At 35.0% G+C, this 69,953-nt stretch overlaps 7 protein-coding genes across 8 annotated transcripts; 2 read left to right on the top strand and 5 right to left on the bottom strand.

Annotated features, from left to right (window-relative positions):
• The first annotated feature begins 337 nt into the window (after nucleotides 1–337).
• Nucleotides 338–9,052, top strand: LOC110685535 (monosaccharide-sensing protein 2-like). Its single transcript, XM_021862075.1, has 6 exons — nucleotides 338–745; nucleotides 2,004–2,109; nucleotides 2,358–2,918; nucleotides 5,872–6,803; nucleotides 7,823–8,010; nucleotides 8,418–9,052. Exons 2-6 carry the CDS (start codon nucleotides 2,031–2,033, stop codon nucleotides 8,851–8,853), a joined length of 2,196 nt encoding a protein of 731 aa, XP_021717767.1. The 5' UTR covers nucleotides 338–745; nucleotides 2,004–2,030; the 3' UTR covers nucleotides 8,854–9,052.
• A 701-nt stretch (nucleotides 9,053–9,753) lies between these two features.
• Nucleotides 9,754–13,625, top strand: LOC110685586 (monosaccharide-sensing protein 2-like). The gene is made up of 5 exons (XM_021862140.1): nucleotides 9,754–10,031; nucleotides 10,254–10,814; nucleotides 12,192–12,688; nucleotides 12,898–13,085; nucleotides 13,205–13,625. Exons 1-5 carry the CDS (start codon nucleotides 9,953–9,955, stop codon nucleotides 13,623–13,625), a joined length of 1,746 nt encoding a protein of 581 aa, XP_021717832.1. The 5' UTR covers nucleotides 9,754–9,952.
• Nucleotides 13,626–13,704: 79 nt separating this feature from the next.
• On the bottom strand, nucleotides 13,705–18,171 carry LOC110685534 (protein MULTIPLE CHLOROPLAST DIVISION SITE 1-like). Its single transcript, XM_021862074.1, has 5 exons — nucleotides 17,881–18,171; nucleotides 17,539–17,784; nucleotides 16,264–16,430; nucleotides 15,579–15,966; nucleotides 13,705–14,692 (listed from the first exon to the last, which is right to left on the bottom strand). The coding sequence occupies exons 1-5, from the start codon at nucleotides 17,974–17,976 to the stop codon at nucleotides 14,492–14,494; spliced, it is 1,098 nt and encodes a 365-aa protein (XP_021717766.1). The 5' UTR covers nucleotides 17,977–18,171; the 3' UTR covers nucleotides 13,705–14,491.
• Nucleotides 18,172–19,953: 1,782 nt separating this feature from the next.
• On the bottom strand, nucleotides 19,954–28,357 carry LOC110685533 (peptidyl-prolyl cis-trans isomerase FKBP18, chloroplastic-like). 2 transcript variants are annotated; one of them, XM_021862072.1, is made up of 7 exons: nucleotides 27,970–28,357; nucleotides 26,634–26,707; nucleotides 26,471–26,557; nucleotides 26,016–26,165; nucleotides 25,834–25,846; nucleotides 20,712–20,758; nucleotides 19,954–20,327 (listed from the first exon to the last, which is right to left on the bottom strand). In XM_021862072.1, the coding sequence occupies exons 1-7, from the start codon at nucleotides 28,220–28,222 to the stop codon at nucleotides 20,262–20,264; spliced, it is 690 nt and encodes a 229-aa protein (XP_021717764.1). In that variant the 5' UTR covers nucleotides 28,223–28,357; the 3' UTR covers nucleotides 19,954–20,261. The 2 variants fall into 2 exon arrangements, with proteins under 2 accessions (XP_021717764.1, XP_021717765.1); XM_021862073.1 differs by having other exon boundaries at nucleotides 26,634–26,704; nucleotides 27,970–28,348.
• Nucleotides 28,358–45,828: 17,471 nt separating this feature from the next.
• LOC110685532 (RING-H2 finger protein ATL80-like) lies at nucleotides 45,829–46,783 on the bottom strand. The gene has a single exon (XM_021862071.1). The coding sequence runs from the start codon at nucleotides 46,683–46,685 to the stop codon at nucleotides 46,140–46,142; it is 546 nt and encodes a 181-aa protein (XP_021717763.1). The 5' UTR covers nucleotides 46,686–46,783; the 3' UTR covers nucleotides 45,829–46,139.
• Nucleotides 46,784–52,971: 6,188 nt separating this feature from the next.
• Nucleotides 52,972–57,909, bottom strand: LOC110685531 (outer envelope pore protein 21B, chloroplastic-like). The gene is made up of 5 exons (XM_021862070.1): nucleotides 57,733–57,909; nucleotides 56,859–56,930; nucleotides 56,450–56,611; nucleotides 55,893–55,991; nucleotides 52,972–53,256 (listed from the first exon to the last, which is right to left on the bottom strand). Exons 1-5 carry the CDS (start codon nucleotides 57,823–57,825, stop codon nucleotides 53,173–53,175), a joined length of 510 nt encoding a protein of 169 aa, XP_021717762.1. The 5' UTR covers nucleotides 57,826–57,909; the 3' UTR covers nucleotides 52,972–53,172.
• A 1,087-nt stretch (nucleotides 57,910–58,996) lies between these two features.
• On the bottom strand, nucleotides 58,997–64,465 carry LOC110685530 (dolichyl-diphosphooligosaccharide--protein glycosyltransferase subunit 1A-like). The gene is made up of 10 exons (XM_021862069.1): nucleotides 64,271–64,465; nucleotides 63,751–63,795; nucleotides 62,295–62,929; nucleotides 62,055–62,202; nucleotides 61,789–61,965; nucleotides 60,643–60,711; nucleotides 60,416–60,505; nucleotides 59,929–60,087; nucleotides 59,599–59,823; nucleotides 58,997–59,447 (listed from the first exon to the last, which is right to left on the bottom strand). The coding sequence occupies exons 1-10, from the start codon at nucleotides 64,397–64,399 to the stop codon at nucleotides 59,256–59,258; spliced, it is 1,869 nt and encodes a 622-aa protein (XP_021717761.1). The 5' UTR covers nucleotides 64,400–64,465; the 3' UTR covers nucleotides 58,997–59,255.
• Between the last annotated feature and the right edge of the window lie 5,488 nt (nucleotides 64,466–69,953).

Genomic DNA, 69,953 nt, shown 5'->3' with positions numbered 1-69,953 from the left:
ATTTAACTAGCGGTTTTCAATAAACACAACTATTTATGACTGTATTTGATGCCACTGTAAGTGTCGTATGACTATAACTAACGGACCCTATCGCTCATAATTTTTTTTTAAAAGAATTCCCAAATTTATCACTCCAATAGTCACTCCAATAGTCACTCCAATAGTCTAATCTAATAGTAGAAACAATACTAATCTAATGCATAGATGATCAAATAAGAAATCTCAAGAAGTAAACATTGCCTACTTTAATTTGACAATGACATAATATAAGCTTCAATGATCAATCATTATCACTTATCAGTCATAAAAACTGCAATATTGGCTAAACAAATCAATCATCTTGTTCCTCAATTTGTTTTGTTTTCTCTCTCCTCATCTACATTTTTTTCAAAACTTAAAAGATTTCCCAGTAAAATAATTACGAAAATTTAAATAAATAATTGCTTAATTTTTTTTTTTTTTAATTATTAAGAACTGCTCAATTTAAACTTGGATATTACAAGTTCCCACGATTACGTCTTCTCAATAGACGACTAATTAAACTCTTTGCTCTAACTTTCATCTATTTAATCCGTAACATTTCTATTTCTAAATTCTCCATTTTTCTTCCAAATTACCCTTCAATTTTTCTGGGTTTTTATTCATTTATTGAATTTTATTGTTAATTGATCCAATTGTTGGGCTAATTTATCTGGGCTCACCCCAGTTCATGTAACTGGGGGAGCTAGCATCTCAATTATTCAAGGTATGTATGCATTTTTTTTGTTATTCAATCAACCAATCACATGAATTAACCTCTTATTATTTCAATTTAATCAATGTGAACATGTTTAATTAAAATCACAACAATAATTGCTTTTTGATTTGTTACCATTTCTGGGTTGATTTTGGTTTGTATAATTGCTAACATTTTTAATGGAGATGATTTCATAACGGTTGTCTCTTTCTCTCTCCTACTGGGGTGATTCATGTGTGTTTAGTTGTATAAATAATCACCCTCATTATACTGCATTTCCCACAAAAAATTTAATTAATTTTCTGGGTTATCATATAGGTAAGCCTCTCAAATTAAGCTTTTTTCAGTAGAGTTTGAATCTTAGTTTTGCTGCTACATTTTTGCACTAAAAAAAAAAGCTGAATCTTTTTATCAAAAAATTCAGAATCTGTTGATGTTGATGGTCAATTCTCAATTTCCTCCTTTTTTTTTTCCATTAAAATTATTTGAAAAGTTTTTTGAAATTATTCTATTGAAATGTGTATTCATCTGATGGTTTTGTAAATAAATGATTTAAATTGTTTATTTTTAGGTTGATTGTCAATTCCCAATTTTTTTCCCTTTCAATAATTATTTGAAAGTTTTTTTTTTAAAAATTAATTCTCTTGGAATGTATAATTATCTAGGCAGTTCTGTATACACTATGCAGAGTATATTTTGTTATTCAATACTGTATTTGATTGTCAATTACCGTTAAAGATTTCATGAAAGTTTTTTTTAGAGAGAAAAGTACTAGTATATATGGTTGAACTTTATTTTTACCTAGGTGGTTATGTAGATTGAGAAATGTTTTGATGAAAGAGAAATGTTATTTTTATGTAGCTGTATTTTTACTTTGTTTTATTTTATGCTGATTGTGATTTCCCATTTCTTATTTTTTCCATTAAAAATATTCGATATTTTAGTTCAAAATTTATTATATTGAGATGTATAATTATCTGGGTGGTTCTGTAAATAGAGAAAAATTTATCAATTTGTAATTGTTGTTTTAATATTTTATGTTGATGGTCAAAAATATGAGATTTATTTTTTAATTTATATGTTGAATTGTATATATATGAGCAATTTCAAAAAAAAAAAAAGTAAATTTTATTATTATTATTTTTGTTTTTTAAATTTGTTTTTCCTTTAGTTTTGGAGGAATTGAGTGTGATTGATAACATTTAAAAGATCTCTGTTATTTTTCAATTTATTTGTTTTGAGATTAATGGTTGACCATTTTTGATAGGTTGACAGAATTGTGAGCTCTTACAAAATGAAGGGTGCTGTATTTGTTGCTCTGGCTGCTACCATTGGTAATTTCCTACAAGGGTGGGATAACGCGATGATTGCTGGTAACATAGCTTGCCCTTTTGCTGTAGTCTGCAATTAAAGATTCAATTTTTTTTGTCTACATTTTAAAGTATGTTTTGGTTGAAGTTGGTTGGATTATCTGTTCATTATTAGTTTTCTTAAGCATTGTTATTTATTTTTATTTTTTTATTTACTTTTTTTAAAAAAAAACATTGTTATTTATTTTATTTGATCTATCTAGTCTTTTGAATTTTGTGAAACATGATTTTCTTACGTGATATTGATATAGGGGCTATTCTTTACATCAAGAAAGAACTTGAACTATCGACTTCAATGGAAGGACTTGTCGTGGCAATGTCTCTCATTGGAGCCACTGTTATAACAACATGCTCAGGGGCTATATCAGATAGTATTGGTCGGCGTCCTTTGCTCATACTGTCTGCATTATTTTACTTTGTGGGAAGTTTGGTGATGTTGTGGTCACCTAATGTCTATATTTTGCTTTTAGCAAGGTTGTTGGATGGTTTTGGAATAGGGTTGGCTGTGACCCAAGTTCCTGTCTATATTTCCGAGACTGCACCACCAGAGATTAGAGGATCTTTAAACACACTTCCTCAGTTTACTGGCTCTGGTGGAATGTTCTTATCATATTGTTTAGTCTTTGGGATGTCACTCATGGCATCGCCTAGCTGGAGAATAATGCTTAGTTTTCTTGGGATCCCTTCGGTTTTTTATCTTTTGTTTGCGTTCTTCTACTTGCCTGAATCACCAAGGTGGCTTGTCAGCAAGGGAAGGATGTCTGAAGCGAAGAAGGTTTTAATGAGATTACGTGGCAAAAAAGATGTCTCAGGTGAATCTCTTACTTAATTTTTTGTTTATATGCTGTATATTTAACATAGTTTTGTCCTTGTTTTTAGATTCAAGTAGTGTGTAAAGAATCTAGCTATACCATTCAAGAAGACCTGTGTGATATATTATTTTCAAATTTGAGTGAATCCAACAGTCTGTATGCATACTAAGTGCTGATTATGTGGTATTGATGTATTATGCTTTCGTAAAGTCTTAGCTCAAAGTTTGAATATGATTTTGGAAATGAATCTGTTACTTGATGTTTGCTTAGTATTAAATGTGAAGACATAACTTGATGAATGCGCGTTTCTTGTAGATTCAAATAATATTTCATTTCATCCACAGGGATTTACCTTGAATTGACTCTTACTTTGTAACCTGGTGTGGTTTCATCTTGGTGTGTATGAATATGCTTTGTTCCTGGTATTTTGAGTACTATTTTTTGTGTATTGTGTATCTAGATATTTGCTATGTTTCTGGTTAGGTTTACTAATTTTCCTTTGGAGAAATGACAGCTAAATTAGTGTTTGATAGCATCTATGTTCACCAACTATCATAATTTGAAAAGACAATTCATGGCAATGCATGTTAATACATCATACTTTAAGTTTTCACCTTAGTTTTTATGTAATTTGTATTTGATTTTTGTTAGAGAAAATGGGATAGCTTTATACTTCATGCTTAAGGAAGTATTATTATCTAAAGTTGTTACACGCCTCTCTGAGGGGCCGTTCCACCTAACAACAAGATGAGCTATATTATTTCCCTCCCTCATCACAAAGACTCTGATAAAGCGTTAAAAGACACTCCTTAGCTTACAAACTTCATCCCAAACAAAAATTTAGGACTAAAGCCATGAACTTTAATCTTAACTTTTCAAAACAAGAACCTCTTACAAATACCCCAAACTTGACCCCACCTGTAGTAAATAACTAAAAGTATCTACCTCAGCTTCACTCACCTTCCACCTTGCACGATGCCACTTCACACAGTAACTAGAGCTTTAAGAATTCCTAGTAGTAACATGTTACATGTTAGTTTCTGTTTGTCTATAGGGATCTACAAAACCTGACTTCATACTTTCAGTGCCGTGATCTTCTTCGGTTATAGGTTTAATGAGTTGTGAATAAATAAATTCAAACATCTAGTTATTGGGTTTGATATTTACATTATAGTTTTAAGTTCGACATGCAGGATTCCCCTAGCGAGTAATAGTATATTTATTTTTTTAAGAGTAGAGTTGTTGGCTATGCAGAACAAGTGATGGTAGTCCTAGATGAATAGTTGACCTTCTGGTTGTTTGTTAGCAATATCGTCCTTGCAGCCTCTGTCTTGAGTGTTATTTTTTATACTATGAGTTGCTCTCCTGCTGTATTTATTATACTATTATCTTTTGCAATTGATCTAATATGCCATCTTTTACATTTATGTACACATGGTAGACTTAACTTTAAAATGTCATGCCCCTTGATTAGGAAATATTGTTAGAACTACCCACTGAATATGTCATTTTGTCAACAAGTACTCGCTTAAAATTTTGATCAAAAAACCCTTAAATTTTAAAAGTTTGAGTAGCATTATCCATTTGTGAATTGAGGCAAGAATCTTCCTCGAATGGCGCTCATTTTAAAATTATTTTAACTCTTAAAATTGGTTTTAACCATAATATATATATATATATATATATATATATATATATATATATATATATATATATATATATATATATATATATATATATATATAGCTTCCCATCCTCTTTCTCATCTTCTCTTCACAAAAACACATCTCAAAATCCAAAGTTTTTAGATCTTGACAACTTAAAGAAGAAGAATGTTAGTGGGTTTTTGTGAAGAGAAGATAAAAAGGAGGTGAGTAGTTATATATATGAGGGTTAGAACCTATTTTAGGAGTAAAAAATAAAATTGAGTCTCACTCACTCACCGGATATTCTTGCTTGAATTCACAAATGGATAGTGCTACTCAAAGTTTAAATTTAAGGGTAGTTTTATATGATAAAATTTTTAATCAGGTACTTGTTGACAAAATGACATATTTAGTGGTAGTTTTTGATAACATTCCCCTTGATTATGCAATTGGGTTGATATGATGATATCCCATCAGGATGGTAACTGTTTATACTCATAGTGTCGGTTACTTCCTTGGACATGCACTCGTTCAATTAGCTCTTAGATTTTCAATATTATCCTGCTTTAATTTTCTCGCCTAACATGCTTAAGGTTTCTGATAGTAGTTGATAGAAACAGAACACAGCAAGAATCTGGCATGTAATAAATGGACTTAACCAAGGACTTTAAACATTTTAATTGATAAGATTGAGTTTTATGGGAGGATTTACTTACAATTTAGGTTTCCTTTCATCAAAATCACCTGTTCTAATAATGATTCTTTGACCGTCTATACAAGTCACTTGTATTTGATATGTTGGTAAAAAAGGAAAAAAAGAAAAAAAAAAAAAGCGCTGGTTTTTAATATTGATCCCCTGATTAATTCATGTCTTGGAGTTTTGAGTGCATTTGAGTCTGTTAACACTAGATAGGAATTGTTTGTACATAACATATCTAGCATTAATACTTTCCAAAGAGCGTATGTGTTCACTATTTCTACTGTTATCATTAATGTTTACTTTTCTAGGATTATACATTTTCCAATTTTCGTCACATATATCTCCATCATTTGCTCTTCTTTGGTTTTGGATAACGATGGACTGATCAACATTGCTCATTAAAATGCCTGAAAATATTATTTATTGTAGGGTAGCAGAAAGTTGTTACCCTTTCGATTAAGATATGGGTTTCTGTTATCGTAATGATAAGGGAGAAAGCTGTTAAGAGGCATCGGGGTAACTTTGATGCTGATAGCTTAAATGTATGACTTAATTAAGCAGCTGTTGCTGGTGAAACTGTTTTTAATGCAATTGGTCATTTTCACAGGTGAATTGGCTTTGCTCGTTGAAGGCCTTGGTGTTGGGAATGAAACTTCTGTAGAAGAGTACACTTTAGAACCATCAGAGGAGACAGAGATTGCTACCGATAAAGACAAGAAAAAGTTATATGGAGCAACAGAAGGCCTTTCTTGGATTGCAAAACCTGCTACTGGACAGAGTACTCTTGGCCTTAGGTCCCGTCATGGAAGCATGGTGAACCAAAGTTTTGTTGACCCTCTTGTGACTCTCTTTGGAAGTGTCCATGAAAAGTTCCCTGAACAAGGAAGTATGAAAAGTATCCATAATTTTGGCAGCATGGTTAGCACTGCAGATGTTGATGCTCACAGAGATCAGTGGGACGAAGAAAACCAAGATGGGGAAGATGATTACGAACCAACAGCTGAGCCAGCAGAAGGGGAGGATTTTGATGATGATGATTTGCATGCTCCATTGATTACACACCAAACAAGCATTTATAAGGAGGATGACGGTATTCCTCCAGTCTCTCATGGTACTGTTATTGACTTGGGTGGTGGAAACATCTGGCAAGGTGCAGGGGAAGATGTATCATCTACAGATATTGGAGGGGGTTGGCAGTTGGCATGGACATTAGAGGGTAGAGAAGGCGAAGATGGACAGAAAGAGAAAGAGTTTAAAAGGGTTTATCTGCATCAGGATGGAGGGATTGCTTCTATGCGTGGTTCTCTTCTTTCACTTCCTGGTGGTATTTTCGAGGGAGATGAAGACTGTGTTCAGGCGTCAGGGCTTGTAAATAATCCTGCACTGAATTCCAAGGAGCTTTTGGATCAATATCCTGTAGGTCCTGCAATGGTCCATCCAACTGAAATTTCTTCTCAAGGACCTAGCTGGAAGGCTCTACTTGAACCAGGAGTCAAGAGGGCATTAGTCGTTGGAATTGGTATTCAAATGCTTCAGCAGGTAAGAAATCCTATACACTTTACTATCTGACTATGAACATCACAGTTTCTTTATATGCTTGCTTGAAAAGGTTTTCATATTTGGTCCCTTTAATATAGCGCCACTTGTCAGTGGTTAGTGGTTAGTGCCATACCCCTCGACCATTTAAATAGATAACAATACGGATATCACCCCAAGACTGCTAGAGGAATTTGACAAAAACGGGGTTAGGGTGTTTAAAATGTATGCTGCCTTACCCTTCTGATACAGATAAATTGGCTGCATTGAACTTTTATTCATTGATCAACAATGTTTTTATCTTACCTTTTTTTTAAAAAGTACATGATGGATTATCCCGCCTTAGCAGGGTATTTCAGATTACCCCTATGATTATAAAGAAGCTGTTTCTGATGACCTGAACCTGATATAACAAGAAACAATCTTTTGCTAATTCACAATAAATAAGAACCATGAAAATTTTAATGAGCTATTATATTGTTGCCTATTATAATCATAATGTATAATAGTGTTGTATCTTTTGTGGGAATAATAACTAAATATGTTCAGATTGGAAATCTTCAATATAATTGGTAGCAATTGTGGTGAGTATTACTCAGGGTAGATTAAAAGAGTAATTTTAAAAATAAAATTAAATACGAACCTTTTCAACAGTGTCCGTCAGATTGGGGAATAATTGTAACCATTGACTTTGTCAATCTTGGGTTTTGTATACATATAAGAAGCAACTCTAGAATATTATAGACTACTATATCTCTTAGCATTGCTTTCATCGGCGGTTCTGGAAAGAGTTTAATGGAGACGATGCACTAATTATGCTGTTGATAGCAGATTATTTGTTTCCACTGTATGTATTATGTAAATAACTACATAAGAAGCTTCATTTGTTATAAATTAAAAACTTCTATTTTATATGTCAGTCATTTTTCTGCAACTCAAATCTATTAGTCTCTTCAGATTCTGTCTACTTTGAATAATCATGCATTTTTACAGAATTTTCTTATTGTTCTTCGATTGTGCAGTTTGCTGGTATAAATGGTGTACTATATTACACCCCACAAATTCTCGAGGAGGCAGGAGTGGGAGTTCTTCTATCTGATCTAGGGATCAGCTCTACATCTGCCTCATTCCTTATCAGTGCACTGACGACCTTCTTGATGCTTCCTTGCATCGCCGTTGCTATGAGGCTTATGGATATCTCTGGTAGAAGGTATGAAACTTTTTGTCACCTAATTATATATCCTGTGACTAACCTCAGTTGTCTATCCTATTACAATTATACTACTTCCGTCCCAGCTTTATGTTTAATATTTACCTAAAAATGGATATCCCAGATCAAAGATAACGTTTTACTTTACCCATGATTTGCCCTAGTTTTTTTTTCTTTTCTTTTCTTTTCTTTTGGGCCCTAAATTGCCCTACCAGCAACACAAGGGAGTACTAATTTGGCACTTAATTTTCATTTTAAGATGCTTTTTATATGATCAATGATAAGTAACATAAATCAGTTCAGGCTTTATGTGCCTTTGTATATATTAATCTAGATAGCATTAGTATATGCTCCCATTTTGTCTATATCGACTGTAAATTTGTAATATCTGCATTTTTATTTTTCAGGTCACTGCTGCTTGCTACTATTCCGGTGTTGATAGCATCATTGGTCATCCTAGTAATTAGCTGCTTTGTTAGCATGGGCAACGTGATTCATGCTGTTATCTCAACCATTTGTGTCATTGTATACTTCTGCACTTTCGTCATGGGTTATGGACCCATACCGAACATATTATGTTCTGAGATCTTCCCAACTCGAGTCCGTGGTGTTTGTATTGCAATCTGTGCCTTAGTTTTCTGGATATGCGATATTATTGTCACCTACAGCTTGCCTGTGATGCTTACTTCTATCGGCTTGGGCGGCATCTTCGCTTTGTATGCTGTCGTTTGTGCCATCTCTTTGGTGTTTGTCTACCTGAAGGTCCCAGAAACAAAGGGTATGCCTCTAGAAGTTATCACAGAGTTCTTTACGGTTGCATCTCAATTGAAAGCTGCTGACTGAGTAGAAAGAACTGATGATAAGTGAGCAAACAATTGAGCAGAGAAGTCATTTTCTTGTAGAGATTAGTTGATTGTCATGATGGAACTAATTTCGATTCAAATACAGTTAAATATAGAAAATGAAAGCTTTTCTGTTTATCAATTTTGTATTCTCCCTTAAAATTTTACATAATGATCATAATAATTTACATCCTTTCCCATTTATTTGCACCATATTGTAGTTCCTTTCATTGTATTAGTTAGTAATTGTGGTTGTTTTGAGAGGTATTAGGGAACGATAACCCTTCCGTATGGTCGTACTTAATTATATTATTAATGATCAGATTTTATCAAACTAAGGTTAAGTTACGAACATGTAAACATCTAACATGTTGGGAACTTTAGAAGTTGTAACTACTGTCATACTGTTTTTCCAAGGTGAAGCAGACTATCCAAAGTTCAGGGTTTTTTTTTAATTTTTTTTTTTTTTGCAATGCACCAATCGCTAGCATACTGGGCACCTCAAGTTGATAGCTTGAAACAAGGGAGGCTTCATGGTATTTTAAAAAAAAAAAAAAAACAGTTTGGAGAGATTAGTCGAAACTCAATATGATGGCGGTGTGGCCAAGGGAAGCAATGTTGTGAGCAGATCCAGAGTTAATTGAGTTGTCATATATATGTTAAGTTGGGGTTCATTTATACCTCTTTGCTGCTGGATGTCCTGCAATGCTGCATCCATTGCCTTACAGTGGTGAAGGATATCAAGTGTGATCGCGACAACTGTAGACATTGCTACTTCAAGGAGGGAGCGTGGGGGAAGATTTAAGAGTATTGATTTTGAATAATATCCACTAAAATAATTACAAAATTTTAAAATAAAGACTTGGTTAATTTAAACTTGGATATTACAAGTTCCCACGATTACCTCTTCCCAGCAGACGACTAGTTTGCTCTAATTTTCATCCATATGATCCTTATGTTTCTAAATTCTCCATTTTCTTCCAAATTCTTCTACAAATTTTCTGGGTTTTCATTCTTTTATTTTTTATTACTTTTATAACTAATTGATCCAATTGTTGGATAGGTTGATATCAAAGTAGACAATTGTGAGCTCTTACAAAATGAAGGGTGTTGTACTTGTTGCACTGGCTGCTACCATTGGTAATTTCCTACAAGGGTGGGATAACGCGATGATTGCTGGTAACATAGCTTCCCTTTTTGCTGTAGTCTGCAGATAAAGATTCATTCTTTATTGTCAACATTTTTGAAGTATGTTTTGGTTGAAGTTGCTTGAATTATCTATTCATTATTAGTTTTCTTAAGCATTGTTATTTATTCATGTTTTGTTATTTATTTATGTTTTAGAATATTTAGTCTTTTGAATATTGTGAAACTTGATTTTCTTACATGATTTTCATGTAGGGGCTATTCTTTACATCAAGAAAGAACTTGAACTATCGACTTCCATGGAGGGACTTGTTGTGGCAATGTCTCTAATTGGAGCCACAGTTATCACAACATGCTCGGGGGCAATATCAGATTGTGTTGGTCGGCGTCCTTTGCTCATACTGTCTGCATTATTCTACTGCGTGGGAAGTTTGGTGATGTTGTGGTCACCTAATGTCTATGTTTTGCTTTTAGCAAGGTTGTTGGATGGTTTCGGAATAGGGTTGGCCGTGACCCAAGTTCCTGTCTATATTTCCGAGACTGCACCACCAGAGATTAGAGGATCTTTAAATACACTTCCTCAGCTTACTGGTTCCGGTGGAATGTTCCTGTCATATTGCTTAATCTTCGGAATGTCACTCATGGCATCACCTAGCTGGAGAATAATGCTTAGTGTTCTTGGAATCCCTTCGGTTTTTTATCTTGTGTTTGCATTCTTCTACTTGCCTGAATCACCAAGGTGGCTTGTCAGCAAGGGAAGGATATCTGAAGCCAAGAAGGAATTAATGAGGTTACGTGGAAATATCGATGTCACAGGTGAATCTCTTACTTAAATTTTTGTTTTATAGTAAATGGCTTACCATAGTTTTGTGACTTTTGTCCTTGTTTTTGGATTCAAGTAGTTTCTAAAGAATCTAGCTGTAACATTCAAGAAGACCTACAGGTTACTTATTTGTCAAATGTGTATGAATCCAATAGTCAGATATGCATGCATACTAAGTGCTGATTAAGTGGTATTGATGTATTATGCTTTCGCGAAGTCTTAGCTCAAAGTTTGAATATGATATTGGAAATGAAACTGTAACCTTTTGTTTGCTAAGTATTAAACGCGAAGACTTAAGTTGATGAATGTGCATTACTTGTAAACTCAAATAATAGTTCAATTCATCCAGAGTGATTTAGCTTGAATTGACTCTTGGTTTCATATTTTCATCTCAATCTATGAATTTTTTAGTTCCTGATCTTTTGAGTTTTTTTTTTTTTGCTCTGTGTATTGACTATCTAAATATTCGCTATCTAAACATAGTAGTCTTAACTTTGAAATACCACGCCCTTTGATTTAGCAACCGGGTTGCTATCCCACCAGGATGGTCACTCCCAGCCAGGAAAAACCTCTTCTTTGAGCCTAGAATTGAATGGCAGGACTCGATGAATCCAGATAAGAAGACGAGCTTGACATTCTCTCAGTGTCTTTACTTCCTTGGATATGCTCTTAAATTCTCCATACTATCCTGCTTAAATGTTTTTGTTTAACATGCTAAGGAATTCTGGTAGAAACAGAACACAGCAAGAAGCTGGCATGTAATACATGGACTTATACTAGAACATTTAACAATTTAATTGTTAAGATTGAGTTTAATGGGAGGATTTAGGGCCTGTTCATATTTACTTATTTTCAGTTCAGTTAAGCTCCAATCAGTTTAGTTCAGTTCAGTTCAGCTCCAATCAGTTCAGTTCAGTTCAGCTCTTAATTTCCCTCTCTCATAAAATATTCATTTCAACTTAGTTCAGTTCAGTTCAGTTTAGCTCCAATCTGTTCAGTTCCAATCAGTTCAGCTCAGTTCAGTTCAGTAAATATGAATATGAACAGACCCTTACTTACAATTTAGATTTCCAACCATCAAAATCACCTGTTCTAATTCAAGATACAAAATATCCTAGAAGATTCTTTGACCGTCAATATGAGTTACTCAATAGATATGCTGTTTTAAACGATAGGAATTGTTTCTACGTAATGTATCTAGCACTAATACTCTCCAAAGAGCGTATGTGTTCAGTCACTATTTATACTGCTATTATTGCTATATTTAAAAGGCATTGGGGTAACCTTGATGCCGGTAGCTTAAATTTATGACTTGATTAAGCAGCTGTTGCTGGTGAATCTGTTTTTAATTCAATAGGTTGCTTTCACAGGTGAATTGGCTTTGCTACTTGAAGGCCTTCATGTTGGGTATGAAACTGCAGTAGCAGATTACATTATAGAACCATCAGAAGAGTACAACATTCGCTACCCTCAGCCTGCAGATTACATTTTAGAACCATCGGAAGAGTACAACATTCGCTACCCTCAGCCTGCAGTTAACATTTTAGAACCATCAGAACAGTACAACATTCGGTACCCTCGGCCTGCAGAACTTGATGCTCTCAGAGATCAGTGGGGTGCTTTCAGAGATCAGTGGGACGAAGATGGGGAAGATGATGAAGGGGAGGATTTTGATGATGATTTGCATGCTCCATTGCTTGCTTCTATGCCTAGGTCTCCTCTTTCACTTCATGGTGGTATTTTCGAGGGAGAGGAAGACTATGTTCAGGGGTCAGGGCTTGTAAATAATCCTAGCTGGAAGGCTCTACTTGAACCAGGAGTCAAGAGGGCATTTGTTGTTGGAATTGGTATTCAGATGTTTCAGCAGGTAAGAAGTCCTACAAACTCCTACTATCTGACAATGAACATCACAGTTGATAAAAGTCTACGTTTGATAAAATTAAAAAACTCAAATTGAGCATTTTCTGCAACTCAAATTGAGCATTCGCTTTTGTTCTATTAGCTACTCTAGATCTCGTCTACTTTGAATCATCATGCATTTATACATAATTTTCTTACTGTTCTTTGATTGTGCAGTTCGCTGGTATAAACGGTGTTCTATATTACACCCCACAAATTCTCGAGGAGGCAGGAGTGGGAGTTCTTCTATCTGATGTAGGGATCAGTTCTACATCTGCCTCATTCCTTATCAGTGCACTGATGACCTTCTTGACGCTTCCTTGCATCGCTATTACTATGAGGCTCATTGATACCTCTGGTAGAAGGTATGCAAAATCTTGTCACCTAATTATGCACCCTGTGACTAAACTTAGTTATCTATTCTAATACTACTATGCTACAGCCGTCCCATCTTAAAGTGTAATATCTGGGTTTTGTTTTTCAGGTCACTGCTGCTTACCACAATTCCCGTGTTGATAGCATCATTGATCATCCTAGTAATTAGCTGCTATGTTAGCATGGGCGACGTGATTCATGCTGTCATCTCAACCACTTGTGTCATTGTATACTTCTGCACATTCGTCATGGGTTATGGACCCATACCAAACTTATTATGTTCTGAGATCTTCCCAATTGGAGTCCGTGGTGTTTGTGTCTCAATCTGTGCCTTAGTTTTCTGGATATGCAATATTATTGTCAACTACACCTTTCCCATGATGCTTACTACTATCGGCTTGGGGGGCATCTTCGCTTTGTATGCTGTTGTTTGTGCCATCTCTTTGGTGTTTGTCTACCTGAAGGTCCCAGAAACAAAGGCTATTCCTCTAGAAGCTATATCAGAGTTTTACAATTGTATTTTACATTAATGCTGCTGACTGAAGGCGAGTAGAATGAATTGATCATAAATGAGCAAAAATTTGACCAGAGAAGTCATTTTCTTGGAGAGATTAGTAATTTTCAGGATGAAAGTAATTTCGATTCAAATACAGTTAATTTTGATCACGACCCTGCTTCTTTGACATTCCTCAGAGCTTTTTAAATTGTCTGAAATACTAAAACATCTACGGAGTTAAATGTTAGGAACATTAGAAGTCATAACTACTGTCACACTTTTTTTCTACAGTGAAGCAGATTTCCATTGTTCATGGACTTTTATGCATTGCACGCACCAATTGCTATAAATACTGAGCAGCTCAAGTTGATAGCTTGAAACAAGGGAGGCTTCATGGCATAAAAAAAAAACACCCCGTTTGGAGAGATTGGTCGAAACTCAATATGAAGGTGTGGCCAGGGCAATCTTGTGAGCAGATCCAGAGTGAATGTTCAGTTATCATACTGATGTTAAGTTGGGGTTCATTCATCCCTTTTAGCTTCTAGATCTCCTACATCCATTGCCTTGCACTTGTTGCTCGACGTCAGGCTCTCACTCATCAAATGTAGTTGAAGTATAGACTTCAACATGCTTACAGGAAATCAAGTGTGAACGTGAAAACTGTACACATTGCTACTTGGCGCTCAGAAGACTTAAATACCAGTTCTTCAAAAAGGGAGAGTAGGGGGAGATCTTAAGGGTATTGTTTTGAGTAACGACCACTAAATTTTGTAACTTAATGAGTATTTATGTACACTGCTGTATGAACTATAAAATGCTTCAGCTCTGACATGCAAAATTTTGCAATAAAATAAAACATTTGGTGATTTTGGTCAGGGATAGAGAGGGGAAGCAGCATACTCAGACTTCATCTTCGGGGGATGCTGCATTGCTGTCTGAATTCTCGGGAAGAGGATCTGATTTGGGAGATTTAGACTCATTTAATTGGCCATTTTGAGTCCTGCTTTCTGCACGATCATGTGATTTCGACTGAGTCCTGTAGGCCCTTTCAAAATCTTTGGCATTCACAGGATCAATAACTAACTTGTTGAATTTTTGCTCCTGCAAAATGTGTCATAACTTGTTTAGGATTCTGAACAAACAGAAGGCATATTTTGGCAACGAATAGCAAAAGAATGATAAATTGAAGTGGGCGATTTGATACACCAGACTGCCAGAGCATCATTAATAAGAGTATAGAAAAGTTTACAATAAAACTCAGTAGAGACAAAATAATGGTGCACGTAAACATCGAGTGGCTTGTATCGTCTATTGGAACAAGTTCAACCATTCAACAGAAAATTTCTAATGCAATCTACTACGACAAAATAATAAATTGACAACAGAACTTGAACAATCCCTCTCTCTTGACAACTGACAAGTGTACTTTTAAAATAATTTCAGAAGTAAAACTATTCTTAAGCCAAAAGAAGCAGAGAGGAAATATTAATTCCACTAACCATAGCCTTGTACAGCAAAATTCTAGCTTAAAATGTTTAATGGTTATCAGATGTCAATTTGTAGGTCAATTAGGTCTACAGTATTATCCAGGTCAAACTCTCAGGCATATTCCAGGTTATAAAAAAGCACAGATCTTGGTGATATATGTCAGATGTTTAGGCATTAGATCACTTAGTCTAAGCTTTTAGAAAGGTATAGTTTCACATATTAGTAGCCGTCTTTGGTAATCTTTACAAATGGGAATGCTACTCAGATTCTTCATCTACATCAAGGTACCTGTATCCAGATTCCAACTCTTGGATAAACCCTGATACATCTTTGACGTATCAACCAAGTACAAAAACCTACACATAATAAGTGGGACACTGACACAGTGGCATAATTGCTAGAAGAGTAACAGAGAGCTCATTCATATTCAAACAAAAGATTTTATGACTGCTACAAATTTGGTTTTCTACTCTGCCAAATAAATGTGACAAGAACTTACACCCTGCAAGGCCTCCAGCTTCTTCTGCAATGCCTCGTGCTCAGCCTGAATGCGAAATGGAACTCCATGCTTTTGATACACATTGTTCTGTGCAAGGTCTTCATCAATATCGCTAACAGTAGTTGCAAAAGGATGATTTGCTGGAATCCACCTGACTGTATCAGGGTCAACATCAGGTGGAATTTCATCCCCTTCCTTAAGAAACACCTTAGGGCGCTTCCACTGATATGCTCTTGATCTTCTTTTCTGATGGATTGCTCGCTGTTCTTCTGTCAGAGTTACTGGGGCCAACCGATAAACCGTTCCACACATCTCTACTGAAGTATTACTGTTGCTTACTTTGATCATAGGATTATTAAATGGGTCTTCATATTTGAGAGGTTTGGAGCTGTAAGAATACATTGCAAGGAAACAGACATCAATTACATGCATCACTTGCACTCTTAAGTCATTGCAACATTCCCTCATTCAAATATAATAGGCCAAATGACTTCTAGCATCAAACCTAAAAACTATACAAAAATTGATAATATGTAGATTTTTCTAAGTTGCATCTAACAAGGGTTAAGAAGAAAGAACAAGGTATTAAGCTTTACAAAGAATAGGCACAAAAAACATGAAAACACATTCAGTGCTAGCTTATGGAGAGGTAACAAAGGCTAAATAGTAGAGATCAGACTCATACATGCCTCTTCTATCAGATCTGAGCTGGCCACGTCTAACAAGATCTGCCACAGAGCCAGGACTAGTGTCCCTCAACTGTCTTGCCACATAAATTCTCACAGCAATAATCAGGCACGTAGTTGCAATAAAAAATCCAAGTATTAAGTTTACTCCAGAATGTTTATTGATCTGATAAACAAAGAATCATCAGGTTAACTGCTGAAAGATCAAAATTTAATGCAGCAATGCAAAAATCTTATGTCACCTTAATGTCCTTAAATGAAGAGCATATTGTTGTACACGAATAGAATATCACCGATATAATTTGACAAGTTCAATTCAAGATGGCAATAATAAGTGATTATACATCCACTCACATTAAAAGCCAAGGCAAGCACCATAACTCATAAAATATACATTAGGAGCTAGGAGTGCAAAAGCTTAACACAGCTATATCTACAAAATGATTGGTAGTTAATTCTACAGAAATGACCGGACTTGTAAACTTCCATTTCCTTTTCCCTTCACATCTTTGTTTATCGCCCTAAATCAACCTCATACCATGTACAATGGGGGAATTAATGCGACTGGATTCAAGAGATACACTTTCCAAAAAAAACTTGCATAAAAGACTATGTTATTGCATCACACACATTCATTCCAACATCTCTTCCCCTGTAAAAAGCTGAAAGTATTACTCAAAAATTGATAACTAATATCATCACTTCCATGGAATGACACAACCTCGAATCCCCATCGATATGTAGTGGGGAGCATGAGAGTTTAGGTAGAAATAAATTTTAGACAAGATTAACAAGAACATCCATCCTCGCCACGAAATTAAACTCCTAAAGAGATTCAACAGCTTCGAAAGTAGCCACCCACTAGCTTTAAAGATTTGCAATAAAAACACCATTTACCATTTCCGAATCCTTGCTACAATTACTGACACGAAACTATCATAATTCATGAGTACAATAGCTCCCCACCCCAACCAGGCTGCATTGCATTCGACGCTAATAAGTTCATGCTATCAACTTATCAAGTACCCAATTACTAGTTACAACCTAGATTTTGAGGTTTAAGACTACATAATAGAAAGTGCAAAACTCCTCCTTTCCTAAACTATTATCAACAATTTACAGACTATTAACTATCCTCATTCCAAGTACCATACCAAAACATATAATAAACAAAAAAAATAATTCTCCAATTCAATTCTTAGAAATTCTCAACAACATTTTAGCACAAATTAATAAATAATCGAGCATATTATATGATTATAACAGAAACTGACCACGACAACAACAGGAGGAAGAGAAGCAACAGCTTGTTGAAGTTTCTGGAAAGATTTTCCCAAATTGAAAGCACTTCGCTCACTTGGACCAGAATCGGACTGAGTCGAAACGGTGGAATCGGTAGTAGAAGCAGTCAACACGAGTTTTCCGCCATGATTTCTGGAACGATTGAGCTTGAAATTGGCATAATCAAATCCAAGTTCAGTTCTGAGCTCAATTCCAACGCCATTGCTACAAATTCGATGCTAATTGAAGAAACAGAAAAAATTGCAGGCAATTCAATATCAATTAGTATTATGAAATTCGAAATCAAAGAGGAGGAGAGAGAAAGAAAGTGGTACCTGAGAAGAGAGAGAGTGGAATCGGAGGGAGCACAAAGACGCCATTTTTGGCAGGGAAGAAGCCAAAACATTCACATTCACATTCACAAACATCATCGAAATTTTGGAATTAGATTTTTAGGGCTTTTATTTTTATTTTTATTTTTATTTTTTAAAAAGGATCAGCAATTTTTACTCAAGAACACTTGTAAAATTTTTAGAGTGAATTTTATGGTACAATTCCACATTATATTGAAGAACTAGATTAAATTATTTAAATAATTTTATTATTATGCATATCAAATAATTTTGTTATAAAAAAAAATTAATTTTATCATTTGTGTAAAAATGAGTGACAAATATTTATATTTATTTTTATTTTTTTTGAAACCAAGTGGAAAATATTTTTTAATAAAAAATGTATAGTGTAGATTAAAATAATAATTATTAATTAGTCAAAAAATAATAATAATAATTATTATTATTATTTAAAAAATTAAAATAATAATGACAATTAATGACATCATCAATAAAAATGGAGGGAAAATTTTTAATGTGAGAATAAGACCCTGTTTGATTCACCTTAATTTTGCTGAACTGAAATTATTTTTACTGAACTAAACTTATTTTTACTGAACTGAACTTAATTTTACTGAACTGAATTTATTTTTACTGAACTTAAATTATTTTTACTAAACTGAAAATATTTTTACTGATTTTCTATTATAATTCTTTTTTAAGAAAACTGAATTTTACTGAACTGAACTTATTTTTACTGAACTAAAATTATTTTTACTGAACTGAAATTAATTTTACTGAATTGAACTTATTTTTACTGAACTGAAATTATTTTTACTTAATATTATTTTTTTTAAGGTGAAAAAAACAGGGCCTAACACGTAGGATAATTTAAGGGATGATGATGTCAGCAATGTTTTGTTTAAGTAATAGTTAATAGAAGTGAGAATTCCAAATTAGATCATGTGCACAAGTAGAAGCATGTCTAGATTTATCGCCATAGAATACGGTAAATACAAATTAAGTGACAAATTTACAACTTACTCCGTAGTCAACAAAGATAATCAATCAACAATTTTATTTTTATTTTTTTCATAATAAAATCAACATATATGAGGTTGAACCGAGTATAAGCTTATCACGTGATTTTATCATGGTGATAAACTTGTACCTTCTTCCCAAATAGCACACCAATACAAGTTCAAAGTACGAGTACTACACTTTCCAATACATAAATGATACAGTATTAAACAATTATTATACAAAGTTGTCATTTTACAATAAAAACCTCTAATCATGTATTCGTAAAAGTAGTTGGTTAATACTACTATGTATGTTTATTCAAAATATCTATAAGCCTATAAAAGGCAAGAGATGAGCATACCACAACACCAACATTGATAATGATATTATTGATGCATACACGCATTATTGTTAACAAGTTCGTGGAAAGCAATCAGTATAACATAGACTAAAGTTTAAGATGTTGAAATAACATAACCCCTTTACCCCAATAACAAGCAGCTTTTGCTTATTTTGTAGTTTTGATCCTGAAGATACCCTCAAATTAAATGCTGCATTTTAGATCCTTCAGAATCTCTTGTTTGTGCACACTTTGGGAGAAAAAGATCCTTAGCAACCATGGTTCCAACATCTAATCACAAATGAGCAAGTATAAACCCATTACAGCGTGTTATTTGGTAAATGTGTGCACACTTGCTAATTTGTATGAGATACTCATATGAGTCCACGCACAATATCAATTTACTTGCATCGCAACATATATCATTTGTTGGAGCATTTCCAATAATAATGTTATGTGTGAGAGGTTATCTCGCATAGAAAGAATACGAAAGTGATGTATTGTTTATATATTGTAAGCAATTGGATATGAGTTATCAGATGGGCCTTAGTGGTGTTTTACACAAGTGGGCTAAGTGGCTTAGGTATCCCAAAAACGTGTTCTTTTAGGAAAGTGCTCTTCGTACACGCCTCGATCCTCTCGGTAACACTAAGCTCTGCACTAACCTTTCCACATTGAAGGTTTCCCTTCTCTGAATCTTCGAAGATACGATATTCCAAATCAGCCAAAATTTAATCATAACCAATACATGTATGAACATTACTTTCCCTTATTTAGGAAAGCCTCTACATAAGGAAAAATGAGATAGAGGGGTTGAAAAAATACAGAAGAATGTGAAGAAAGATATGTAACAATAAGAGTACAAAGTATTTGTACACAGGTTATCACGGCGTTGTGTTTTCCAGGGAAGCAGGCTATACAGTCATTTGCTTCATATATTGGCTTACTGTTGGCAAACAGATCAGCATATTGCAAAATTGTTAATCCTTCTTGGGATCGATTAGGAACGGAATAACATCTGTTAACTGCTTTTCTCTGGTGGAATTACTTGCAAGAGCTCAACGTTTAGATTAAATGTAGCTCCAGGCTGCAGTCACAAGGCAAAGAGGATGAACATAGCCCGTATTGAAGATAAATGTCAGAATTTCAAAACACTGAACCAAGAAATTCAGTTCATGCTATAGTCTTAATAAATATTTTAAATGACAAACAGACTGATGTTTCTTTTGTTCATTATCTAAGTTCAATATGATGGGTTATGGAAAGTGAATCATAGCTGTTTTCTATGTATTCAACCAAATTTGAACATTCTCACAAATGCAAAAAAGCCAAAGAAAGAGAAGTCTAAGTGAGATGAAAATTTGACATGATTTTAATAATAAACTCTAATGTCAGCTTTTGTTTCAAATGAATCATGCAATAAAATTGAACAAAGCTGATCAAATAATGCAAGTACTTATAAAAAAATTACCGGAATCTCATTTGACCCTTTCTTCCCATATCCGAGTTCTGGGGGAACTATTGTGTAAAATAAGCGGAATTGTGTTTTTGGTTTCCAATTTCTGTCCGTTTATTACTCTTGGTTATCATTACATTTATACACAAAGAGCTATGATAAATAAGGAAATACAGCTAAGCAGAATATATTCCTAACATAATTACAACCTAATTAACTCCTTTGATTAAGGAGAATCACTTATTTCCTACACTCCCCCTCAAGTTGGGCATCCAGTACTCCAATGCCTAACTTGCTAAGTGCTTCTTTAAAGGCCTCAGAGTTGACCGCTTTGGTCAAGATATCTGCCAGTTGATCTTTTGATCGAACAAATGGAAGTTCAACAATTCCCCCTTCTAATTTCTCTTTGATGAAGTGTCGATCAATTTCTACATGTTTCGTTCTATCATGTTGCACTGGATTTTCCGAAATCCTTATAGCTGCTTTGTTATCACAAAACAGTTTACATGCTGTCTTCTGAGGAAAGCCAAGTTCATTCATTAGCTTCCGAATCCATAGAATTTCAGTTATCCCTTTTGCAATTCCTCTGAATTCTGCTTCTGCGCTTGATAAGGCTACAACATTCTGCTTCTTACTTCTCCAAGTGACCAGATTTCCTCCTACCAAGGTAAAGTACCCTGAAGTCGATTTTCTACCATCCCGGTCTCCTGCCCAATCTGCATCAGTGTATGCAACTAAATCCAGGTTATCATTCTTGTCAAAGTAGATCCCAGTGGTGCTAGTATTTTTCAGGTATCTCAATATTCTCATTACAGCTGTCATGTGGTGAACTTGAGGCATATGCATAAATCTACTCACAACCCCTACTGCGTAGGCAATATCTGGCCTTGTGTGGGCTAGATAAATGAGTTTCCCTACAATCTTCTGATACTGTTCTCTGTTGGTTGCTTTCTCTCCTTCTAAGATTTGAAGTCCATGATTTGCAACAATCGGTGTTTCTGCTGGTTTACACCCTAACATTCCTGTTTCGGCCAATAGATCAAGTATATATTTCCTTTGATGAATAAAGATCCCTTGTTTAGATCTTAGTACTTCTATTCCTAGGAAATATTTCAGGTTACCCAAATCTTTCATTTCAAATTCCTGGAACAGTTTTTTCTTCAAATTAGTTATTTCTTCCTCATCGTCACCAGTAATGATCATATCATCCACATAGATGATTAAGCATGTGATTTTTCCCTTTGTTTTCTTCAAAAATAGAGTATGATCAGAGTTACTTTGAGAGTACCCAAAAACTTTCATGGCCTTTGTAAATCTCCCAAACCATGCCCTAGGAGATTGTTTTAAGCCATATAGAGCCTTCTTCAATCTGCACCCTTCTCCTACTTCAAATGTTTCAGCATATCCTGGGGGAGCTTCCATGTAGACTTCTTCAGCAAGGTTCCCGTGAAGGAAAGCGTTTTTTACATCGAATTGATAAAGAGGCCAATCTTGGTTTGCTGCAATAGAGAACAGAACCCGAATAGTATCTAATTTTGCTACTGGTGAAAAAGTCTCCGAATAGTCAATTCCATATGTCTGAGTGTAACCTTTTGCTACCAGCCTTGCTTTGTGTCTCTCAATTGTACCATCTGCCCGGTACTTCACAGTAAAAACCCACTTGCACCCCACAGTTCTTTTTCCCTTTGGGAGAACACATTTCTCCCAAGTTTCATTCTTCTCTAGAGCCAAGTATTCATCTTCCATAGCCTTTCTCCAATCCTTACTAGCAAGAGCTTCTTCCACTGTTTTAGGAATCTCAGTAGAGTATAGGGAAGCTGTAAATGCGATAGCATTACTGGCAAGATTCTCGTTGCTGATTTTTCCTATAGGATATCTGGATCGGGAATCCTCATATTCTGGATCATACCTCTTTGGAGGAACTCCTCTAGTTCTCCTAGGAGGTAACTCATATCTGTTCGGACAATTTTCACTAGGAACAACAGGATCAGTTATAGGTAAATCACAAAGGTCAGAATTTTCTGTGTTTACCTCACTTGATATAACTACATCCTCGGTTGGATGCTCAGTAGGTGAATCTGGTGTGGACTGAAGAGGAGATGAGGGAACTGTTACCTCTGGAGAAGCAACATCGGTGGTACTGTCTACTTGGGTTGTTGGATCCTCAAGGTCCATCACTTCTGGATATGTCAACCAGCTAAGGTCATCACTACTAGTCTCCCCCTGAGGACCAGGCTGGGTGTAATAATAGGATTTTTCAAAAAACTCACAGTCAAGGGTAGTGTGTATTTTCCTTGTAGTCGGATCATAGCATCGGTATCCTTTCTGGTGAACCCCATATCCGATAAAGACACATTTAATAGCCCTTGGTTCCAGTTTGTTTCTATAAATCTTTGGTAGGTGGACATATACAACACATCCAAACACTCTTGGTGGTAGGGAGTGAGAGGATGGGATGGTGGTGTGTGAAGAAAGGGTGTCAAGGGGAGTTTCGTAGTCAAGGGTTTTTGTGGGAAGTCTGTTTGTAAGGTATGTGGAGGTAGCTATGGCTTCAGGCCAAAGAAAAACAGGAACTCCCGATTCAATCATAATTGCCCTTGTAATTTCTAATAAAGTCCTGTTTTTCCTTTCTGCTACTCCATTTTGTTGAGGGGTATCACGACAGGATGTTTGGTGAACAAGTCCCTGGTCAGCAATATATTGTTCCATATCTAGGTTTATATATTCCCCCCCATTATCTGATCTAAGAATTTGTGGTTTTGCATTAAATTGGGTACGAATCATATTATAGTATTTAACAAATACATCAAATACTTCAGATTTGTGTTTCAAGAAATATACCCAACTCATACGAGTACAGTCATCCACAAATAAAACAAAGTATGAAAAATTATGGATTGCAAACTCTGGGGCAGGACCCCAAACATCTGAGTGAATAAGCATAAAAGGTTTGATAGCATGAGTCAAACTAGGAGAATAAGTATGTTTATGACTTTTGGCTAAGGCACACGATTCACAGTCCAAAGTTACATCAATGTTTTTAAAAGAAGGAAATAGTCGTTTAAGATAACCTACAGAAGGGTGACCTAGCCGGCGATGCCACATCCATAGTTGATATTCCGGGGACCCATGAGCAAGCAAAGCATTGCCGTGTTGAGTCGCCTCATCCAAGAAGTACAATCCTCCTCGTTCAGTACCACTCCCAATAATCCGTCCCGTCTGAGCTTCCTGTACCATACAACCAGAGGATGTTAGTAAAACAGTACAATCAAGTTCCTTAGTTAATTGACTAACAGATAAGAGTTTATGAGAAAGACTAGGAATTAAAAGACAGTCGTTTAAATGAATATTGGGTGAAACATCAACTTTTCCGGCTCGATCAATAGGAATTAATTCCCCATTAGCAGTTTGTATTTGGGTACGTTTAGTGGGATGGAAAGATATAAAGTCGGATGGGTCATAAGACATAGTGTCTGTTGCCCCACAATCTAAAATCCAGCCCATTGATTTACATAAGAGGCCCATATTTCCGGATTGGATAAATGAGTTTTCTGAATTTTTATCTGAATAAAAGGAATTTCTTGGTTGGGTTTCAATGTGGGTCGTGTGTTTTTGATGGGAATTAATAGGAGTTGAAATTGTGGGTTGTTTTATTGTGTGGGCCATAGGTTTTTGATGGAAATTCTTTGAGAAACCCTCAAATTCCTTTGCCTCCTCGTAAATAGTTTCTTTTCCAGAAACTTTCCCAAACCTTTCATCCTCTTCCGTCACTTTCCCTTTCTCTTTCATTGCTTCACCATGAAAATTGGCGATGAGGTTGATACCTGTACCTGTTGATTTTCCGGGTGTGTTTTTGGTTGTGGGTGAGCTTCCATCGTCACCGTTGATTTCCCTTTCAGAAGCAACAAAATTTGCCTTGCCACCGGTCCGGTTTCCGGTAGCCTTGGCGGCGGCTTTTCGTTGTCTCAATTCGTCCCACCACTCAGGGTAACCGATGAGTTTAAAACACCCACTCTTGGTGTGTTTGGTTCCCCCGCAGTGGCTGCATTTTAACATCGTCTTGTCTTCTAACCGGGATGACTTTTCCGACCGGTTTTGCGCCACCAAGCCACTCCCAATTTCTGAGGGACTCTGTCCCGATGATGAGTCGCCGGTCATTATGCCGCGACGGGCAATTTCCCGTCGAATTGTAGCATAAGCGGCATCTAGGGTTGGGAGTGGGTCTAAATACAGTAAATCCCTTTTCTCTTTGTCCAAAGAATTATCAATTCCGGCTAGGAATTGATAAAGCCGTTGTCTCTGAATGAAAGAATTGAACAGAGTAATGTCCTCTGAACATTTCATCGGATTTGGCATTCGTCTGTCAATTTCCTTCCATAATATATTCAGTTTACTGAAATACATTTCTATGGTGTCTCTCCCTTGTTTAATTGATGCTGCCTTCAAGTTCAGATCATAGATTTGAAGTTCGTCTCTCCCACTACTCAAGAGAGTCTCTATTCCTTTCCAGAGATCTCTGGAAGTTTTATAATCAAGGAATTGATTAACTAGATCTCCGTCGATATTCTCGATTATCCACGAGAACACTATTGAGTCCCGTTGGGCCCATTGGGCGTATTCTGGGTTGTCTGATGTTAAAGGGTTGCCTGTGATGTGGTCGAGTCTTCCTCGGCCACCAATTGCAATTTGCATCAACTTACACCATTTGGTGTAATTTGTGTAATTGAGTTTTTCTGAAATACGCACACTTTGTGCATTTCCAGATTCTGGGTTGATTGGGTTTTTGTTTAATTTTTGAAACATCTGGAACATTTGTTCCATCTGCTCTATTGAAATCAGTTTTTTGTTGTCGTCCGGTGAGTCCCCCATTTTAAGGTAACCTTCCGGTAGATGATGAGACTAAATAGGTTTCGGTTTCCCGAAGATCGGAACCTTACGGCTCTGATACCATGTGTAAAATAAGCGGAATTGTGTTTTTGGTTTCCAATTTCTGTCCGTTTATTACTCTTGGTTATCATTACATTTATACACAAAGAGCTATGATAAATAAGGAAATACAGCTAAGCAGAATATATTCCTAACATAATTACAACCTAATTAACTCCTTTGATTAAGGAGAATCACTTATTTCCTACAACTATCACAGTCCTCTATTGCATTCGAAGCCAAACACCCATAAGAGAGGGGGAGTGAGATCAGAGAGATAGAGGAGAATGTGAGAACTTAGCTTGTGAATAATATCCGAAGGTTGTCAACATAAAATAATTAAGACTATTATAAGATATATGCGGTTTAGAAGATGAGGGAAGAACACTGCACCTTGCCTCCCAGTTTCATTCCTTCAACAATACTGTACAAAGCTGGAGGAGGTTTAGGAGCTGCCTGGGCAGAAAATAATCCATTTGGGTTATCAACAAACTCGCGCTTCCGTTCTCTTCCAGGAGTAGAGCCGACTTGGAATACATATGGCTGCAAAATGTGAATGAAGAAATGCAGAAGCTGAGTATTGCACTGCAGACAACACACTATACTGATACTTGGAAGTTGTAATAGGGCATAGGCCGGAAAAGGTTTTTGAGTGAATTGACAATAAAGCATAAGCTTCTATAAAAGATAGAAGAAACAAAATATATATATATATATATATATATATATATATATATACAAGAAAGCTGGGCAATAGTCCAATATTACTATCTTCAAAATGCCAATTATAAAACATCAATTACTAAAGTGACAATATAAGGAAAGAAATGGGCAAAAAAAATAATAACCTGTGCGATGATCCGGTTCCCAGCCAAAAGCTTAGATTCTCGACTTGAGACAGCTGTTATTCCGCGATATACACAATCAAAATGAACCTGTAAACCATAACCCCAGAGTAAGCTATTTGAAATAATACATGAAGAGGCACAAAAAATCAAAAGTATAGCATACCTGAACTATTGATCCCTTTACAGCCACTGGTCCCCTCCCTTCATCAATATCATAGTACTTTAATCCATCAGCTGCTTCCAAATTCACACAAAGTTCATGTTTAGGTGAGCTTACAGAAATACTAGGAAGAGGAACAGGAGGGACGGGGTGAGGGAAAAACTATATCTCGACCAAGAAAGAGACTAATTGACTATAATGGCCAAAACAAAGCAGTCTAGAAGGAAGTAATACAGATAGATCCTACAGTATCATCTTGATGAAAAGCCAACTCTTTAAAATAGCAACAAATCCTACATGATTTAAAGCAATTAATTTCCAAATCTCTATTTTCGTTTCACTTTTTGACTCTAATGGCCTCTTCCCTGCCTCTTCTCTAACAAGAGTTACAACACACCAATGAAGGAGAAAAGGTAATAAAAAAAGAATAGTTGTGCTGCATAATTCTACAAAAGTACTGAAATTGAAAACATTGTAGTGTTGCTGCTGCACTTATGTCCTCATCTCTCAACCAAAGTTTAGGAGTAAAATGTCGCCAAGCCTATGCACTTATATTGGATCGAAATTACATTGGCCACTAATTGAGGGTTTGCAAACAGCCATTTGCTGGCTTCAAGTAGTTCAAAAAAATCTGCATACGTATTGACTTCGCCAAAGGGATGCCATCAACACAATATAAGTTGGCTGTCGTTGCAGAATTTTTTGGATTATATTATACTCCGTATGTTATACACCTCCATTATTGTCTTACTCTGACAATCTAATTTAACATTCTGCATGTATAAAAGTATAACAACTAGACACCTAAATAGACTTTACTTTGTGCATGATGCTTTATATTTGTTGAACTATCAGAAATTAGAAACAAATCCAACTCTGATCAACAGGTCAATGAAGTATATATCCTGCAAATGGAGGTTTCACTGTTTCAAGGAGGTCCAATTTTATGAAATAGAAACCCAACATCAAAACCAACAATCTTATGAACCATTAAAAAAATCATTCGAGATGCACATAAATTTTCAGTTCCACCCTCAAAAGTCCAATATCACATCAATTATCAGGATAACCTAACTTGACACAAAATTACAGACAAAAACCCACCAAGAAAGCAAAAGTTTGCAACTTTATAAGATGCAAAATCAACAAAAGAACAAATTGACATTGCATAAGATACATCAAATTCAATCAATTATTCATTCCCACTAAAAATTCAATCATACCCACATGAGAAAATCATCAAAATAGTGCCAAAAACAGCTAAAAATATCATCATGCAGTATTATAATAGAAAGAAATAAAGTAAGAAATAAATCAAGAATTAAAGAAGTACACTAACAGCTAGTAAGATAATCTTCAAGAGGGATGGTTTTTCTGCTCCTTCTCTCTCTTGCAAAGGAAGGAGGAGGCAATGAAATGAGGGTAATTGACAGCAAAGGAGTTAGAATTGCACATCTTCTTCTGGAAAATGGTGTGGAAAGAGGAAGAATCACTGCTTGTTCATCCTTATTATTAGGCTTTGTTTGGGTTTCTCTGCATTTTGAGATGATTTGATGCTGGGAAATTGCCCATTTGCCTAATGTGTGTGTCATTTTTTGGAGTCAATCTTTAACCAAATTTCATGCCTATCTTTAGTTATCCAAACAGCTTGTGCAATGTGTAGTGTCCCCCACATAACTAAATTAAAGGGTAGCCTTTCTAGTTTATGATTGTGATCCAAATTTGAGGTTTGTATAGGGGTTGTATTTAGGCTATGTTCGGTTCATCTTATCCAATTTAATTTAGTTTCCTTTTTTTTTCTAAACTAATCATGACTTGGTTGAATATGAATTTTTCACTTATGCCTATATGAAGATAGGTCGAGCGTAATATTAAAGGCTTGTTCATTTCAGCTTAATTTTATTTCAATTCAGTTAATTTAAGTTCAGTTCAGTCCAGCTCCAAACAGTTTGATTTAGTTTAGTTCAGTTCAGCTCCCAATTTCCTTTTCTCAAAAAATATTCATTTTAACTCTATTCAGTTCAGTTCGGTTCAATTCAGCTCCAATCAGTTCAGTTTAGTAAATGTGAACAGGCCTTAAATTTAATTGATTTTCAACGAAGCAATGATATTATGTAGAAATAAACTTATACAAATTAGGGGTGAATGTAACAGGGTATCCTGTAAAAATCTCATGACCCGGAACCAAAACCTGTTGCAACAGGTTCCTAAAAACCGGAACCGAAACCGGAACCGAAACCGGAACCTGTTCAATAGGTTTCTTAAAATTGAGAATCGGAACCTGTTCCAGATTGGGTAACCTGTCTTTCAGAGTAAGCTTAATAGTTACTTGATTGTCTAGCACTACTAAAATTCGGCTAAATTGCGGCCGTTTTTTATGCGGTCGCAATCTTATGACTGCTTTGACATTTTAGACGGTCGCTAGGATGTTTGAACAATTAAAAATAATTCTAAATTAAAATAAATCGTTTGCGACTGTCAAGACGGTCGTAAGTGTTATAATCTGCGACTGTAACAGAGACGGTCGTAAATTTCATAATCTGCGACCGTCAAAGGTGGTCGTAAATGTCATAATCTGCGACCGTCAAAGAGACGGTCGTAAATTTTATAATATGCGACTGTCAAAGGCGGTCGTAAATGTCATAATCTGCGACCACAAGAGACGGTCGTAAATGTCATTGTTTGCGACCGTCAAAGACGGTCGCAAAAAGCTTTTTTTTTATATAAAAAAAATTCGGGTATAAAAGTTCACCCATCTCACCCCAACCCTAATTAACTAACCCTCACGCCGCTCCTCTTTCTCTTTCCTCTCCTCTCTTCTTTTTCTTTCCTCTGAATCTCTGATTTATTTCCTCTTATCTCTCTCCTCTCTGTTTCCTCTCTTCTCTTCACCGGTTTCCGCCACCATATTTCCTCCGCCACCATATTTCCTCCGCCACAATCTTCACTGGCTCTCCTCCTCCTTAAAGGAGTACGGCAGCGGCGGTTTTATTGGCGAGTTCGGGTTCGTTTTCTCAACAAGTACATTTAATGGTTTTTAAGGTGTAATTTCCTCTGAAAAGACTTTTCATGGTCGAATTTGACCTTATTAAACCAAATTTAAGGTGAAATTCAAAGTTTGAGGTATGTTTTCATGTTTTTGATTTATTTTTTGTTTCGTTTTTGGTTATTATCGTTTAATTTTTGGTTGATTTTCGTTTCGTTTTTTGTTGTTTTGTTTGATTTTTGTTGTTTGTTTTTGGCCAGGTTTATTTTAGTGAGTTTGATTTTGTTTTCGTTGATTTTTGGGTCTGATTTTCGGGTAATTTTCGTTTAGTTTTTGGTTAATTTTTGTTTCGTTTTTGGTTGTTTTGTTTGATTTTTTGTTGTTTGTTTTTGGCCTGGTTTGTTTCAGTGGGTTTGATTTTGTTGATTTTTGGGTTTGATTTTCGGGTAATTTTGGTTTAATTTCGTGGTTTAATTTTCATTAACTTTTGGGTTTGATATTTAAAGTGAAATTGTTTGATTTTTGTTATTTTTAGATTTGTTTTTTGTTAATTTTAGTTGGTTTAATTGGGTTTTATTTTCATAAATTTTGTTGAGGGTGGCTTTTAATTTGTTGTGGCCGATTGGGGTTTTCACGGCAAAGGGATGGAGATTGTGGTGGTTGGGTGATATTTACGAGGTGGTTGGTGGTGTTTTAAGGTGGGTAAAGGTGTTTTAGGGTGGGTAAAGGTGATGGGGCAAGCTGCATTCACAGGAAAGTGGGTGCGACTTTTTTTTTTGTTTTTTTAAAACTCTTTGCGACGGCCTTAAGCGGTCGCTAATTTCCAGATTTGCGACCGCTTCGTATACCGGTCGCAATTATATATATTTGCGATCGTCGTCCAAGCGGTCGTTGAAAATATAAAAACGGTCGCAAAAAAATTTGCGACCGTCAAACGGTTGTAATTATTTTTTTTTTTGCGACCATATGAATAACGACCACCACGTTATGAACCTTGACGGTCGCAATTAAATTCTGCGACCGTTTTTTCTATTTTCAACGACCGTCAGAGGCGGTCGCAATTTGGCTAAATTTTAGTAGTGAATAGAATATTTAATACAAAATTACAAATACTTATATTAATACTATTAATTAAACCAATAAGAGTAAGATGACGGCGCTTATACAATTTTGATATATGGCTTTTACGCTTGGGCTTAAATGATAGGTTCTGATTTCATGTACCTTATAGGGAACCTATACTAACAGGGTACCCTACAGGTTCCGAGTCTAAAATTTTATACCCGAGACCAGAACCTATTGCAACAGGTTCCCATTTTTATTACACGGAATTGAAACTTGATCTACAGGTTCCGGTTCCAGGTCAGGGTACCTTGAATTTTTGCTTAACCCTAATACGAATATATTTTAAAGTTAGTATTGCTATTGGAATCTCATCTTGCCACTAATAATTATATCAAAAGATCGGTTTTCTTGGATTATTAATGACAAAAAATGATAGAGTGTATAAACCAAATTTGGATATATTTAATTATCAACTTAAGCTTTTGATTACATTGATATACTAACATGGTATGAAGCATCAATGTAACAAGAATGTCAGTGTGCGTGACTAGAATTTCAAATCCCACCCACCCCTTCAATTCAAGTGAAATATACAAAGCAATCAATATAAACAACTCCAAGAGGATTACCCTTACAAAAATATTACTCCCTCCTTTTCAATATGATAGTCTCAAATGGAATCAATCACATAAAATAAGAAAAGGAGAATATTTGGAATCTAAGATTAAAGTAAAAACAATTCATCAATAGTTTTGCCATATTTAATTTTTTTAGGAAAGCATTAGCTATAATTGCATAAATCAAGGGAGTAATTTTTTTTACTTAGACTCATGTTATCAATTCACAATCAATTAACTCAACCAATCAGAATTTAATATGAATTAAATAGGAAATAAAAAGTAAGTTAAAGGTGGAATACATTCAATATATGGGTAGATCTTTTTGAAATATCTTAACTAGTATGGGACTAACAAATTGAAATGGAGGGAGTAGTTTAAATTTTTGGTTGAGTAGATCAACTAACAAGAAATAAATAAAAATGTTTTTAATCATATTAAAAAACTTTGAATTGTAACAAACATAAAACTTTCACTATTACAACTGAAAATGAACAGAGAAAGTAGTCAGTATAACTGATATGAAACTAGACAAAATTAAATTTATGAAAGTGAAAACATTTAAAATTATAGCTTCCACCACTCCAACAAAGAATGATGGATTATGGCATCATTGGAGAAACAAGTCAATTCCATATTTCCATTATAATTGAATTTGAATGTATCTAGTTTAGAAGGGAAGGTAGGATAGTGTAACTTGGAATGTAAAACGAGTTTATATTCAACTTTATGCTTTTGGAAAACGCATTAACGTAGATTTTGAGCTTAATATTATCAATATGTTTTGCCCCTTTTTTGGAAGGAAAATTGATTTGCACACCAAATTGCTTGATAGAGACAAAATGGCGGGCCTTGTGAGCATTAACAAATAACAAATTGGATGGTTCCTAAGAATGAGGAATAAATGGCAAGGATTTGCTTTTACAAATTTAAAAAATATAAAGAGGAATGCTTATTCCTTTACTAGTTTACTCTACTACTTAATTCAATTGTTGTTTAATAATCACAATATGAGAGATGCACAAGTTTTTAAGAAGAAAAGATAAACAAGTATAATATGAATGAGATTAAAAAAAAATCTCTACGTTTGTCAAATAAATTATGTTGCAAATATTTTGCAAATTTTCAAAAACTAAATAAATTAATGTTCATTACATCAAGTACTAGGCAATGCCGCGTGCTGTTAATTTTCATGATCTTTGTGCTTAATTTGCTTGATTTTTAGAGATAAATGCAATGCATATAATGCAAATTGAAATGATATATATCGCAAGTATTTTACATTTTTTTTATTCATACACCTCCACGACTCCACTACACCAATGTAAGATTTCTTTTATATTTTAATTTCTCAAGGGATGTTAAAAGATTCATATACACAAAATTTATTGAATAAAAAAAAATTAGAAATATACTGCGCTTTGATAAACTTAAACTTAAAGAAAATGTGTATAATACTAGAATATTAGTACAATTTTTTGCCACCTATTCTATCCCCTCTTTATTATTCTTCACACTTTCTATTTATGGCCATTATGGGTGTGATAAGTGTTATCTCATTAATTACTCTTTTATTTGTATCACTATTTTTTACCCTACCATGCATGCATATGTGTGTGCTTGTACAATTCTATTCAACAACATTCATTTCTCAAAAGAGTCCAAGCATTTTTCCTTTCCAATCTAATATTATTTTTCCTTTCCAATCTAATAAAGTAATAATAATAAAATAAATAAATACCACTTATCTAAATTCTTGTTGCTACATTTAGGAAGTGCTCTATTATTGTGATATATTTAGGAATATTAGGATATATTTGCTTACCATATTTTGTGCTAGTATATCTTTTGATATATTTTATCTTTGGTAGTTTCCTAATCTTATCACAATAGGTTTGATCTTGTATTATATATACTTTGGAAAAGTCTTTAATGAAATCAAGCAATTATGTTCACAATATTTTAGCATGGTATAAGAGCCAGGTTTTTTTTTCAATTAATCAGTCATGACTGGTGGTGACACTCCTCCACCGCCACCACCACCACAAAAAATTGAAACAAATTCCCCCTTCTATCTAGGAGCACATGATAGGCCCGGTGCGGTCTTAGGTTCGAGTGCTCTTTCAACAAGTACTCCATCTCAAGGTCAAGTTTTTTCAAGCGAACAATGGAAGGCAATTACGGGTTTGTTCGGTAATGTCTCTGAAAATTGCTTGAATGGTAAGTTCGATGACTCGTCTTTGATTATTGATACAGGGGCCACGCACCATGTTACAGGAGACAAAACTTGGTTATTTGATACTCAAGACTTTGAGTGTCCGGTTGGTTTACCTAACGGGGCCAATGTTGTGGCTTCTTTAATTGGTTCGGTTCTTTTATCGGACAAGATTACTCTCACTAAATTTCTCTATGTTCCGCATTTAAGTTGTAATTTGCTTTCAGTATCGCAACTCTCTGATGATCTCAATTGTATTGTCCAATTTAACCCTTATATGTGTGTCATACAGGACCAAACGAAGGAGCTGATTGGAACGGGATCTAGGAGAGACGGATTATATTATTTTAGCAAATCGGAATCGGTGCATCATGTTGGCATTGGTGAAGCGACCTCAAATTTGGAGTTGTGGCATCGTCGAATGGGGCATCCTTCCGAGAAAGTAGTTAAGCTGCTTCCTCATATTAGTAGTAATAAAGATTGTCTAGATAAGGGGTGTGAAGTATGTATGCGTGCTAAACATCCTAGAGACAAGTTTCCTTTAAGTGAAAATAGGGCGTCTAGAATTTTTGAAAAAATACATTGTGATTTGTGGGGTCCATATCGACATGTTTCGTCGTGTGGAGCTCGTTATTTTTTTACCATTGTTGATGATTATTCAAGAGCAGTTTGGATTTATTTATTGGTTGATAAAACTGAAGTTTTTATAATGTTTTTAGCCTTTGTTGCAATGGTTGATTGACAATTTTCACAAACCATAAAAATTGTGCAAAGTGATAATGGTACTGAGTTTAATTGGTTGCATGATTACTTTGTTGCTTCGGGTATTATTTTCCAAACCTCATGTGTCGGAACTCCACAACAAAATGGGAGGGTTGAGCGCAAACACAAACACATTCTTAATGTTGGGAGAGCTTTGAGATTTCAAGCTAATTTACCTATTTATTTTTGGGGAGAGTGTGTTCTTGCTGCCGTTCATCTTATTAACCGTACCCCCACTCTATTCTCCAAAATAAAACTCCCTTTGAAATTCTTTTTAATAAAATCCCTTCTTTTGATGCAATCCGCACTTTTGGATGTCTATGTTTTGCACATAATCAGAAAACAAATGGCGATAAATTTGCAAGTCGGAGTAGAAAATGTGTTTTTTTGGGGTATCCCTTTGGAAAGAAAGGATGGAAAGTGTATGATCTTGAATCAAGAGTTTTTTTTGTTTCTCGTGATGTGAAATTTGTTGAGGATGTGTTTCTGTTTTCTACTCCCGATGATGTGAATATAGAGTCTATGGGTTTTGAGCACATAATGAGGTGCATGATGATTTTGTGGGGTATGACCTATTTGAGGTGAATGAGGGGGTTGTTGGGGACGAAGAGGTGGTTCAAGGGGAGGAAGACCCGGCTTCCGCGCCCCACACAGCAGAGACCGCGACCAGGCTGCGGGACAAAGCCCCAAGCCGCGACCTGGCCGCGGATCAAGCTGCCAGCCAGCCGCAACAGCCCCAAACAGCCCAGTCCGCGACCAGGCTGCGAGCTACTGCTCCCAGCCGCGTCCTGGCCGCAGACCAGACTGCCGAGCAGGCTGCAGCTGGGGTGAGCGAGGACAGCAACTCCGCAGCTGCTGCCAACAGCAATGGTGCGACGGCGGCCGCGCATGGCAGTAGCCCGACTGTCGACGGTCAGCCATCCGAAGTTCTTGGTAAGGGTCACCGTGAGAAATTTCCGTCGGTAAAACTCCGTGATTATGTCACTTACTCCGTTTTTGCTAATAATCCATCTCAGTCCTCTCCGTCATCCGACACTCCTTCAGGTACTCGTTATCCTTCGGCACACTATATAAATTGTGACATGTTTTCTGTGAATTACCGTAAATTTCTTGCAGCCGTAGTTCAAGACAAGGAACCAAAATCTTTTAAGGAGGCCATGAAATCTGAAAGTTGGCGCCGTTCTATGAAAGAGGAAATACAGGCGTTGGAAGACAATGGGACTTGGACATTGGAGCATCTTCCTCCTGGAAAGAAGGCTCTAGGGAGTCAATGGGTGTACAAGACAAAATTTGTGTCTAATGGTGACATTGAACGGCTCAAATCTCAGTTGGTTGTCTTCGGCAATCATCAACAAGAGGGTATAGATTATGGTGAGACCTTTGTCCCAGTTGCAAAAATGACTACGGTACGTGCTTTTCTTGCTGTTGCTATTGCTAAAAATTGGGAAATTCAGCAAATGGATGTCCACAATGCTTTTTTACATGGTGATTTGGACGAGGAGGTGTACATGAAATTACCCCCGGGTTTTGGAAGTTCAGATCCGAGTCTGGTTTGTCGTTTGAGAAAGTCTTTGTATGGGTTAAAACAAGCTCCAAGGTGTTGGTTTGATAAATTAATTGCGGCTCTGAAAGGGTATGGTTTTTGTCAATCTTACTCTGATTACTCTCTTTTTACATACACTAAAGGCACTGTTCAAATTAATGTCTTAGTGTATGTTGATGACCTTATTGTTTTTGGGAATGATTCCGCTGCATTGACTGTTTTCAAGGCTTATTTGGGTGATTGTTTCAAAATGAAGGACCTCGGTCCTTTGAAATATTTTTTGGGCATTGAGGTTGCTCGCAGTAAGGCAGGTTTGTTTTTGTGTCAACAAAAGTACACCTTGGACATTATTTCTGAAGCAGGATTGTTAGGTGCAAAACCAAGTGGCTTTTCGATAGAGCAGAACCACAAGCTTAGCCTTGCTAGTGGTACGTTCCTTGAGAATCCTGAGTCCTATCTTAGACTGGTAGAGCGGTTGATTTATCTTTCGGTGACTAGACCGGATTTGGCATATTCGGTTCATATTCTTTCACAGTTTATGCACGAGCCTCGGATTGAGCATTGGGACGCCGCTCTTAGGGTGGTTCGTTATTTGAAGGGTACCCCGGGTCAGGGTATTTTGTTGAGTGCAGATAGTGACCTGACTTTGGAGGGTTGGTGTGACTCAGTTTGGGCGGCGTGTCCTATTACTCGTCGTTCGTTGACAGGTTGGCTTGTGTTTCTTGGAAAATCTCCTATTTCTTGGAAGACCAAGAAACAACCCACTGTTTCCTTCTCTTCTTCTGAGGTTGAGTATCGTTGCATGTCTTCAACCACACATGAGTTGAAATGGTTGAAATCCTTGCTTTGGAGTTTGGGTGTGCAACACCCTAAGGCGATCAAGTTGTTATGTGATAATCAATCTTCCCTACATATAGCTCGAAATCCTGTTTTTCATGAACGTACGAAGCACATCGAGATTGATTGTCACATTGTTCGTGATGCCATTACAGAGGGCTTAATTGCTCCTTCGTATGTTTCTACCAAGGAGCAACTTGCAGATATATTCACTAAGGCGCTTGGGAAGACTCAATTTGATCATTTACTTTCCAAGTTGGGCATTTACGATCCTCATGCTCCAACTTGAGGGGGGGGTATTGTGATATATTTAGGAATATTAGGATATATTTGCTTACCATATTTTGTGCTAGTATATCTTTTGATATATTTTATCTTTGGTAGTTTCCTAATCTTATCACAATAGATTTGATCTTGTATTATATATACTTTGGAAAAGTCTTTAATGAAATCAAGCAATTACGTTCACAATATTTTAGCATCTATAGTCTATAAAGAGCTAGTTGTTCACCAAAAGATAAATAAACCTCCATTTTAGAGATAAAATTCAATTTTATAACCATTTTATTTGTCTTTTTTGGCAAATAGATGCATTTTTGTTCAATTAAATTATATTTTGTATTATTATTCCCCCGTTATATATAGTACTTGTAATATAAATGTATAATAACATTATTGGCTAATATTTTATTTAAATTGCATAATGGGTTTCGTGTGGGGTTTATTTAGCACCTATTAAGTAATGTAGCTCCTCTTATAAAAAATAACTTTTATATAAAAACAAATTAACCACCATAGATTTACATGAACCACAAGTATATATAATAATTAATAACAAGTAATTAACGTGGTACGTGGACCTTGTTTAGGCCATTAATTGTGTCATGTTAGGTCATAAGAATTAACAAGTTAAGGACAAATAAATTCACCAAATATAAAAAAGATGATTGCTGTCTGCAATTGCATTTACTTACAATTTTCCAACTTAGTGGTCAAAAATTATATAAAATGTTATCTTTATTAACCAAATTTGTAGTAAGAGTTTTAAATTGGTATTAATCATTGCATTGTCTTACCACTATAATTAGTAGGCTAACAACCCTCGTCTCTCCTTTTTGTTTCTTCTCAACGGAAATTTCTATTGTCAACTTCCAAGATTTTGACTTCTTTTGTCATGGGATTATTATGCTCTAATAATGCTCGTTATTAAACGGCAAATATCCGAATATTTAATCTACTGAGTGGATGATTTACTCATATATTTTATTATCGATATTTAAAATTAATAAAATATCTATTCGCAAGCTAAGAAAAACACAAGTAGGCAAAAGAGCCAAGGACTACATATATACTCGATGACACGAGAGAATGGTTGATTAACCATAAAATCTTGTGACAATCTTTTTTATGTTATTGGCAATGACACGAATAATTAAATATTATTAAGTACTAGTACTTACTAACTTTCAAGCTTTGTTTGACTAAAAGGGTCAATAGATGATCTATATTGAATTGATTTTTGAAGAGTGACAAGTATCTATAACAATATAATAATTAAATTAGATAAATACGTACGTAATAGACACTCCTCCATGCATATTAATTTCTCACGCAACCTCTATAAACAATGCCAACTAATTGACTTTTTATAGTGTTATTATTGATGTAGTGATACAGTCAACTCCATTGATTGGTTACTCGTGTCAGCTAACCACGATACTTCTTCCTAGTCCTAGTCCGTTCTTTAAGATTCACAACACTTCAACTTTTACAACATAGGACTAAAATATTATTCCGTAGTATGTAAATACATATTATTGAATTATTTCAAAAAAACGATTATTCCTAAATTTTACCTATAGAATATTATTAGCGATCAAATTTATGCGTCTACAAGCATATATATAACATCAATTGTCGCATCATTTGGCCATCCATCATCCTTGATCGTTTTGCCTATATGAAGTTGGTGGAGCAAAGTTTGTTGGTATTGAAAAAAAAAAAAAAAAAAAAAAAAAAAAAAAAAAAAAAAAAAAAAAAAAAGGTGATGTAGTTCATGTTATATTCTAAAGTGCATAATAGTATATACTCCTATGAAGCAAAACAGGACATAGTTATGAGGGGACATGTATTTCTTTATTCACCATTAACATTACATTTTTTAAATTTCTAGGGCACATGACTTTGTTTGTTCTCTAAATGCTATATATAGTATTTATTGGAGAGTTTTCAAGATTACTCTTACTATAACTAAGGGCACATTCGCATCGAGGTTTAGTGGATGCTCTAGGCGTAATCACGCATTTTGTAAAGGGTTCCAAAAACCCATTAATATTTAATTGGAGATTATTCTCTATGCAATAATAATGCTGATATAACAAAGAATTATTATATTTGGAGGTGATATGGAGTCTGTCGATAATCTTACGTGAAATATTATATTATAAATTGAGCATCTGTACTAGGGTACGTACATATTATACATGAAGGACATAAAAGAGTGTTGCATATTTGATTAATCGGGTTTTGCATGTAACACGTACCCTCATTCTATATATAGAGTAATTGCAAAACTTCTTAAGTAAGATAGATAGAACTGTACTACATTTAAATTACCTGTATATTTATACAATTTGGATGGATAAATCTTTAATATAAGAACCATTGATTAATCATACTATAAAGGAATAATTTATATACAAATATATATATTCCACTAGTTAACCTAAACTAGAGAAGATGGTGGAACTTACCCTCACGGAAATAAGAATAGAATTAATCAATGGTGTAAAAAATAAGCAGCAAAAATACAAGAAAAGATGCATAATATATCTTGAATCGATACTTTCCTTGAGAAGGAAGTTTGATTAGCAGAACGTAAATATGAAGACTAATTGAGTGGTAGATACTAGTTAGCTGCTACTCCCACTAATGTCTATCTTGCCTTCAATGTCAATCCTCTCTAATCCATACAACATATATACGTACTCGTATATAAATATAACTTGCTACCCCTCACTCCTAAATCCTAATGCATGTGATATACCAAGTACATTTCATTAAGGGCCTGTTCCGATTGACTGAACTGAACTGAACTGAACTTATTAATTAGTGATTTTTAACTACGGATTAGTGATCTTTGATTATTTATTACTATACATATGTGTATATACAAATGTACATATTATTATTATTATTATTAATATTATTATTATTATTATTAATTATTGATGATTATTATTATTATTTATTGATTATTATTATTATTATTATTTATTGATGATTATTATTATTATTATTATTATTATTTATTACTTATTGATTATTATTATTATTATTATTATTATTATTATTATTATTATTATTGTTAATATTATTATTATTATTATTATTGTTGTTGTTGTTATTGTTGTTGTTGTTGCTGTTGTTGTTGTCGTTGTAATAAGAGCTTAAAAGAATGAAATTTGTCTTTATATCATTAGCAATATTATTAGACGTAAATTAAGAGCTGAACTGAACTGAACTGAACTGAACTGAGTTGAACTGAACTGAACTGAACTGAATTTCAACGGAAGAGAACAGGCCCTAAGTCATGCGTGCTTAAGTTATGCTCCCTTCGTTTTAAAATGAATGACACAATCACACAACCAATTGAGATCTCGGGGTTGGAATAACTACATTATTCTTTTTAAATAGGTGTTACTATAAATAAAGTTTCATAATATCAACTCTTTTATTTTATTTTATTAGGGGGCTTACGCACGTGATGATGTGTGCACATGTTCGAGTAGGTCTTTTGACTTGGCCTTATACCACAAATTTAGTTGTTGACAATTTACATTAAAGAGGGCAAATATGTGAACAAATATTTTTAGTGTCCGCACATATATATTAATAAGAATTCAAAAAAAGAGGCAGCTGACATTAATGTGGATAAATGTGTAAACAAACATTTTAAGGGGTATAAATGTCCTCAAACTATTCATAATAGTTGCTTGAACTTTTTAAATTTAAATGTTACGGAGTATTGTAGTTGTTGTTGTTATTAAGGATAAATTTTACATATATATAGTTTATTGTATATATTTATGATCTAATTTATTATCAAGTGTGTTTAATTTAACCATATCAATTATTCTTGAATAAATGAACAAATGAAATTAAAATCTAAGAACATATATTACTCAGTACATCTACTTAATTAAAATTGTCAATTTGTGCAAATATAGTCTAGTTTAGAAGTTAATACTCCATACTTCTATATTTAAAAAAAAATAATAAATAAATAAATAGTAATATTCTAAATTTATTCTCTTCTCAAAGAGAATGTATTATGCATGCATGTGTATAGCTCTTATAATAGTCTTAACTTTGAGATATACTCTTTCATCATCAGATTAGGGCACCTACGGTTCTATATTAACTCAAGAATATTATGGAGAAAACGTTGAGTTTAACATTCTGTAAGAAGACGTTTCTAATCTACCATACGAAGTATGTATCTTTAAAAAATAAAAAATAAAAAATAAAAAAATAACTTTGAGTATTTGTGGTCCATAATTAGGTATTCCTTGAATCATACCTACGGTACGGAGTACGCTGTACGCTACCCGATTTTCTAAATTGATACGAGCATATATGAAAAAAGATATTGGAACATCTATACTATGCATTATATTAATGTAATTATAATTTAATGGCACTCATGCTTAACTCCAATGCAAGCATTATTTCTTTAATCTAGCTCCCCTAAAATAACTTAAACTACTACTTCCTCCGTTCTTTTTTACTTGACCCGCTTTGACTTTTATACTATTCACCACCCCTCCTTTGACCGTGTTTTCTGAATAATATGTAAGGAAAAACATATTCATGTTGGATCATTTTGAATTCGTCTCAATAAGAACTATCATAATATATAACTTTTATATTTTTTAATTATGGAGAATTAAAATTATATATTGACCGTCAAAATTTTGCATTGGCAAGCGTGATAAAATAAACAGGTCAAGTAAAAAAGAACAGAGGAAGTATGTGTTTTAGAGGGAAATCTAATTTAACGGATCTCGTTGGAATATATACTTTCATAATAGGGAGTATCCATTTTTTCACAATTTATTAAAAATTCATAGTCAAAGAAATTAAGAGTCATAGCAAAGGCAAATTGTTCATCATAGTTTGTAAAATAAAAGTAAACAAGAAAATACAATACTTAGATATCTAATATATTCCTAAAATGATATAAATTTGGAAATAAATGTCAAAATCTTATCTAACACCATAGGGCGGTTTTCGTTAGCTTTTACCTAATATAAATTATTCTTTATACTAATTTTGTGCCCAGACGACGCTCGGCTTGTTTATTGATATTGACACATATGTAGGTTCCCCTAACTCAGAAATTATTCTAAGATTTGCTAAAAATATTCAACATTTAAATTATAAACCCTATTTGCATGAAACCTCCTTTTTGGCTCAAATCTCTTGTAGCCACATACTCATGTATTGTTTATTGTTACTGGCACTACACTTACGAAAAGTGGGAATTTTCCTTAGTTAATCGTATGTCTTAAGTATTGTTGTATCGTGACTTGACTAATCTTACAAATTTATATTATTTAACAATGGCTGAAATATTTATATAGTGGCTTAAGCACTCTTGAGCTTCTTTTTTTTTTTTTTTTTAAATATTTGAAAAACCAATATGACATTAAAATATTAAATTTATAAGATAATTATTTTTTTTGAAACAAAATTTATAAGAAAATAATTGAAAGCTATAATTCAATTTATACACAAAACTGTTCCGAGCCAACAATTTTATCCTAAAAATCTAGCCAAATTGTATTGGAAACAAAACCTTAAACTAAAACTTTTTATCCTTAAAAATCTGTCTAAATGTATCAAAATTTTTTATCCTACAAAAATATATCAAAATAAAATCATGTGTCATACTAATAATTAATTAATTATTTCCTATGTGACACGACACTTGGCGAAAAGTTACAACGCCAATTGTCGTTGTCTCATAATGACCTGGCTAAAAGTTTAGGGTTCGTTTGGCATTGCTGTGGTTTTCTGTTTTTTGGTTTTTTTGTTTTATATGATATGAGTCCCATAATGAATAAAAAATTATATAAACTTATTAAAATTATGATAATTTTGAAAACTGACAACAGAAAAGAGAAAATACCTTTTTCTTGTTTCCAGTTTTAAGTTTTTGGTTTTAAAAAAAAAAAACAGGAAACTGAAAACCAAAACTGATGCCAAACAAGCCCTTAGCTTTAAATATTAGTTACTAGTTTTGTGCCCAGCAATGTCCGGATTGTTCATAAAATTTTAATTGTGATAATTTTTTTGGCTTGAATGTCCATTAGTACGGTCGTCTAGTAATCCCTATTGATAATGCAAGATATTTAGACATTTGACATCTTATCGCTTATTTATAGAATAATATACTTTTTGTAGTTCTATTTGTAAATAAATATCTATGTTATTATTGACTTGAAATCATTGTTTTTGAACTTAAATTATTTATACTAAATTGAAAGTATTTTTACTAAACCATAATTATTTATACAGATTAAAACTTATTTTTTTTACTTATTCTCTATTATCTTGTTAACTAAATCATATAACTAATATATAAATCTAAACTTTTAGCCAGACAACGAGATAGCGACACTTGGCGTTCCAACTTTTCGCCAAGTATCGCGCCATGTATGATAGAGTTATATAAAATTCAATTTGTAGGATAATAAAGTTAATTTTAGAATTCTATTTTCAATCAAATTTGGATAGAATTTTATGATAAAATTGTTAATTTAGAGTTTTATTTTCGATAAAGTATCAATATTTCATATGTACAAATTAAATTATAATTTTATTAAAAAAAATTATAACACTCATAAATTATCATACAAATTTATTTTTTGTATCATAGTATTTTTTTGGAGCGAAGGAATTAACTCAAAATGCATCACATCCATTATTTATAATATGTTCTAATCAATTAAAACAATATACTTTACAATCTAATATAACTTTATTACTGTGTAGACCTGTCAATCGGGTCGGGTCATGAGTCATTTCGGACAGGGTCATTATTTCAGGTTACGGGTCAAGAAATGTTTTTCACCAATGTTATTATTATTAGTCATTACATGCCTACTATATAATTTAAATCATCTAATTAATTTTGTATCAATGATATGTTTTAAAATTTGACATATAGATTAGAAATTTATGTTATTCAATAAACAACCCGGGCATCGCACGGGCACAAAAATAGTTGTATATATTATAAATGGATCTTATTTTAAAGAACTTTTTGAAATGAATTTTATGATAGAAATAAAATCGAGTTAAATGATATTTATGAAAAGTTATGATTAATTTTGTATATATAAAATATATTAAAAGTATAGTGATAATAAAACTCTATACAACATTTTAATCTAAAAAAATTTATCCAAAAAATGTTTATTTAGCATCATATATGTCACAATAACACCTATTTATCACATACATGACGCGGGCACTTGGCCAAAAATTGGAATGCCAAGTGTCGATGTCTCGTGGCCTGACTGCGAGACCAACTTTATATATTAGTATTGATATAATATGATTATATAGAAGTCGTAAAAGATGGTTGGAAGTAATTAGTGTCGAAATCAATTAATACTCCGCGTCTTGTGTACAGCTGATCACACCATGTGACCACTTGTTAAAAAACAATATAACCCCTGTAACATTGATCCAGTGACCCCTTGTAATACTGACCAGGTAACCCCTATAACATTGATAAAGTAACCTCTGTAAAACTGAATGTGTAACCCCTATAACACCAACAAAGTAACCCTCAGAATGTATGACCACAACGGATCGTATGACCAGCCACATACTTCCTCCGTTCTATTAATATTGCAACAATGAACTTTTTGCACTATTTACCACTTTTGTTTGACCATATAATATGAGTTGTACGTTAAGCAAAATATAATCAAGTGAGATCTTATTGGATTCGTCTCATATAATACTTTCACAATATCAACTTTTTATAATTTTTACTCTTACACAATTATAGATATTTAGCATATAAAATATGTTTCGGGATGCGTAATTTCCTCCTTGTTGCAATATTAACAGAGAGGAGGAAGTATAAGACTTCATGTAATTAATATGATTCTCCGTACTATTTACTGAAAAATATTTGAATAGCCAACAATTAAATTTTCAAGCATAATTACTGAAAAATATTTGAACAGCCAACAATTGACCATAAAAATTAGAAAAGATAATAAAGATAATCAATTCATACACGACTTAAATAAATTAGATATGTAAATATAAAAAAATTGATCTTTTCAAAGATGTTTTATTCAAAGAGACAACTAACTTGGCCAACTAATCTTTTTCCCATGCAATTTGCACTCCACCTAGTTCACTAAATATGCGACCAAACAAAAAGAAACAAAAAATTAGCATACTAATACTAATCACACGATATGTGCTCCTAATTTCTTTCCCCTTGGGATTGGGAACTTTTGTTGTTCAATTCTCACCAATTTTCTTTCTTGCCCTATTGACTATTTTACTTTGACTTAAATTATAATATTATCTAAAACACTTGGAAAGAAAGACTTTGACACGTCACAATGTAAATGAGATTTGATCATATATTTTGGATAGCGTTTTAAAGATTTTGTAACCTATTAAATTAGCTGACATTTATTCCAACACAAAAATACGGTATACGAATAAGCCAAATGACTAATCCTCGACCTCAAAAGAAAATCTTAATGATTAGAAATAGATCATCACTAATCATGAAATTAACGAGTAAAATTAACCCACATTTGGGACAATCATAGGACCCAATTACTACTTTTTTTTCATGTCATAGCATTAGTAAGTTGGGACCCTTAATTAAGCAAAGTGCTAAGAGAACATGAAAAGATACTCCTAAAGACTAAAGATTAAAGAGAAATAAAGCTCAAAAAAAAAAAAAAAAAAAATCTCCAATTGTCTTCTTCCATTTAAGGGACATTTAGATGAAACGAGAAATTTTGATAATTGATTGAGATTCCTCTCTACAACTTTTACTGTTCTTTTATCACCTTTATTTCCAACCTCTTCACTACAAATATCGTACTAATTTCGAACTCTCAGTATCATGTTAATACATGTACAATAAAATGAAGAGTCCGAATAACATAATTCATACTCTACCGCGTAATCCATAACAAATTACAAACCTTAGCTCCAATTGCGCCTTCTTTTAGGCAACTAGGGGTAAATTAATTTGATTAAAACACAAAATCTTACATAATTTGATTTCATTATATATAAATTCTATCTGTATACTACACTAACTGAAAAAAATAAACACAAATATGTACTGTACTCCATTAGCAATAGAAAAGGATAGAAAAAGGGGTAATTTCTTAAGCTAAAAACCTAACCCCTAAAAAAATTAAAAATGTTAAGGTAAGAAAGTATTATTATGAATGTGATTATGATTATGATTATTATCAGTCGAAGTCGGAGCTCCGGCGGCGGAATTCTCCGGCAATCCGCCGCCACATTTCTGACATCTAACGGCGAGGATCTGACGGCAGGAAGGACACGAAGAGTGAGATCCAAGCCACGTGTCAATACACGACACGTGGAAGCCATGGCCGCACTGAGGAAGAATCCGGATCTCTTCGCCGGCGGAGAAGTCCGACAAGCAAATAGCGCAGTCATCGGAGAGTTTACCGGCGTGTTGTTCGGCGGAGTAAGCAACCTTAGGTAACGCCTTGAGAACCTTCTTTTTCAAGCCTTTGTTCGCCGGAGCTGAAGCGGCACCACCAGCGAAGCGACGGAGCCAAGCGCAGCGAGCGACGGCGACGAGGCCGAGGACGCAGATGAGCGCGCAGAGGAGAGCGGCGAGGATGACGACGAAGTCGGAGTCGACGGTTTCGGTGTCGTCGGAGGACGGCGGCGAAGAGGTGGTGGTGTTGTTGTTTAAGCTTCGGAGGAATCTCATTTTGAGGGTGGTTGTTGAGAGAGGTTTTGGAGGAGAGAGAAAATTTGGATGAGAGAAAGAGGTCAGAGGAAGGAAAGAATATGGGAGTGAGATTGGGAGATGTGTTTATATAATATATAAAAAAAATTAAAATTAAAATTAAAATGTATGGGTGTGTAATGTGAATGCAACATTTATCTACTGTATTTCTGTAAACCTCTTTTTGTAATTCTACTCTTTAGTCTAACTCTATACAGGATTATACTCTATCCAATTTATCCAATTGTGTGTGTATGGATAATGTGTTGCAAATTGAGTAGTAAATCGAGTAGCGGATTGGATGGAGTGTTGGCTATTTAGTATGGAGTGTTGGCTATTTAGTTACGGTTAAATTGAAGATTGTTGTTTGTTATACTAGTAGTTCTTTTTTTATTTATCATTCTTGTTTATGATCTAGTATGTGTTCGTGTTTTACTTTTGTGGATAACGTTAAGTTTTTCTTTACGTTGTTAAAAAAAATATATATATAGTAGTACTGATAATGCATAGCTAGTCATATATGGACTTATGTACATTTGTATTGTTTAAGGATGTTCAAGAGTAATAAGCATAAATTTGTACTCCGTAGTATGGTATTCCGTATCATATACAAAAATTAATTTATATATTTACTACAGTTGAGGGACTGTATTTATGCTTACCTCTTTAATAGTACTACTCCGTATATTTTTATTTTACTAAGATACATATATATATATATATATATATATATATATATATATATATATATAAAATGTTACTCTAGTTTAGACAATATATTGTTAAGTTACTCTAGTTTAGGCAATATATTGTTAAGTTACTCTTAGTATCTTGATATGTATTTTCAAACCATCTATTTTTTTTAAAGATATTTGTATTATTAGGAGATGGAGTTACTATAATTAAATATGGTTAATCTTATTTTTTTAAGTAAGTATTACTCCATAGTGTTTTGTGACTTAACAAGCTAAAACAAGTGGCATTGTTGCGGGTAAGTTAATCGAATATTAGCTAATCTAAAATTAAATGGTTGATAATGATGAGATTATAGATCTTAATTGTCCGATTAAAGAGGAGATTTGATTTAAAATTAAAAATAGAAAAGTCAAGAGCTCTAATCATATTAGAGGTTAAAGGGATAAGATTCTGCAATATAATGTAGTAATATCTTTTTCACTAAAGAAGTAAAAGTGTTTTCCTTTTTATTTGTTTTAAAGTATTTTGATTTGCCTTTTTTGGGTAATTGAGGATTAGGGGCGGCCTTAAGTTAGGGGGGGAAGACAAAATAATATCTGCAAATCTACTTGTAGCACACTGATTTTAATTCTTTATTTGTTTGGTTTCGTAGGGAAGTGTATGTATTGTCTATATTTAGGCACCTAATTGCATGGTTAGGTGTCCGTTTTAGATATTAATTAGTCGTATCATGATCTAATACGCGAAATGTACAATGCTATCAATACAAGGAAGGGTTAAAAATTAGACAATTGATGAATCAAAGATAGAAAACTAGCTAAATGAAAATAGATTCATCGTCTAAACGAAATAAATTAGTATAATGATCCGATTAGTGAAATGTACAATAGAAGTAAGGATAAAACTTCATAAGAATTAGATAACCTTAATTTAAAAAATGAAAATGAACTAAATGAACATATAATAATGACACATACGCTATAAGTTTTGCTAATTTAACTTAATTATTCATTGATTTGGTAGCAAGATAACCCAATTATTAATACTAGACAAAATATAAGAGTACATTAATTAGAATTATTTGAACAATTATACTCCAAAAACAAAAAAAAAAGATTGACCTCATCCAATTTTATAGTCGACTCCTTGATGATGTTAGAAGACTAAATTTAGTTTGTTTTTGATGTAACATGTATAACAACCACCTTTTCTTTGATGATCATAGCCATTAAAATATCACCAAATAGCTTATTAGGTTGGACCACACCACACTCATATCTTTAACTCTTCTCATATTTAAAGAGTCCAATAGTATGAAACTTTTAAGAAAAATATTTTTTTGTTATTTCTACACTTCACTAATTATTTCGCTATTTCTTCACTCAATTTTAATACTCGTAATAGAAAATATAACAATTAAAGTAACTTAAGTAGTGTTCTCTTCAATCTCCCTCCTCCAATAAGTTAATTAGTTTTATTTTGTCCAAATAAGTTCCAATTATTAAGATTAAATAATTTTGTACAAATTATTTAAAGAACCGAGTTCTCAAAATTAATAAGATTAAATAACTTTGTACAAATCAATATTAATCATCTTAATTCTTACAACAATTGAGTTCTCAAAATATTCAAAAAAGTCCAAGTTTAATCAAATGGTTGGTATATATGACTATGTTCGGTGAATAGCCGATAATATAAATAAAAGTTTTTAGTATAAGCGATTTATAAAAATATGCCGCCATCAAAAAAATAAGTGAAAAGGATGAAAAAGATAATAAGAGTAGGATATTTTTCTATCAAAAATTGATCCAATTTTTGCATCCCATATAGAGGTATACTCGTAGTAGAATTATCAACTTGAATAAAGTGAGGACAAGGGTGGTATCTTTGAAACAAAGGACCCTTTTTTTTTTTTGGGATAATAAAGTCATTAGGCATTAAAAATGGATTGAGTAGTGTTCCCTCCAACACTAAAAACGTCAATGTGAGTCTCCTTATCCTACTCCATTAGAAATTTACATTTAGTCCCCCTCCCTCCTTCACGGATCTTCAACACTTTCACTTGATCTTTCATTGAACTAAAGTTTGCCCTACCACAATATTTCTCTAAGGCTTTATGGATAGGTTATACGGAAATGGGTGCGAACACGTGTATAACAAAATAGAGATGGTAAAATGTATTTTTAAACTTAGGGGGTGATTGGTATTACGAAGTGTAAGTTAGAAAGTATCTTGCAAAAAAAAAATAAAAAAAATCAATCAATAAGAAAATCATCTCATTTACAAGTATTATCAATATCAATCAAGCAACAAGATTTTTTTCTATATATTTCGATAGTGAAAATAAAGAAAATCTTAATTTTATATCCCTCCGCAAATTGATGAAACATCACGTGCATTGACACAAATGCATTCTAGTTATGTAGCGAAAGATTTTTTTTCTTACTTTTAACTCTATAACAATTAACATATGCTTAAATGTTCTACTTTAGTCTATAGAAAAAATACAAAACAATTCTACTTTTAATAATAAAAAGTATTTTATAAAGGGTCTTAATAGTGAATCTTTATCTCCCAACTCCCGTTTCTCTCCTTTCGGCGCGGTTACCACTTACTGCCAAGGATATTGCATCTTTCACGCAACTCAAATATTGCACAAGAACTCTTCTTCACTCCTTTTTGCTCAACTCCCTTGTCAAATGCCCAAAGCATGACTATTTTTTTTTATTTTTTTTTATATATATTACTCCGTATTATTCTTAATTTTATATATTAATCAACTATTTTTTTTTAAAAAAAGAATTTTAAATGTTAATCAATTTGTTAATAGTAACACTCATAATAATTAGGATTATATTTTAGACCCAATTAACAAAACGTATCACCTTACACATAATATTTCCGTTTCATATTATTTGTAACAATTTGACACAAAGCAGAGAGGAAATGTCTAATCGTTGCAAATAATATGAAACGAAGGTAGTATTATTTCATTAATGGTGTGTCCTTAGCATATTTATACCACATTCATTGATTAGTATCTAACTATTACGTACTCTGTCACTTCTTAAAGGTTGTCAAAGCATGAATTAGATTTTAAAATTTTGTTAAAAACACTTTGATGATACGAAGTATTAAGTAAAGTTTCCTTATCTCTAAGAGTCAAAACACAAATTACAATATACACCAAAGTGTATAATAGACATTGCACAATATTGTTAGTAAGCGCAAAAATTTTATGTTTTGCTACTCCTATTCCTAATTTAGGGCATGTTCTCATTGACTGAACTCAGCTGAACTGAACTGAGCTGAGCTGAACTGAACTAAATTAAACTGAAATGAATATTTTATAAGAGAATGAAATTAGGAGCTGAACTGAACTGAACTAAGCTGAGATGAGCTAAACTGAATTTCAACGTAGGAGAACAGACCCCTAGTTGAAGCTCATTTCTAAGAGAATGAGAAGTTACATTACAATTTACGTCCTACTTTATGCTCTAGCTCAAAGCTTGATTCAAAAGCATAGGAAAGACAAATGTCATGCTATTGATATAACCTACTTTAACGGGCATGTGAAGCCTCAAGAAAATGTTTTGAAAAGTTTGGTACGTTTGTGTTTTATCTCATATTTTGTTTTGCTATATCATTTCAGTACCTAACCAAATTTAAGATCCCACAAATGACACCTTTATCTATCCTATTACGGCTATTACGTTTCAAATCACCTCAAATTGACCACAACAATCTTCACTCCTACCGTCCTTCTCCCATTGCCAAACCACCACCATCATCCCATGTGAAGCCTTTTGACCACTCTCATCGTTCTCGAACAACCCTTCGTGGAACCTCATTCAAAAAGTGTTACATAGAACAATCTTAGTGGGATAGAAGGAGTGATTCTAAGTACATATAAGGTAAGGTCGGCCAGTCTACGTTGATAGGCGGATATGATGTTGGATTCCACTGACTAAGCAAACTACCAACAGCACTTTCCTTATTCTAAGTAAGTTAGGATCTTGTTATAATGATCTAATAATAACAGTGACAATCGTCAAAGGAATAACTGATAATGGCAATGAAAAAGGCATACGCAAACTTACACTCTTTTGACTCAAAAAAACAAAAAAAAAGTGGGTGGAATATTAATGACCTAGAGTAGGAAATTATATAGTACTTATAATCGACCTTATCATCAAACATATTTTTATATAGAATCAATTAGAACATGATAACTGATAACCTCATCTGAAAAATCTGCAAAATCATCCAATCTAAAAAGTTTCTTTCTAAAGTACTATCCTATTTAAATTGAAATTTTACTATATACAAGCATGTTAGGAATATGAAAGTTAACCTCAAGATTACATTTTATTTTAATTTTAATCTAACTTTGAGATGGATTTATCATCCCTTGGGGTCCAATCCTCCATGTGGGTATCACAGCATCATTGTGCAATAAAGTTAAAGTAGAATTGCCACTGTTACACCAAATAGTACCCTCAAGGCCTCACCCGCAAGGCCGTTTATGGTATACCTAGATCTGCCAATCATTGATACGGAGTACAACACAGCACGATACTATTTCAACCAGAAGATAGTGAACCCAAAACAACCCAAACACGACCCAATTAGGCAATATTTGTCATGCTATGCAATTATCCTACTTTATACATGAAATTTAGTACATTGGGTGAACACGAAACTAAACATGAACATGTCCCGGTTACCTGTTTTGCTAACTCTAGTTATGCCGGCATCTCCAAGAGTCCACTCGCCCCAAAATATTCCTTATTTTGTTCAAGGTTGCTCCAAATAAACCGAACTTAAGACTTTAACTATAGCACCTTTTTTCCCTACTAGTAATGGATATGTAAGCTTACATCACCTCCTACCTCCAACCACAACCACCATGTGTTAAGTGTTATAATCATAAACACCACGTGAGCTTTGCATGTAGTCTTATCCCATAAACTACTTTCAGAAAAAGAAGAATCCCTCTACCAGTTAAATTCCCTTTTTTCATCAGAAAGCAGTAGAGACCTTATCCTCAAGACTTCAATTTCTTACTCAATAAGCAACTTTTTTTCCATAAAGGAATATCCTACACTCAGGCCACCCACTTACAACACGCAAAAAATTCGATATTCATCCCATCTTCGATCAAGAGCCATTTTTCCAATGTCTGTTTATTTTTAGTAACCGTAACTTGATGAAAAGGGGAAAATACGGGGTGCTAAATCTAGTTTTTAGACCAAAATCTAAAACTTTAATCTCCAAATATCTAACTGAAAGAGTTTATATCCACCAATGTGTCCACAAATGAATGAGAACAAATATGGGTCATTTTCTAGTGAGACCACAAGTATAGCTGTACGGCATACTCTTTTCTAACGGTATGGGTATGAAAGGTTCTGTAGTGGGCACTTGCTGTTTGAGTTTGTGAAACACTAGTGGTGAAAGGCCCACAATCCTAGCACCATCAACTCAGGTGCTCTAAACTTTAGTGTTTGTGAGGAATCTACAACTTATGAAGGTGCTATATGATATAGAAGAGACCCTGACAGCAAAAAAGTTTGGTGATGAGACAAGAACATTCACATGGGCAGCATTTCAATAACTAACTTACAAAAGTAAAATCATCGTTGGACATAGAACATCAATGAATATGGTCAGCAAAATGGCTGTCCATCAGATTAACACACGAAAAAGTGCTTCTCAAGGTCTATATCATAATCTAACCTCCAAAATTTTCATATAGATGACCTATCCTTTCTCACAAATCATATCGAACATTCCACCTGCCCTTTGCATCAGCATTGACAGTCCAATTATTTTCTCTGAACTGCATGTATGGAATCTGCAGAGATACAAGGGTAAAGTAGAGCTAATTAAAATACAAGAAAAGGAATACATATTGGCTACACAGCTCTGAGTAATGTTTGGTGGCTGAGGAAAGCAGATATAACAAGAATCCAATAGGCAACAGAGTTAGAGCCAACACAAATATGAAGTATGCCATGTTACTCAGATGCAGGCCCAGCATACATGAAGTATATTTCTGATTCTAAACAATTTTTGCACGTCTTTCCCCATTATAATCACACAAGTAGAATATACATTTACTTGATTGGAGGTTCTGGTTGAAATTTCTATCAAATGACTGTTCACATTGTACGGAAGTTCACATTACAATTACATACATTTTACATTTCTCATCTTTTCCTCTACATATATGTGAATCAAGATAATTAGGTATCAACTGTCAAGGTGAAAAATTAAGGGTCAGGTCATACACTTGTAGAAGTGCCAAGATATAACGAGTACTGGAGATAATTAAGTCAAAGTAACATTGAACAAATCCCAATAAGTACACAGCTTATAAGGGTTTGATCATTCGACTAACCAACTCAACAAGAAAGTGTGGATAAGCAGAGGTAGCTCGCTACAAATTATGCACTTCATCAGACAGAAAAGCATGCATAACAGAATTCCAGACATAGGGAATGAGAAGGTGGCTGAGCTATGAGAGATTAGTAAACGACCAACTTAGTCCGTTCACTCCGTTGAAAAGCCACATCATAACATCATCACTTCGCATAGTAAGACAAGGTCTTACACCGTCTTTTTATGCATTTTGTATTAACCATGGACATTATTTCGCAAAACCGGTCATGTTTAATGATCACCCCCGTCCCCCCTAATGGTTCAAATTTTGTCTTTTAGTTGTATTAGTATAAAGTATAAATCTAGCTAACCTTACCAAAGAGGTATGGGATGAATATAAAGAAGGCCCATATGATGAGGAGAGGGGTGAAGATAAATAAGAGAAAATGACCATAAGATGAGGATATAGACAAGGGAAACAACAAACCAAATAAAGTATGTTTCATTAATAGTGAACTATCCGAAAATGTAAATTGTTACATTTATTTGAAAACAGACGGAGTATACTATTATTGATACGGAATGCCACAAAAGAACTCCTTTCCTTTTCGAGGAAATAAAGTCATATGTATACTCAAACGTGTACCCTAGTGATTGGTTGTGAGTAGTAAAAAATGTTGTAATATATAGACAAATGCATTTTTAGAAAGGAAAATTATTCACATGGGCATCCTTAAAAATGACAAGAAATTTGACTTGGGACAAAAGTAACTATTTTGCAAAGCCAAAGTTCAAAAAATATATTTTTTTTCCATAAAATCACCACATAAGTGGAAAGCCAAGTTGAAACCTATCAAGCTGATTCTTCTACTGGTTGATATTAAAGATATTAATTGCTCAATTGCCTTATTTTTGTTCAATATGGTATCAGGTAGTGATTATTTATTTCAACCAGGCCAAAAATGATGTCACAATATAAAGAAGAAGTTTTGTTACCGATCTTTTGAATATATCTCTCTGTTGTAGCCTTTTCTTAATCACTATTTGGAAATGGTGCTTTTGAGTTGAGACCAAAGGGAGTAATAAACATCTCTATTTCAAAGTAACAGTCCTGTTCTCTTTATTTGCACCACTATGTTTAATATATACGAAGTATACATTGCAGTCAAATTCACACCCAATACATCCACAATATCCCCAAGTTATCGAAGGAGCAGCTTGAAACAGCAACAAATGCAACTTCAATTCATACATCTACTGTCATATTCTGTTCTATATTAACCATCAGGACAGTGAAAGGAGTTTAATGCAAAGCATACATCAGGAAACAAATAAAATTATTGTAACCTTTGTTAATTAAGAGAAAGACAATGTTTACAAGAAAAAGCTAAGTTGATATCATCAATTACATGGGGAAGATGTATTAATGAAGTCCTTGAAGAAATACTATACCACTTTACTAGGGTATAACAGTAACAGGTGGGCAGCCACCTCAAGTGTACACACATATGGACAAGCCATGGAGACAAGAAAATTAAAGAACTCCTTAGGGTTCCCAAGTGCAATTGTGCAACCCAAAAGCAACGTGGACAAGTATACTTCTTAGTAAAAAAAAATGTTTATTTTGGATTTGGATTGCATTGCCAATCCAGAAGCCCAAATGTTTTATAAACTAGAGAATGCACAAAATTGAATTGTCCTGTCAGCCTCCAAAATACAATAATTAGCTTAAGAGCTGTTTCCAATTTTATTTTATTAAAAAAATATACTTAATATCATTTCAATTCAATTAAGATAGATAGAAAATCCTTTACTGAAAATCAACCATTAGGCTTTAACTCTTCAACAAAGTCCAAAATCAGAGAAGGTTATTGCTTAAACTGTACCAGAAGAAAGTCAAATGGGTTACTTTTCATTGAATTAATGTAATTCCCAGATATGCAATTACTGATGGTGGACTAAGAAATAAATTTAGAAGATATATTTTTGAATCAAATGTAAAAACCAGCACTACCACAACTATTTGTAAGTCACTCTTTAAGTGAGGTGATATGTGGAGAAGAATACTAGATTCTTCAAAAAAGAAATTTGAACAATTATAAGGCCTACCTTATTAGTGACATCGTAGCCAACCTTGAACCTCAGATCTTGTTCCTTTTGAAAATTGAAAATGCACCAGGTGAATTCTGCACCTCCCCTGACCCTCCTCTACAAAAGAGTGGGGAAGAAGATAAGACATTTGACAAATAATAAAAGGTCCTCAAGCTTTTCACCTAACAAAATGTACAAAAAAAATCCCATACAACATACAGAAGGATGGATATAATCTTAATTCAAGAGAGTGGGGGGTGCCTCTGCAGATACACTTGAGTATCTAATAAAATTACTTAAAAGCTATTTACATAAAGTCAGTTTCCTTCTCAACGATAGCAAATCTCGCACAATAGGTAGGTAATGTCAGGAAAAGGTTGTCAGTCACTTTTCCTGAACTCTTTCTTTTCTTTCCTAGTTCCCATTGTTTTTTTTTTTTTTTTTTTTTTTTGGGGGGGGGGGGGGGGCGGGGGGCGGGGGGGTATTGGGGGAAGGGGGGTGTTACCAAACTTGAGCTACATATTTGGATGCTCCAAAATGCATAATTGTCAAAAAAACTGTAAATCAGCTCTAACCTGCTTAAACTCTTTGTCAATCTCGCATCGTCCCTTGACGTTAAAGCTAATTGAGTCATTAGATGTCACAGGGAATGCCATTTTACCACGAGCAGTGTAACCAAGCTTCTCATGCTTATCAAATTGCACCCCCAAGCCAACACTGGATGACAGTTGTGGTTGCTATCAATTGAAATAGTTGTCATGCAAACAAAGAGGAAGAAGAGCAAGAAGTTAAATGATTCAGACTGTCAAATAATCAATATGACTTGTCAAATCAAGCACATTATATAATATCAAAAAAAAAAAAAAAAAAAAAAAAAAGGGTACAAAGAAAAGAGATTTATTTGTTGAGCACAGAACCCAAAAAGAACAAGGCCTAAGAAACTTATAAATTGAGTGAAGCAAGATAGCTTATGGAGCAGCATACATTATAGAAGCGCCTCAACATTGCACAGAAGTAGTTTGGTGACCCATATCTTGTATCTAGTTCTCCATGAACCTGACATAAAGGAAAAACCCTCCGAATATCATAAAACGAAAACTGGAAAATACAGCATAGATAAGAGATTGAGAGGTCGAATGTATAACCAATGGCACCTCATACAATGATACAACTAGCAACTTGAGGACATATACAATCCAATAAATCGTTAAAAAAAAGAGAAAAAAAAAATCTGACACTCCAAACCCTCGTAAAGGAGTGAAAAACAGATAAGAAATAGTCTCCAATGCACAATGTAGTTCACCCCAAATACAGTCATGATAACTTTCATAAAAGGGGTTATCTTCAAACGTTCAGAGACCCTTCAACAAAATCAGCCAAATACAATGCAGCTCAAAAGGTGAGGAATTTCGCGGTAAAACCAGCAATTTCTCTCTTTACCCATTTCACATTCTTCTATCAAGCCACTAAAAACAACACATTCACTTATTACAACAATTTCTGAACACCAACATGATAAAATTTGCTAAATTCTCCACACTCACAAAAATTATTTGCACAATAATTTATACTACACTTGTATAATTCAGCTTACCCTTCACTCAAAACGTCATAATCCAAGAAAACCTCAGAATTGCAGAAATTCAGCCATTACTTGACAAATTAAAAGCACTAAAACCTAATTCAAAACTATAATAATAAAAATAAAATTACAGTAGCAATGGAAGCTAACAATTAACTGAACATGCAATTATAAAATGATAAAACATTAACAAAGCAATAAAAATCAGTAGAAACAAAATAAAAGCATAAAAATTAAGAGGCACAAAAGTGAAAAAGAAAAGAAATGAAGAAAAACCTGCAAGAAAGTGTCAGAATCAATGGGAAGCTTCTGCTTGGCATGAATTCTGAGAGATTTGGAATCAGCACTGTATCTTAGAGAAGTCTCCATAATTATCTCTCTCTCTTTGCTGTATTCTATTTCTGCTCACAACAACAGTGAAGGTCAGAAGAGAATGGTGAACAAACGGATATAAGGGTTTTTATTTTTATTTATTTATTTATTAATCCGTAAGGAGTATTATTTTTCTTTATAAAGTGACAAATTTTAAATTAAATTGGTTGATGTAGCGCTAAATTAATAAATTTATACTCGTTTCATAATAATCGCAATACTTTTATTTTACGTCTATTATTATAAAATAATTGCAACATTTTTTACCAACTTCACTTACACCGGTAATAATTAAAATCGTGCCCATTATCGCCAAAACTGGTTACTGTGCTCGGTAACCAATTTCCAGCCCCGGTTGTTGCGGTTGCTGGTAATTAAAAATACCACCACCTTCCCGGCAGACCAGGGTGGTGGTGTCAAGGTGTTAGTAATTGGTGGCGAGAGGGAAGATATTGGTGAAGTACTAAGGGCATAGTTGTCCATTCACACTAAATGCTGGCGGTTTTAATCATTTTTATGGCAATATTTAACACCCCTTTAAATAAAATTTTACTTCATATTTAATAAGAAAATTTTAGTTAATTTTACTACTATTATATAACTTACCAAAGTTATTATTCAATCAATCTAATGGGTTATGATTCCTAAAAAAATTATATGAAAAATTGTAAATATCGTGTGTCACACAGGACTTATGGTGTACTTACAAAAACACTAATGGTGTTAGCGAGTTTTCACTTAAATTAGCATGACGATTCTTCAAGATCGCCTCAAGGAGCATTAGCCTTTGCTCCATCACCACTCCATAGTTAGCTAACCAATCAGCCGCTCGATTGTCTTCTTTACAACAATGGTTAATAGCAATCTCCCAACTTCTACCAAAGATGAGAGCCTTGCATTTGCGAAGTATGTGTATATAAGGAGAGTTAGAGGGTGTCTCACCCTTTGACATGCAAAAGAGTCAATAGCCAACTTCACCTTCCTAACAGCCGGCGATTTAAAAAAAATAGAGTTATAGAACGTAGTTCTACCGTTACATAACAGCCGGCGAGTTGAGTGTGATTTTCAATGCGCCGTTGGGAACGGCATCCCAATATCTATTACAGCCATTATAGAACGGAACAGCCGAGTTTTGCTTCCATGAGAACAAGTAATAATGGTCAAAGAATTAGTAAAGTTGTTATGCATGCTTTTCAAATTTTCACAATAATAATCATATGATCAATCTTTGTTATGTATCCATGGTCCTAGGCAATAGATAGCCGTATCTTTCATATAATATCAAATTTTCCTACATTAAAGACTCAGAGTACAAAATTGGATAAGTTTATCGCATAAGATCAGCAATCTAACACAAACAAAGCCCATGTCTGCGCTGCTATGATAATCAGTTGCAGGAACTAAGTTATAAAGATGCTATTCAGATTTCAGAATTCATCGATATACTCTAGAAGATCATCAACATCCTGCTTCAAGGCTGTAATTTTTTGTTGGATAGGAGCAACTCGGTTTTCTATTTCCCGACCACTCAGCTTCTTTTCGCAGCAGTCCACCACGATTGAATGTTTAGTAATTAACCTTTCTTGCAATTCTCGCTCCTTTGTAACAAGTTCCTCCACCTGCAATACAACCAATTACAATTGTATCAATCTTGTAAAAGCTTAAATAACATTCCTATGAAATTGAAAATAGTAAAAATGATTCAAAAGAGCATGAACAGAAATTAATGGGGAGCACCTTAATTGTCTAAAATAAACATTTAAAACAAACCTTAGGAAAGATTTGGGTCGCCTGTGGAGACAACTGCAAGGAAGTAAGCAAGGGCTTCAACTCTTTCAAAAGCTCTTTGAGCAAGTTGTCCGCGGCTTTCCGAGCATTCTTACAAGCTTGGACATTACCGGTTCTAGATAATTCACGCAATGACACCTCCAGTTTATCACGGATTGCTAAACATCGGCTGATAATATTCTCAAGCTGCTGGATTATAGTTTGCACCTAAATATTAAGATGACCAGAACATGCGAAGACATGTACAAATTAGATTTGCTTACTTGAACTTATTGCTCCACAGTCCACACAAATGAGACATTATAAACTCACCTCCTCCCTTTGTACTCTTGCCAAATAGGAGGCAGAACTCTTAGAAATTGAAAAGTCGGCATGAGAGTATGCAATTCCAGCAACAAATAGGAAGAAAAATCCTGAAATCAACATCAATGGCTCCCTGAGCAAGGACAAACAATTGAACTTGTAATATACCTGAGAATCACGACACACATAAGATGGTGAGATTATAAGATGGTTGACAAAACCATAATTATCGATGCTCATAATAAAGTAAAACTATAATAATATTAAAGTAATAACATAAGAGCTGTCAAAGTAATATAAATCCAAGTGTTTCTTCATTATTGGCCAATCTAATATAGCATATAAAAGTAATACCACTGCTATCAAGTGAAAATAATAATTATGCTTCAGACTTTTAACCCAAAACATTAATGTCAATCAAAGAGCTATAATGCTTTTATTTGCACATTTGTAAATTAAACTAGGAATCTGGAGGATGAATTTGTGTAATTTATACCTGAAAATGTTGATTATGCTCTGGAACTGCATTGACCTTCCGCAGAACCATTACTGGTCGACCACTTATATCCAGGTGACTGACTTTGGTCTGGTTGAAATAGAAGTAACAACATTAGTACGTGTTCAAATATTTTGCTTTCATAGAAGGTAAAAAAGGTACAGCTCGAGGAGGGGGTGGGGATTGAGCCGGGATATTAAAGCAATTCATCCTGCTAGATTAATTACCTCTTGCCATTGTTCCACTGGAAATGGAATAGAAACAGACAAGTCACTTGACCCCTCTGGCAAAACAACCTGCAGATCATTAAATTTATCAGAAACTTATGCAAGACTACATAATGCTCTAAGATTTTGATTAAAAGGAAAAGGTTTCCAAATTGAAATAGTTTCCCACTCATTTCATCATATATTGGGGTAGAATCCTAGACAAATATCTAGGAAATTCATGGCCATTGCAAAAAATATCACCGCATTGTTTTGGTTCATCCATATTGTAAAGGATATTCAATTGACAGAACTGACATAGTCTGGTTGGGGTGTTTATAGACCCGCGATCTCATCCAAATCAAATGTTATATCTCTTGTTTTACTCAAAAGTTACTAGCCAATCACAGAAGCAACGAAAGATTCCCTATACCTCTCCCCAATAATAGCTAAATAGCACTAAGCCTCTAATATTGCACATTTGCTCTAATCACTCTAATAGTGTAAACTTATTATTTAATCTTAAAGACTCTAAAATCAAATTTGTATTGTAGCAAACACAACATGGACCACAATTAATGCATCATTTCCATTCCCAATATTATGATCAAAACCACATTTTCAAACCATGTTCGCTCATGGCATGGATGACAGTCTTGACAACTCTTTACATGAAATTGTGAGGATTACAAGTGGCAGAGGGAATATTGTACTATCAACCGCAGACAATTAGCAACCCATAGAGTGCAAGAACTATGACATTATGGAGATCATACATCCTATGACCAAGAGGTCTCTAATGCCCTGGCAAGGGTGACTCCCAACAAAATTGTCCTAGGGCAGTCAGCACAGTCAGTATCAAGCATTTAAGCACAACCAGCATTTTCTGCTTAGGATAATGAGTCAATTTAACACAATCTTCCACACAAACAAAGCACAATAGAACCTTAATATTATAACTAGTATTTAAATTATTGTTCTAACTCTGACAGATCCACAGATGAGGTCAACAAGCTTACACTTCCATACCCTATTCAAATGAAGTATAGAAAGTATGCAATACTATTAACCAATAAACATAGTGTCTACAGCCAAGCTGCAATTTCAAGGTAATAACATGAATGGAGAACAAGAAGATGGTATCCACATTGAACCCTAAAGTAATACCTTTACTATGAGCTCATCAACTACCAGCTCATCAATAGGGCTTCCAAATGAGATGTTAACAAAGCGCGTTCCTTCAGCCTCAAATAAGTAATCCTTCAGGGGCAAGCCATATCCAAAGGTAAAAAATGTTTTCCAGCCGCCAAACAAAGGATACCTTGGTTCAATTTCTAGCTCAGTCTGCAAGTATGAAAATTGAAAATAAATAACTAAAGAGCAAAGTTAACAAAGCAGAATTAATCGGACGGTATTCACAAGAAGAACAATACCTTTTTTGAATTACTCTGCAGATTAGAAGTGGAAATATTGCCAATTTCATCCCGATAATAGACTGAATGTGCCCTTGGAGGTAGTTTAGCTACTAGTCTGCTAAATGATGAAGCACCCTTTGCATATGAACTCATTTGATGATCAAGTCTGCATACAAAAACAATGCATGGAATATAATCATAAACGTATGATACTTGTGGTTGGAACAAAATTGATAAATATTGGGAAAAGAAACACACCTGGAAAATTCTCCCTTGAGAATGGCACCTCCATGGACAAGGTTATAATGCTCAGTGATTTGCACATTGCCCCAGTGTGAAATTTCTATCTCACGCACTAATTTTTGTGCAACTGCATATGGCTTGTTGTATTCAAAATGTACAACAACTGGGGAATATGAGAAAGGGGATTGATTCTCATATGGTCCATACTTTATTTCAGAACCTTGGGCTTTGCTGTTTTCTAGTTTGGTATAAGATTCAATTCTTGCATCAGGCAATTTAACACTTAATGTTTGAGCCTTAACTGCATACGGGGATAGATAATATGCACTATCCTGGAATACAACTAGCTGAAAATCACCCTGGGAAACTTTCTCTGGGAATGGCTTCAAGATATGAGCGAATACAGCAAAAACTTCCAAGGATAAGCTTTCTCCCTTAACAAGTTTTTTGGGTAGAGATACAGAATAGGATGTTAAAGATTGAGGGATACCCTCAGATTGAACAGGCTTAAGAGGGAGACTAGCTCCACAGCTTTTTGTCTTCCCTTTGCCTTCAATGTGAAAAGCTGACAAAGAGGCCAAATGTTTCGCCTGGTGATCAGGGAAGGCAACCACAAAGTCTGAAATTGGTTCATTTCCATCATTTTCCACCTACATAGAAAAATATCAGGATTAAGATAAGAAATTCTACATAAGGTAGCAATTATCTAGATAAAACAGTAGCTGCTGGACCTAAAGTTGGTAGATAAAATAACACAAGGCTAATTGCTAGACCACATGCTTAATCAAGATCAATCCAAAGCTGAAATCTGGAAACTAAATGCTAGCTCCTCAAAAAGCTAAGCTTATTATTGCTCTATTGGCCCTAACGCTTGATTGCATAAAAACCAGTATCTTGACCTAAAAGCAAGCTATTTCTTAAGCTTTGGGGACAAATTAGCATAAATCAACTAATTTAAACTTTGTTTAACATAACAGAGTTTGCATATGACCAATCATAATAGTGTAAGCGGCAAAAAATGAAATGTTCTCACTTCTACGCAGCATTTACATCCAGCAACCTAATAAAATATATTTCATAGATATGAATTATGCAATCTCAACACTACCCAATTCGGAAGCCGGAGTAACCCTCCTCAGTTCTTTTTGCATCAAAAAACCAAAGCGAAGCTACAAGGAATGTGAATAATTGGCAGGACATTAATTGATTTTATATGTTCTTACAAAGTTTGAAGTTTAAGGCTGTAACAACTGGTGTGTTCATGAGTCATCAAAAGTCACTTAAATTCATCTAAAAACTAACCAACCCTTGATGCAACTAAAGCAGCTAGTCACTAAGGAAAAAAACACTATGTAGCCTCTCGTATGTGTCAGGGCCTCATCCAGTGGAAAGTTATGCGTTGGATTCTTTCAAAATATAACAAAATTATATGATATTGATGCCAATGGAAAAAGAGAGCAACCAAAATCACCTTAATGTTGGAGGTAACTTTCACAATGTGGGATGTCAAATCAATCTGCATCAATAAAAGGAGTATAAAATTAGCTGAAACTTGAAGAAAAAGGTAATAAATTCAAAAGCAATTAAAGAAGCAAATGCAAAACCTCATCTTCTACCCTTAAACCCCTATATTATTCAAGTCCAACCCATCAAATTACAGAAAGGGGGAATCCCAAATACAACCTTTAGGCATCAAAATAAATAAACCTGATTCGCAGTGCAACTAATCACATTGAAAGCTCATCAATTTCCTTTGAAATTGACCCAAAATCCCAAATTAATAAATGACAAAGATACAAGTGACTGCTTAACAATGATCATAAGCTAAAACCCAGATTGAATCTCTATCTAATTACAATATTATTAAACCCCAGATCAAAAATTCATATAATCTCTCAAGAAAAAAGCCTCGATTAATCAATTGGAATACAAAATACTAGAGCTTCAGAAATCAAAAATAAAAAACGAAGGGAGGCAAGAGAAAGACTTACGCGACGGTCAAACTTGGAGATGATTAGATCGGAAAAAACAGGGGAAGAGAAAAGAGCAATTGAGAAGATGAAGATACATAGATCTAGCTTTAATCTACTGCCTAACCCCATTTTTCTGGGTTCAGTCATCTCAGTGATATGTTAGTACGAACAAGAAAAGGGGTATGAGTTTGATTATTGTATTTATTTATGGATTGTCCCTAAAAATTAAACCTCTTAAACCCACGAATCTTTATTTTGCATGCTTGCATGAAGAGCTATCAAAAGTTGACCCAATCCGAAATACCGATCCTAACCTGATCTATTAATCGACCCGTCTGAACCCGAAAAAAATGGTGACCCAAACCCGACCTAACCCAACCTGAAACCAACCCTACACCCGAGTTGATCCGAGTATTTGAGACCCTAACCCGAACATTAACCAACCTAGAGACGACCCGACCCGAATGTAACCCGTAAGTTATTGACCTAAACCGAAATTTACCCAAACCCGTTTTAACCCGTCAAAACCCGAATTCAACCCGACCTGTTCCTAACCTGACCCGAATTCAACCTGACCTATTCCTAACCCGACCCGAATTTAACCAACCTACTACAAACCCGACTCGAATTTCAACTCGACCTGTTACAAACTCGACCCGAATCAACCCGACTTGTTATTGACCTGACCCAAATTCAACCCGACTTGTTATTGAATCAATATGTATAGGTCCCTCATGTTGGTATTGGAACGAAAATTGAATCCTAACTCTATTCCTTCAATATTTCACTTTGAATTTTAAGAGGTTAGTTTCACAACATGTTTTTTGGGACGAAACAAGTTTTCCGCAAATTATTGACTTGAACCGAACCCGACTCGTACCTGAGAATGACTCGACTTGATTATAACCCGCAAATTATTGACTTGAACCCGAGAATGACCCGACCTGATTATAACCCGTAAATAATGGACATGAACCGAACCCGACTCGAACCTGAGAACGACCCTAACTCGTTTAAACACGTAAAGACCCGAATTTAACCCGACCTATTTTTCAGCCAACCCGAATGTAACCCGACCTTTTACTAACCCGAATTAAAACCTGATCCAAACCCGATAAGATGTATGACCCGACGTCACCCGACTCAAGCATGACCCAACCCGAACCCGACCCGCATATGTTATGACATTAACCCGTATTGACCCGACCCGAAATGACCCAACTCACACCAATCCGACTCGTTTATCCGAATTGATAGCTCTACTCGCATGTGCTAACTACGTTCGGCTCGAATATTATTCGTTTATCACGTCACCCTTTACTGAGATTAGGTTATGAAAGAGTAAGAAAATGTTCTAATGATTATATATAGCGGTTTTTTGCATAACTATGTAACTAGCCTTTTGGCCCGTTCAATGCACGGGTTCTTATCTAGGTTATTTCATATGTAGGTATGTTTTTCAATAGTTGAAACTTTTGATATGAAATACGAAGTAATTGTTTCATTGCTAAAACTTAAAAGGAAAAAAAGAATGAGGATAGAACTGTGGAAAAAGATAAAGGAATTTATTAGATACATATATATACATGAAGATTTTAGGATATGAAATGACATATTGGTTTAAGTTATATTTTAAGTCTATTAGTTGAAAAGACAATTTTTATATAATTCAATTCATATGTTTATGTGATATATATTAATTGGTTCAACTTTATTTTATTATGATGGAAATGAAACACTTCATTTTCTTAATTGAATTTGCAAGTTATAGAATGTATAAAGACTTAAACAAAAAGATCAAAAGGGGTGACATGTGTCATATGTGGTAGTGAGTGACTTGTAATGACATATGTCATATGAAAAATTATGGTTTGTGTTTTTAACTTTTTAAATACTAAGTATAGATATAGATTACTTGTAGTACCAAGTATTGAAAAGTTGGGATATACTCATGTGTGAGTTCGCTTTGATTTATGTTTCAATTTTTTTTTTTTTTTTTTTTTTTTTTGGTTTTAATAATTTCATTTGACTCAATTTGGTTTAGTTTCATTCAATCCTAAAAAACAAAATATTTGTATTATGTATGTTATTATAAATGACATAATGAGTCAATATCACAAAGGGGAAAAAAAAAACATTAGTATAACATTTAATGAATGTGTTTTCTACAGGTAATTAAGGCGGTATTGCAATATACTCCGCACTCTTTTTTCCCTTTTATAAACAATGTTAACATGTGTTCAGGTCCAATTAAGCCAATTGGGCCTAGTCATTAAATGATCCAATATTCTAAGGTCAAGGCTCAAGCCTCCATTAAGCCAAATCAACATAAAGTCAAGCGGCCTAAATTGTCATGGTCAGCCCATGACTAAGTCTGGCCCATTCATTCTCATCCCTTTGTCATACTAAGGTATAAAAGCCTTCAATATTACCATTTATGATGGATACACAACTAAAGCCTCAAGCATTAACTCTCTTGCATAGCTTTTCCCTCTAAACACTGTTTGACTTCGGCATCAGAGGGGTCTTCCTCGGATCCACCCCCAAGGCTAGTTTACGTGTGTTTGCTGTGCAGGAAACCTTCGGCCCAGCTTTACTTGGACCGGACGAGTCTTCATCCACTTCATCAGACCTTCGGCTAGGTCCCATTGTTTTCACCCGAAACAATTTGGCGCCGTCTGTGGGGAAGACTTTCAAAAAATCTTTAAGCCGATTAAAATCATCTTGCAAAGACCTTAGTAGCAATGGCTAAGAACTGCAAGAACAAGCGAGTGAGTCAAGGAGTAGGCGAAAGGCCCTCAGACCCTCCTACTCCTACTCCATCACCTTCTCCGGACCGGAACTCTTTCAGGGGTGCCAGTTCAGGAGGAGCATACCGGGGGGGTTCCCTTTCCCCCGTAATTCATCAATCTCATCATAGATCGAGTCCTCCTCGGTCTAACAAAAGTTAATCCGATCGTAGGACTCAATCAGTGCCTCAAAGCAGACCTTTGACCGTCCACTCTCACTCCCACACTCAACCGAGGACCCCTTTAACGGGGCCTAACTCGGAAGAGGTGGAAAGAGCGTTGGCGGTGCTGATGGAAGCAATGAGGGCGCAAAATATGCCTCCACCTCGTGATCGAACTCCCTCGCATACCAGGCATCAGCGGAGGAAGCTCGACCATGAGGGAGAGAAACCTCCTTCCTTCAGGGAGCTGGAAGAGTGGGAAGAGGACACCTGGAGGACTGAAAGAGAGAGGAAAAAGAACCCTCATTTTTTCAAAGGATCCTCTACCTCTCGGCCATATACTCACAAGAGCAGCAGCTCTGCCTCTCGGCCAGAAACTGCTCGTCGAGAGCGACCAGAGACTATTCGCCGAAGCGTCCTCGACCGACTCAGCGGCAGGGAGCCGAGTGTGCATAGCCGCTTCTCATTCCCTGTAGCCGAGGCCCGAACTTCCCAGCCAGGGACGAAAACCACTCTTACCTCTCTAAGAGGGCAGAGCGCGGTCCCTTCGGCCAGGAACAAGGGCAAGGTCGTGATGCTTCCTACCAGTTCTCCATTCGAACAATGGATTCTAGAAGAGCATGTGCCGACGGTTAAAATCCCGTCGCACATCACATATGATGGGACTTCAGATCCGAAGGACCATATTGCCTCTTACGAGGACCACATGCATCTCTGCCCCAGGTCCGAAACGACCTGGTGCAAATATTTTCCCACCACTCTCAAGGGGGTCGCGCAAGCGTGGATCTCCAAGGGAGTAAAGGAAGGCTCTATAACGGGGTGGGACGACTTGTCCACCAATTTCAAGAGCAAATTCTCCACGGCAAACCGCCGAGAAAAAACCACTGCAGAGCTCATGGGTCTGCAGCAAGGGAAGACAGAGAGTCTCCGAGACTACTTGACTCGTTTCAGCAACGAGTCATCAAGCGTGTCTCAGCTGGACCAAGGGTTGGCCGTTTTTGCAATGCAAAATGGCCTTCAGCCCGAAAAGTTCCTTGACTTCATGGTCATGCATACCCCACAGACCCTGGAGGAGGCTCTGAACGCCTCGAATAAATTCATCCGAGCCGAAGAGTGGAACAAAACAAAATCCCAACCCCAATCTGGGGGTGGGAAGCAAAAATAGTCGTCCGAAGGCCAAGGCCAGAAGGCGAAAGGAAAGGCAAAAGCCTCCGAACAATCTTCGGCCAACGAGCCGAAGAAGGAAAAATCTGCTTCCTTCACGGGGAGATATGAATCCTATACTCCGCTGGCCCTTCCGCGCGCTAAGATTTACAGCGTGACGAAGGAAGAGCAGAGTTACAGGAAGCCGAGACGGCTCCCAGAGTGGTACCAGCACAAAAATAAAAATCAGTGGTGTGAGTTCCATGAATCACCGGGACACAACACTGAAGAGTGTATCCAGCTGAGGGACCAAATCGAAGATATGGTTCGGAAGAGGTACTTGAAAAAATACATCGCGGATCACCGTGAGAAAAAAGAGGCTGGGAAATCCGAAAAGGACTCTCGGAAAGAACTCGATTTCCCCCGAAAGAACAACAAAAATTCGGAGGGAAAATTTCCTCCAATCAACGTTATTTCGGGAGGAATATGCTACCATTCAACCTCCCCAGTTGCCGGTGCCAAACATGACGTCCACATCCGCCGGCTGTCGGGGGATAACGTACCCTCACGAGGATCCGTTGGTGATTATCGCCACGGTGGCCAACCACGACGTTAGCAAGGTTCTTGTTGATGGTGGCAGCGGAGCAAACATTTTGTTCCGAAAGGCCTACAACCAAATTAAGCTGAAGCCCAAGCACCTCACACCGGTACCCTACCCGGTATCCGGATTTAATGGGGCTTCAACTTATCCGGACGGGAAGGTAACACTTCCTGTCACCATCGGCTGTGAGGAGGCAGCCAGGAACGTCATGACCGAATTCTTGGTCATTGATGCTCTTTCAGTGTACAACGTGATCATGGGGAGACCCATTATTCACGAGATCCAAGGGGTAGTCTCAACGTACCATCAGCTGATGATCTATGTCTAGGATGCCGGCTACCCCGAAAGGATCGAGGGCGGCCAAAAGGAGGAGGACGAGGAGGAGGAGGAGAAAGACAGGCAGCCGAGCGCGAAGAAACTGAAAGGCCTAAGTGCTTCGGCTCAAGGAGACCTGGCCAAGGAAAAAGGGCCAGGAAAAGAAAAGGCTGGCTCATCATCCGAGTCGAATAAGAAAAAATCTAGGGCCCCTACTAACATAGATAACAGGAAAGAAAACGAAGAGTCCAGCCCCATGGCAATGAAGCTGGACCAGCAGACCGAAACGGTCGATTTGACCGAAGGAGATGCCGAAAAATGCGTTACAATCAGGCTAGATCTTGATCTGAAAGTCCGTGTTGAGCTCATCCAACTCCTTCGGGACAATCGAGACGTGTTTGCTTTCTCAGCAGTTGATATGCCTGGGATAAGTCCAGACCTCATCTCTCATAAGCTTAACGTCGACCCAACGTGTTGGCCAGTTAAGCAAAAGAAGCGGAATTACTCCGCAAATAAGAACCGAGACATCGCAACCGAGGTCAAAAAGTTACTGGATGCAGGCTTCATCGAACCCTGTCAATATCCAAAATGGCTGGCCAATGTGGTGATGGTTCAGAAGGCAAATGGCACCTGGAGAATGTGCGTTGACTTCACGGACCTAAATAAGGCATGTCTGAAGGATTTCTATCTCT

This window comes from Chenopodium quinoa, unplaced genomic scaffold (genome assembly GCF_001683475.1).
Source record: "Chenopodium quinoa cultivar QQ74 unplaced genomic scaffold, ASM168347v1, whole genome shotgun sequence".
NCBI classification, from domain to species: domain Eukaryota; kingdom Viridiplantae; phylum Streptophyta; class Magnoliopsida; order Caryophyllales; family Amaranthaceae; genus Chenopodium; species Chenopodium quinoa.
Note: the sequence above shows the minus strand (reverse complement) of the source record. Positions and strands in the feature narration are given on the sequence as shown.

Bases quoted from the DNA above. Each gene is read 5' to 3' on its own strand.
- LOC110685535 (XM_021862075.1), top strand. From the start codon at position 2,031: ATGAAGGGTGCTGTATTTGTTGCTCTGGCTGCTACCATTGGTAATTTC. The intron at 6,804-7,822 runs GTAAGAAATCCT...TCGATTGTGCAG, and splicing joins GTATTCAAATGCTTCAGCAG to TTTGCTGGTATAAATGGTGT. The intron at 8,011-8,417 runs GTATGAAACTTT...TTTATTTTTCAG, and splicing joins ATGGATATCTCTGGTAGAAG to GTCACTGCTGCTTGCTACTA.
- LOC110685586 (XM_021862140.1), top strand. From the start codon at position 9,953: ATGAAGGGTGTTGTACTTGTTGCACTGGCTGCTACCATTGGTAATTTC. The intron at 10,815-12,191 runs GTGAATCTCTTA...TTGCTTTCACAG, and splicing joins TGGAAATATCGATGTCACAG to GTGAATTGGCTTTGCTACTT. The intron at 13,086-13,204 runs GTATGCAAAATC...TTTGTTTTTCAG, and splicing joins ATTGATACCTCTGGTAGAAG to GTCACTGCTGCTTACCACAA.
- LOC110685534 (XM_021862074.1), bottom strand. From the start codon at position 17,976: ATGATGTTTGTGAATGTGAATGTGAATGTTTTGGCTTCTTCCCTGCCA. The intron at 17,785-17,880 runs GTACCACTTTCT...TTCTTCAATTAG, and splicing joins TCCACTCTCTCTCTTCTCAG to CATCGAATTTGTAGCAATGG. The intron at 16,431-17,538 runs GTCAGTTTCTGT...TTTGTTTATCAG, and splicing joins TTCCTCCTGTTGTTGTCGTG to ATCAATAAACATTCTGGAGT.
- LOC110685533 (XM_021862072.1), bottom strand. From the start codon at position 28,222: ATGACACACACATTAGGCAAATGGGCAATTTCCCAGCATCAAATCATC. The intron at 26,558-26,633 runs GTATGCTATACT...TATGGTTTACAG, and splicing joins TAAAGGGATCAATAGTTCAG to GTTCATTTTGATTGTGTATA. The intron at 26,166-26,470 runs GTTATTATTTTT...CACATTTTGCAG, and splicing joins GGAACCGGATCATCGCACAG to CCATATGTATTCCAAGTCGG.
- LOC110685532 (XM_021862071.1), bottom strand. From the start codon at position 46,685: ATGAGATTCCTCCGAAGCTTAAACAACAACACCACCACCTCTTCGCCG.
- LOC110685531 (XM_021862070.1), bottom strand. From the start codon at position 57,825: ATGGAGACTTCTCTAAGATACAGTGCTGATTCCAAATCTCTCAGAATT. The intron at 56,931-57,732 runs GTTTTTCTTCAT...CCTTTATGTCAG, and splicing joins ATTCTGACACTTTCTTGCAG to GTTCATGGAGAACTAGATAC. The intron at 53,257-55,892 runs GTAGGCCTTATA...GTATCTCTGCAG, and splicing joins GCTACGATGTCACTAATAAG to ATTCCATACATGCAGTTCAG.
- LOC110685530 (XM_021862069.1), bottom strand. From the start codon at position 64,399: ATGACTGAACCCAGAAAAATGGGGTTAGGCAGTAGATTAAAGCTAGAT. The intron at 62,203-62,294 runs GTGTGTTTCTTT...TTTTGTATGCAG, and splicing joins CTCAAGGGAGAATTTTCCAG to ACTTGATCATCAAATGAGTT. The intron at 59,448-59,598 runs GTTTGTTTTAAA...GTTGTATTGCAG, and splicing joins CGACCCAAATCTTTCCTAAG to GTGGAGGAACTTGTTACAAA.